Genomic DNA, 71,868 nt, shown 5'->3' with positions numbered 1-71,868 from the left:
CGAAATGTACAACTAAAAACTGGAGGCGACACTTAATCTCCGTCTCAAGCGTATGACGCGGTAGAGTTAATAGATTTGGTTTGGTTTGGTTTGTAGGGTTTAGCGTCCCAAAGCGACTCAGGCTATGAGGGACGCCGTAGTGAAGGGCTCCGGAAATTTCAACCACCTGGGGTTCTTTAACGTGCACTGACATCGCACAGTACACGGACCTCTAGAATTTCTCCTCCAAAGAAATTCAACCGCCGCGGCCGGGATCGAACCCGCGTCTTTCGGGCCAGCAGCCGAGCACCATAGCCACGGAGCCACCGCGGCGGCACGGTAGAGTTAATAATTTAATTCCCCATATATGCAGAATTGGTCATTCTCGTGCACTTCGCATTCATAGATCCCTGGGAGTCATCATACCCCTCCTGGCGCAGTGGTGCAGCGGTCAAGCGATGTTTTACTGGCCTGGCATTGCAGGTGCTGCCACCGGTGGGCCTTATGCAACCCAGGTTGCTGTCCACTTGCCACGGTGGACAGTTTTCTCACAATCCGGCAGGCAGATTGTGATGACACCACAAGGTCACGGGACCTAGGTGGACCACCCGCCTCCTAGACTGCTTCTCTGTTTGTTTTTTTTTTGGGGGGGGGGGGGGGTTTAGCTCACGGTCAACGACCTCGACGGCGACGCCGGATTTTATGCGACACGAGCTTCTTAACGCTATCGCTTTAACACTGCTAACGCAGATTTGTAGTATCACCCTAGTCTTATCGCCTGTGCGTTTTTTCATTACTGCATCGTTACCATGATTCTGTTGCCAGGACGTTAGGCGCTTATTTAAGCATGTTGGAGTTTGTAAGCCAAACACAGTTCACGTAAATGCCCACAGGCGCCGCGACAGTCTGTTAACTTCTGAATTTTTCTCTTTTCAGACCGTCGCTTTGCAATACATGGACCAAGGCCAAAGCGTCGGCGGAAGCTACAGGAGTCCTGGATTGAGGACCCCACCCGCAGTCCGCTCAGGTCTCCTTTTTTTGCAGTAAAAGTTTTTTTTCTCTCTCTGAGTCCGGAAGAGTTACTCTGTGACAATAAAGTTATTCACCCACTCACTCACGGGAAGCTTTGCAGTTGCTATGATCAAAAAGCTCTGGCATTCACAGATCCCTGTCCCGCCTAAGATGCCTCTGTAGCTGCGAACACTGCGGGAAAACACGCCTTATGTGAACAACTAGCACAAAGACGAGTTATTAGGCCCTAATGTAATGACGTGCAATGAATGAACTGCCGTATAGTTTACCGCAAAGGTGAAGACATCCACGAAATGCTTTCATGAAGTTATTAACATAGTTCGTTTTCCGCACTCGGCATACGGGAAGATTGCGTAAGTGGCAGACAAGACGACGTACAGCCGGCCAAATCTTTAGCTGGTGTGCGCGACGGCCGCGTTTTCTGTGCTCGTGCGCTTTGGTATGAAGCAAATTTGTGGGAAGCTCAATATTCAGCCCGGGCTTAGTGAGCCTGTGCTTAAATTTGATATTTTCGCAAGTTTGCGCCGTCATAAGCTGCAGGAGCACGGAAAACGCAGCCGTCATGCACACCAGCTAAAGATTTGGCCGGATGTACAAGTTAATGATAACAAGCTTGGCTTTCCAAATGAGCGTTTTGTATACAGAGGTCGATTTTTGTGCTTTTGCTATCGCAGGTGGTTCAATATTCTCTCGGTTCTTTGCTAGTTGTTTCCACCTCACGAAACAAACTCCCCCGCGGTTGATACGCGAGCGAAACCAGCCAGTACAAGCATCGCCATCGCCGATTAGCAGGCATCAGACCACCGCCCTTCCCTTCCATACTCGTGACACAATCATTTAATCTAGCGAAAGATTGGTGCGTTAGAAGCGTTAAATGAAAACAATCCTCTAATAAGCTTAAGACATCTTTGCATTATGGTAAGGCAGCACAGCAGTTATAACGCGATAGCTTTAATGACCTCGTGTCGCAGAAGATCCGGCGACGACGTCGACGTCGTTGACTGTGAGCGAAAAATCCACGAAAAATTCCCAGAGAAGCAACCTATAGACCAGATTTTTGAGCCTCTCCTGGGCGCGGCCATTTTGCACCGACTGGCGCGCCGCGGTGCGGGCGTTTCTTTGGGGACTGCGGGGCTGCGGCAGTTCCGCTGCCGCGCCTGCATATAGCCGCGCTTCGGGCGCTAAATAAACATTGTCGAGCATACTTCCGCTGCGTGGCTGTGTTGCAGGAAGTATTTACGTTATCAAAGCGATAACATTGACGCGTTTTAATGACATTTAATTTGACATTCAGGTTAATTGTGCCGGCGCTTAGAACGCGCTCGTGCTTAATCGAATTCCGTCTTGGTGCTCCACCGCAAAGAAACTTTTTATTCAATATCAAGAATTAGGTGTGCGGCTAGTATGCAGTTCCAATTCCCATGCACTCTTATTCCTTCCTGCCGGCCATAAAGCCCCCCCCCCCCCCCCCCCCTTCCACAAACGGCTTTCTTGTCGCCGCGCCAGTTTATCAACAAATTACCGCTGTGAGCTCAACTGAGTCGCAGCGCCAACAGAAAACAAATTTTGTCATGGTTTATGCAACCTTGTGCATAAAAACGTACTTTCGCTTAATTTATAAAAGCTTGAATAGATATGAGCAGCTAATCCAGCTTTCACTAATTCTGAGGTCCGAAATCGCGTTATGTTATTCAGGAGCTCTCGCCGCGTGTGAGAGCGTTGCGTAGGCGTTTGGCTAAGTGTGGAAAATGTAATGAAATCGCGCATATTTTCCTATGAATAATGTAGATACCGCACCGCTGCGGTGGCTCAGTGGTTACGGCTCTCTGCTCTGGCCCAAAAGAGGCGGGTTCGATCCCGGCCGCGGCGGCCGAATTTCGAAGGAGGCGAAATTCTAGAGGCCCGTGTACTGTGCGATGTCAGTGCACTTTAAAGAACCCCAGGTGGTCGAAATTTCCGGAGCCCTTCACTACGGCGTCCCTCATAGCCTGAGTCGCTTTGGAACGTAAAACCTTAATAAACCAAACCAAGCTAAGGTAGATACCAACAGCAGAAAGATACTATAGATAAACCTTTACCCCCCAGATACCTCTGACATGTGTGCGGAAAAAGCAGCTGAAATCGGTAGCGGTCGTGCTTACAATCCTGTGCATGAAATGTTCTGAATGGGAACAAGAGCAAGCTCAGCGCAAGGATGCTGAACACGTACTGGTGATCGAAAACACGCGCTCCGTCGGGACAACCTTCAGTCTGCAGCTCGCCTATCCAGTTACTACTCCACTGAGTCAAGTCAATAGATCTACATTCTAATGCATAATATTATCATAGATGATATCGCACGTAAAAGGCGACAACAAACGACACGACAGCGCAGAAATCTGCTTCGAAGTGCCGGTTTGCAGTCGGTACACTACCTGGTCGACTACCCTCGGATGTCACGTTAACGAGTAACTGCGCACAAGATAACCGCAGCACTGTCTGGAAGAGGGCAAATGTGAGTAGTGACGCACAGCACACACCCTCATACGTTAGCTGATGGAGCACAAAACGGCAGAAGCGAACACGTAAACATGCGTTCTATGCGCGGCGCCGGCGCGACCCGCAGTCCCTCGGGCCGCGCGCGCCGACAGATGGCGACTGGCGTCGAGAGTAGGCGCGCGTCCGCAGCCTGCGTGCGAGGGTAAAAAAATCTGGTCTATAGGAAGCAGGTGGGCCACCTAGGTCACGTGACCTTGTGGCATCATCACAGCCAGCCCACCGGACTGTGAGCAAACTGGCCGCCCTGGCAGATGGCAGTTAAATTAACGATTAGGCGGGAGAGGTTGCTCGGCAAGAGCAACCTGGGGCGCAGACGCCGCACCAGGTGGGAGCACCTGCCAGCAAAGGGCAGTGGTGCATCGCTTAACCGCTTCACTACTGCACTAGGAGGAGTACTAGGACTCCCAGGTATCTATGAATGTAAAGTAGATGATGACCAGTTCCGCATATATGGGCATTTGCCCATCAAAGCTGTCGCGTCATAGCCTTAAGGCGGAGCTGGTGTGCCCCCTCTAATTTTTTTCCTTATTTGCTTGCGTAGAAAAGGCTATCACATAGATAAAAGTACACGCTTTCCTAGAGCTTCTGCCCACGTTTTACCGGATAACAAAAATGTGGCGATTTCTTGAGCCCATGTAGAGAGTCCGGTGTGGGAAAACACCGATCCCTTTTGTGTTCTAAAGGTATTATAATCTATTACACTGCGCAGCGAATCTGGGTGGTGTCAAAAAGCTCTCCCACAGTTTCCGTAGAAAAGTGTGAAGATGCGTTGCTTTATCCAGGAATAAATGTTCAACTTAACCACCATCGTCACTGCCTACTCCGACAAGAACCACAAAACAACCTGTGCTGGTTTTTGCCCACTCCTAATCTACTTTGCCTGCTCCGAAATGACCTTGTTACTTCCACATAACTGCAGCGTAAAAAATGACGAGCACAAAGGAAGAAACACCTACGACACGGACAAACGCTGCGTTTGTCCGTGTCGTACGTGTTTTTTCCTTTGTGCTCGTCGTTTTTTACGCTGCAGTTATGTGGAAGCAAAGTAGCCAACTTGCCCAAAAGCTCGTTTTACTAAATCACTTTATTACTTCTTTTCTTTTCACAATTTCCCGTCCACGCTGTTAAACAAACTTGATGAGTACAATACATTGTAAAACTGTTTGTGTCATCTTCAGGCACGGTAGAGGCCGTCATAAAAAAGGAATTAAGTGACCTAAGCTTCTCATTCTTTAGGTTTTCTTTTCTACTAACGCTAGTATCAACGGCTCTGGATAACTGCGATAAGGAGACTGCCGAGTTAACAAGAAGCGCCATCTCTAAGCTCGAGAGAGATGGCGCCCCCTGAATTCTGTTAAGCAGCTTATCCATGTCCAGCGTCGTTAAGGCTGGCGATATGAGGGGATTATCACGCCACAAAGCCGGGCCTGCCTGGTCCCCGTGTATGGCCCCAGAATAAAAATCGTTCGCACAAAGCTTCTCCTACCGTATCATCACAATTCAACGGCCCGCTTTATATTACTACTGTAGGATCGCGCGCCGCGCATTTTAAGTGAAAACGTGCTCAGGGAGGAGATATTTCCGGAGATTAAAAAAACGTTTGTTTACCGCCCAAGCTGCACGGAGAAGAAAAGAGCGTGATTCGGCACGAAATAACGGGGCCGACCCTCTCCGTTCTGTCGGGCGACACCTACTGTCGGGAAAACGATCCGATGGGATCTCCGCTCTATACGGTGAGGGTGCGAACGGAACCGCTTATACTTCTCACGGCGACACTTCCTATCCGGAGTTTCTAGCATCTGATTGTTTCACGGGATTTCGGCGTGGCTTTTATTGCAAGGGTGTCTGTGCAAAGGTCGAGGGAAAAGGGCGTCTGAGCGACGTTATATGTCATAACTGATAACTTCGCGTGCAGATGTTTAAAAAACAGCCGAGAAATTCTGCACAGATGTATGCAGTAGATGAAATTATCAGGGCACTAAAAATTGAGGAAGTGATGCAGGTGAATTGGACATCCCACCGCTAAAGAAAGAGGAAGGAACGAAAGTCTTACAAGGAATAAAAAGAAGAAAAGCAGCTGCTGAGGACGACGTACCTGCAATCTGTTGAAGTACGGTTGCGAAAGTATGTTATGAAAACTTGCCACCCTACGTACAGAGTGCCTCACAACCTCGAATGTACTGGAAACTTAAGAACGCTTATCGTAATTTATAAGAGAGGGGACGCGAAGGACTTCAAGAGTGTACACCCACCAGCTTACTATCAGTGGTTTACAAGGTATTTACTAAGGTATTCGCTGATCGAATCAAGTCAGCTTTAGACCTCAATCAATCAAATGAACAGGCTGGTTTTCGTAAAGGTTATACGACAGTAGGCCGCACTCACACCATCACTCAGATGACAGAGAAACACGCAGGCTATAACCAACCCTTATATCATGAATACCATATTTCATGAACGGGAGAACTGGGAGAGCATAGATTACGGGAAAGCATTGGACTCAGTGGATACCTCAGCAGTCTTGCAGGTATTGCGGTACAAGGGTGTAGAATAGGCACATGCAATAGTGCGTAGAATAAGCCCATGTAATAGACCATAACCCTCTTGGGGGACGCGAGGAAATCCCAGTCAGGAAGGGTGTCAAGCAGGGTACGCAATCTCTGCAATACCATTCACTCTGTGTTTCACTGTGTCACAAGGCGCGCGAAATCACGGGAGATTAGAAGCAGTGAAATTCAGTTATAAGACCTAGTTCTGTCGCAATGTCATCGGGGAAGGGTGATTAAGCGACGTACAAACTTTTCTTGTTCTGAGTCTATTCTGTGCTTAGCACTTATTGTAGCTGTCGTGTTAAATGCTACTGCATTGCATCCTAAATATTCTTGGCGTATTTTAATTCTTGTGCGCAGACACAGCAACGCGGAACCTTTTCGCAACAGCTCAGAGAGGAGGCGTTTACGACATCCTTCTCGCCCGATGGAAAGCTTTGTGCGTCCGAACATATCCTTTCAAAAATGGATTCAGCGGCTTTGTTTCACGTTGTCTCGCCCTAAAGCTAAGAATTAAACAGTAAAGTGTGGACATTTTGTGCATCTCGACCATTCACTCAAGCGTCAGTCAGCGGCCTCTTCTGCCTGTGCGGTGGAATAGGTTTTCGCACCTCCCCCTCCAAGCTTGCGAGATGCGCAGCAGTGGGTAGGTCGGCCAGCTGAAGGCAGTCGATCTTCTACTGGCGCCTGGGATAATTTCCTGGCTGCAATGCTCACGGCACTCTTCTCTGGTTGGCTACCTAGGGCTTCGTGAAAAGTTTCATGTACTTTTCACGGCCCCGATACTCCCGTCACAGTTCATTTGCCGTTGGAAGTACCATACTTACCCAGCTGTTGCCAGCAATCGGCTACAACTTGAGCGCAGTGCCTCTCTTATTTCTTGGGTACACTGTTGGCTTCTGAGTACTTCGGAGTGCTAGGCTTAAAGGATCCAAGTTGCTGGACACAGCCAGAAGCGGACGCAATGCACGACTGTTTGCGTTTTGTGCGACACAGTAACATCGGCACATAGCGGCAATAAGGAACAAGGACAATGTTAAAACTGCTGATTTTAAGGTGTGGGAGGGAGGGTCGGTGAAGTGAATGCGAGGGAGGGTGAGCAAATTTTACAAAGAGGGCGAGGTAGGGTCAGAGAATTTTAAAATACGAGGGTGAGAGTGATGGAGGGCCGAGAATTTACTGTTGAGGATGAGGGAAGAAAGGCGATAATGAGGGCGTTTGCCCACCTCTGGTAATCTCCGATTCACTGGTGACATTAACTCGCTATGTAACTCAGGGGACAAATGGCAACCATGAGCGAGGACCTAGAAAGGGAAGCTGTAATTTCCGGGATCGAAATTAATGACAAAATCTAAATTATAGTCAAAATCAAGAGGAAGAAGTGGGCTTGGGCAGGGCATGTAATGCGAAGGCAAGATAACCGCCGGTCCTTAAGGGTAAGGAGTAGATTCCAAGAGAAGGCAAGCGTCGCAGGGAGCGGCAGAAAGTTAGGTGGGCGGATGAGATTAAGAAATTTGCAGGGATAAGGTTGCCGCAACTGGCGAAGGACAGGGTTAATTGGTGATTAATGGGAGAGGCCTTTGCCCTGCAGTGGGCGTAGTCAGGGTGATGATGATGATGATGAGGATGAGCCTCGGAAGGGCGCACAATCGGCCTTTTTCACAAGGCTGCTCTGCGCATGCGCAGCTCATGTTAGTGACAGGCGCATGCGACAGATGGCGACAGCTCTCAAGTGCACGCCACTGCGCAGGCGCAGCTGGTTTTCAGTCAGTAACCGACTGGACTTCGAGTTATAGCTAACAGAAGGCTGACGGTTTCTTTCTTTCTTTCTCTCTTTCTTTCTTCCCTTCTTTCTTTCTTTGTCTTTCTTTTTCACGCTTGCAGTTTCTGCGCCCGAACACGGATGGCATCCATCGAATCCAGAGTAGACATTAGACATGTGACCACATTTCCTGCTTCCTCGGCAGTGCATTGCGTCATCGCTGTAGCTTATAACCATTTCCGCGACCTCCTGAAGCCGTAACGTACTCGCTGCTCGCTTCTTCGACCTACCGGCAAACGGTGGCCGAGCAACGCGACTCTCAAATACCTTAAGGCTATCTGGAGAAAAAACGCGGAAAGTGTGCGTCTCTTTCTCTCTCACCTACTTTCTTTCTTTCTTTCTTTCTTCCTTTCTTTCTTTCTTTCTTTCTTTCTTTCTTTCTTCCTTTCTTCCTTTCTTTCTTTCTTTCTCTCTTTCTTTCTTTCTTCCTTCCTTCCTTTCTTTCTTTCTTTCTTTCTTTTGATTTCTGTGTAGCTTTCCCGTGTAGTTCTTCTTTTTCTGTTTCATTTCAGTTTTATTTTCTACGTCTACCCGACGTCCCGGTCGTGAGACCAGTCGTGACCTAGGTATCCATCGAAGGGCGGCGTCTAACCCGAGCACCGGCTGCGAAGGCGAGAAAAAAAAAGAAACAGAATAAATAAAAGCGAGCGCCTTCGCTCTCAGCGAACGCTGTTCGCATTTCAAGCGCACCTTCTCCTCCTACTCCCCTTAGACTTAACTCCCTTTGCCTAACGGCGTTTCGAAATGCATTACTAAGGGGCTGACTTTTCTGGCTATTTTCTTTCTTAGTTTTACTGCTTGCTACAAGTTTGTTACCGTAGAAAACTTGTAACGGAAGCTGGCTACTCTATACGTCCTACAATAGGAGTTTGGTTTATTGGGGTTCAACGTCCCAAAGCGACTCAGGCTATGAGGGACGCCGTAGTGGAGGGCTCCGGAAATTTCGACCACCTGGGGTTCTTTAACGTGCACTGCAACAGCTAATCCGAGGTGGTGTCTGCAAGACGGGGTTGAAACATTCACAAGCCCCCCCCCCCCCTCGCCCATGCAAGAATGATGCATAAATAAGACCATGCAAAGAATCTCCAACAGCCCATGTTCAACAGCGGCTGGCGCCCAAGACGCACACGTAATCGTCCAATATTGGAAATGTATTGGCAAAGGCCAGTTCTACAAAGGCGCAGAGTGAAACCATCCATTTGAAATGTTGGGCCAATTACCTGCGTTGCTGTGGTGGCAGCGGTGCTGAAACTCTCTGTTAAAGCGAATTAGCATACCGCGATACGTTAACCGGTTCGACAGGCCACCGTCCGCGCATGCGCAGATTGCTCCGAGCGGTGCACTCTTGCCACTGCGAATTCGCAACTGGTTCCCTGCGGAATCGTATCACTCTAAGGTAAAGCGCTCTATTGAGTGCTAATGCGACAGCATTAGAGCTCACATCAGGAGCGAAATCCGCCGTCCGATGTCATGAAATTCGCTGAGTTGTCTAGAGAAGTCACGTGACCTTGGGACGTATTCGGTACCTGCCACCATGGCAGATGGCAACCTCGCCGCCGGATTGTGAGCAGCTTGCCCACCGTGCCAGGTTGTAGTTCCATTAATTTTTAGTCGGGACAGGTCACATGACCTTTTTTTTTTGTACGAGATGTTTGCAGTTAGGTATAATGGGAAAGGGAGAGGAAGAAGAAGGGAGTGTAAACAAGCCTCGCTTAAAAAGTGGCAAAAGTTCTCCATAAAGCGATTATCATGTGTCCACTTGCGATAGTCGCCTGCAACGTCCCATCGCGGGCCTAGCTTCCGTAGAAAGCGTTGTCTCCCGGAGGGTGTAGCCGGGCATGTCCACAGCGAGTGTTTTTCGTCACCTTGTGACGTTATCACAACACACCCACCGGGTTGAGAGCAACCTACTCTGTACTAGAAACTTGGAAAAAACCACCTGGGCGCAAATAATTTCACAAGGAAATCCTTGTGAAATTATTTGCGTCTAGGTGGTTTTTTCCAAGTTTCAAGATACAAAACCAACTAGCCCGTCAACATGCCTTACTGAACTACTCTGTACTAGGATGCAAATGTCGGCACTGTCACATCATCATCATCATCATACCAAGGAAACTGACTCGAACAGACAGAATTTGCGACAGAGGCTGCGACTAATGTGGATTCTAACGATCTCGCATTCCCCTTTAAGGTGAATTAAGCGTCTCCGTAGCTTTTACCCAACCAAACAGCTTTGCGAGCACCAGTATTATTCGCACGCGCCCAGTGTTCTTAATACACGCTGGGTAGCGGTTAACCCTTTTTCTCGAGAGGCAATTTTCTATTCCTGTTTTCGAACTTGCGTTATCAACGCTGAGAATTTCGCGTTCCCGCTTGGTATGGAGAGCGCGGCCTCCGCGGTATTGACCTCTGCGGTATGTGGTGGTCAATTAAGCTGCCACAGAAATGATGTCGGTTTCAAGGCCTTTTTGAAAGATTTCTTTTTCATCACCTGTTTTCCACTGAGCACAAGCTTTGGCCTGGACAGGTACTCAGCTTCTCTTGGGTGAAATATTTCGAAAATATGGGTCATTTACCCAGCCTTGCGCAGTCGAAACACGTCAGCCACGGCGCTTTTCGTCCATGAGAGCCTTACGCCACTGAAATCAGATCAAAATCAGCGGTATTTTTTGTTGAATTATTCAGAAAGAAATGAGCGAATAAAAAATTCAGGTGGCACTTTGACGATCTAAAGTGCGCGAGGCGAAAGCCTTTCCACGCAACTTTGGCTGCATGGCCGTAGGTGCACGAAGCGGCTATGGGGCGACTCGGATTGGCTGGTCATCACTAATTAGTCATGACCCATGGCAAACTAGTCATTATTGGTTAATAACTAAATAGTCATGACTAAGCACTCATGACTAACCAGTCTCGACTAACTACTCACGATTGGTTATTGACTAGTTAGTCATGACTTGCGACTATTAATGACTAGTTATGACTTTCATTTCCGATGTAACGGACGGACGGACGGAATCATGGCCGCGAGCATGAGAAGTTAAAGGCTTTCGCTTTTGCTCATTGAAAACAGGCACCTTTGCTCTACGCGTACAAAGAGGCAGGCTCATCGCGTCATTCTATGCCCAGCTTTCATGAATGAATGAATGAATGAATGAATGAATGAATGAATGAATGAATGAATGAATGAATGAATGAAAAACTTTATTGTACAAGGGTTCTTTCTCTCAGCGTAGGTGGAGCCCTCAGTCCAGGGCCCCAGTGGCCATTGCAGTCTTGCGAGCCCTGTCGATCAGCTTGAGCTGCTCTTCTGGCTTCGAGCTGGACAGCGCAGTCTCCCACGGGGGGCGCTGTGAGCGCGCGGAGCGAGTGGACGTACAGCGCATCGTCTCCGCCAACTTTTGGCTGGAGCCACGGTTTCTCGGCCGGAACCCCGTCAACACAGACGCGTCTGTCTTCGCGAAGTCGACAGCTACCTGTGGACACCACTCACACACATGTGAGGCAACATTTACGCATTTTAGGGCCGATCCTCACTTGCGTTTCGTGGCGACGGCGCTAGGCCTAACGCCTACGCCGACGCTCGGCCGTGAGTGAATCGCCCACCCGTGTCAAGATGGCTGCCCAAAAAGTACAACGCGGCTACGACCCGGACGCCATGGCCTGGTCCGAGGTTCCTTCTGCTCCAACGCCTGAAAGTCCGGATTCTGCGCCCATCGAGAACCCGAGGCTCTCCCGCAAGCCGCTCCCGCAAGCGGGACGCCGCCTCCAAGAAAGCGGACGCCACGTCGGCAGGCCGCTCAACACGACACGACGCTGCTGCGCGCGCTGCAGCGCTTCACAGAGGGGCCCAGTCTAAGACTGGACCCTCTTGGAAACCAAAGCCACTGCCGCGTCTTCATCCAGAAGACATCGTCATCATCCTGAAGCCCCGGGTGACCGTCGCTCTCAGGGATGTCTACCAACAAGGCGAGCTGGGAGCAGCGTTCGCGGCCTACCTGGGCGCCAAGGCCGCAGCATCAATCAGCCTGCTCCCCACATGGGAACAAAACCTGATCGTCGCAGGCACCAGAGAGCCGCACGTCGCGGACAAGCTTCTGCTGGATTTTCAACTAACATCACCGAAGGGCCAGCTCTCCATGTACGGCCAGTTGAAACTCACTGGAGACGTGTGCCGCGGCGTCATCACCGTGGCCAAGCACGAGACCAGTGAGTCCCTCCAAAACAAGATCCAGTGGCGTGCTGGAGAGCTTGCCGATATCCGCAAGCTTGGCAAATGCGACGTCGCGTCGCTCACCTTCGTGGGAAAAGTGGTGCCGCGATATGTGCATTACAACTCTGAGGTGACCCTTGTGCGTGCGTACAAGAGAACCATTCCGGCCTGCGTGCGGTGCGGCACTGTCGGCCATCGAGCAGACACCTGCCCCTGCCCGGATGAAAAGTGCGGCCTATGTGGCCAAACGGCGCCGACCGTCGACGGAGTCAAGGCGCCGCATGAATGTACTCTGTCCTGTGCAGTCTGTGGTCAAGACCACGCTACCAACTCCCCCGACTGCACGGGAAAATTCCGGCAGCTCAAGGTGTATGGCCCCAAGGCTAAACGCCCAGAGGTGCAAGAAACCAGCGACCTGGCAAGCAGCCAAGTCATTCAAAGCCAGGTGCCGGTGGCGGAACGCCGCGTGGTGCTCACGGCACCGACCACAAGACATCGTCACCTTCTTCACCGTCGGTGAAGCCAGCGCCCGGGAAGAAGACGGCGCCTCCACCGCCCAGCGGCAGAGACACTGGTCACTTCCCGGCCCTCAAGACAATTGGAGCTGCCGACGCCCGGGCATCAGCGCCTCAACACGACAAACAGGTGAGCAGCTGGGCTGAGATCGCCTCCTCTTCCTCCCATCCATCACCCTCCCCCGTAACCGTCTCCGCACTCGACGCGGAATACAAAAAACAGATAGACGTGCTCCGGGCACAGAATGAGCTTTTGCTCAACAAAATTCAAAATTTAGAGTCAAAATTGGCGTCCGTCGCACCGAGCCCGCAGAACTCGGACGCAATGGAGAGCGCCGCGGAGATCTCGCCTGCCCTCGTGACAGCCATCTCTGCGATGGAGGAGCGCTTAACCTCTAAATTGCGATATATGATCGAGACCGCCATGGACCAGATCTTGACAAAGGTCAAATCTGCCGTCCCCGCGGTGGTCTCAAAACACATCTCGGACAACCCCCGCCTCCTCCGTCGGACGGGACCCATTAGGGACGTATCCCGCCCTTCAAAATTCAACCGTCTGATTATTCATTCGGACAATGAGGAAAGCTGCCCCACTCCTTCCGTCATCACCCCCTTGATGGCGCAAGTAGCTTGCTCTGAGGCAGCCAATCCCTCCACCTCCCCCCCCCCCCCAAGAATTTTAAATCATGGCGAGACACCTTAATCAAAGGAGTTCCGCCATCTCCAATTCGGCCATGTCAACTTCAATAACACAGTGGAACTGTAGAGGCTTTAAGGACCGCACTAAGCGGGCCAATTTCCGCCTCTACCTTGAAACTTTCGAGTCCTTACCAGCCGTGGTTTCCCTCCAAGAGCCAGGCCTGGGCGCCACAATTTCAAATTACACGACGTTCCAACAGGATCCCGCGTCTTGTCTTCTCGTTCACAAAGACTACACAGCCAACCTAGTGGATCTCGACCTCCAACTAGACTACTCTTATGTAATGGTGACCCTCCTACCAGTCCGCCGCAGGGACCCACCGCTGTATATACTCAACTTGTACTGCTCTCCCAAACTAAAGCGAGTGACTTTTGCGGACCTCTTTAGCCGCGCGCTAAGAGTAGCCGGCCGCGATCCCCTGCTGATTGTGGGCGACTTTAACGCTCCCAGTCAGCAGTGGGGGTATCGCAAGGAGGAGTCGCGCGGGCGTAAGCTGGCGGAGCTTGCGTCCACGTTGGGCCTCACCCTCCACACGGACCCTGTCCACCCAACCCGGCTAGGAAATTCCGTGACACGGGATACGTGTCCGGACTTAACCTTCACTCGCAACATACGACACGCAGACTGGCTCAACACCGAGGAGACCCTCGGTAGCGACCACTGCATCATTAACACTACACTGCGCACACGCCCCCTCAAGCGTCCCAGAACACAAGCCCATATCCCAGATTGGACGAAATTCAGGCAAAATTTTAACTCACTTGATAATACACCCATTTCCGCGCAAGGCTACACAGCATGGTCCCAACAGCTGCTGGCACACCTTTCCTCGCATGAAACACACATCCAGCTCTAAGAGGCGGTCACGGACGTGGATAACCACCTTCTGCACCTCTGGGAAGCCCGTCGCAGCCTCGTCCGCCGTTGGCGACGCCAGAAACACAATAGAAAGGTTAAAGCTCGAATTGCCGAGCTTACCCAGAAAGCGGCAGAGTACGCGGCCCAACTCGCCGACTCCAACTGGGTAGATAGATGCAACACGGCCGCGCGACAAATGTCCAGCCGAAACACGTGGCGTCTCTTTCGAGCCCTAATCGACCCAACCCAAACACGAACCGAAACACAAAAACATTTGCAGCGAGCCCTGCACGCTTTTCCTGGCAACACGACTCAACTGGCACAGAAACTTCGGGACCAGTATCTGTGTACAGCCCAAGACCCCCGTGGATCTGCGTACTCTTATGCAGGCAGAGAGAACACGGAGCTGCATCAACCTTTCCAGCTCCATGATCTGCGGGCGGCTCTCGCCAAAATGAAACGGGGCACTGCGCCAGGACGGGAAAGGTCACCGTCAAGCTTTTGACGAACCTGCCCGACTTGGCATACCAGTACCTCCTGGAATACGTCAATGCGATTTGGCGCGGGGACACCTACCTGCCAATCGAATGGAAAACGGTTTTGGTCACTTTTATTCCTAAAGCTGGCAAACCAATTGACACAGATAACCTCCGCCCCATCTCTCTCACCTCATGTGTGGGCAAACTAATGGAGACGATGGTGCGGGATCGGTTATCTACATATCTTGAACACAAACAAGTCTTTGCGAACACCATGTTCGGATTCCGCCCACACAGATCCGCACAGGATGTCCTTCTGCAACTCAATCGGGAAGTCCTTTACCCCCTCGAATGCCCTCATAATGACCGGGTAGTACTCGCCTTGGATCTTAAAGGGGCATTTGACAATGTAACACATGAGGTCATACTCACTAACCTAAGTCACACCGCCTGTGGCCTCAACACATTCCAATACATAAGCCAATTTTTAAAGGCTCGTCAATCCTACATTCGAATTCAAGATAGAGACCATGGTCCTTACCTACTCGGCACGCGGGGAACCCCTCAAGGCGCGGTACTTTCCCCGCTGCTCTTCAATCTGGCCATGATGCACCTGCCGGCCCAGCTGGGTGGTGTCGCCGGCGTGCAGCACGCCCTGTACGCTGATATCACTCTGTGGGCCACGCAGGGTAGCACAGGAGACATTGAAACCAGCCTGCAAACAGCGGCGACGATAGTAGACCGCTACGCCCGCCGCTGCGGTCTTCGATGTTCCCCTCAAAAATCGGAATTTGTGCACCTCCGCCCCTCACAGAAGTGCACAACTAAAATATATCTCTCTCTTGAGAGTGGTCCCATACGCGAAAGTGATGAGATACGGGTACTCGGACTCTACATCCACAAACACAGGCGGCCAGCCACTACATTGGCTAAACTCCGTAAGGTGGGGGACCAGGTGGGCCGTATGGTCCGCCGGGTTTCCAACAAACGCGGAGGGTTACGAAGTAAGGATGCATTGCGGCTGGCAAACGCCTTCGTAACTAATCGAATTCTCTATTCGACTCCTTATCTCCACCTACGGAAACAAGAGGAGGACGCCCTTGAGGTCATCCTTCGCAAAATTGTTAAACGTGCCCTTGACCTCCCCATCACTACTTCAAACAGCCGGCTTATGGCTCTTGGGGTGGTGAATACTTTCCGGGAGCTCCGGGAGGCGCACCTTACAAACCAGTACACGCGCTTTTCGCTAACGGAGTAGGGTCGCGGCCTTCTTGCTCGACTCCATATCCAACACACCCCTCCAATGGAAGACAGGTTTCGCATCCCGGAACTGTGGAGACGTGCCCTCCACGTGCGGCCTCTTCCAGCAAACATGTCACATGAAGACCATAATGGTCGGCGCCTGGCACGAGCGGAAGCGCTAGCCCGATATTATGGCAACAAAACAGGTGTATACTACGTGGACGCCTCCGGCCCTCACCACGGGGGATGGTACACGGCCGCGGTAGTTCACAACAGCAACACAGTTAACGGCCTAACTTTCAGAGCCCGCAGTGCAACACAAGCAGAAGAGGTCGCGATTTCTCTCGCGGCCTCACATTCCAATTCAAAATACATAATCACCGACTCGCGAGGGGCCTGTCGGAACGTCGAACAAGGCAGCACTCCCTTCCTAGCCTATCGAATATACCAAAATTGCATACGGGATACGGACCCCACACACCGTCACCTCATATGGGCCCCTGCTCATCAGGGGTTGGCAGGAAACGAGGCAGCAGACGCAGCCGCCCGCGCGCTCTCTCACCGGGCTGTTTTCTCCTCCCCATCCGATCAGGAACCCGATTTTAATCCGGTATATACATTCAAAGATATTACAACATGTTATCAAAATTGTCATCGCCTTTACCCTAGCCCATGTAAAGGCCTGAAAAAGGCGGATGAGCGGCTCCTTCTCCGCCTTCTCACCAATACATTGCTGTGCCCGGCAGCGCTAAAACATTTTCACCATTCCTTTAGCGGCAGCTGCCCACACTGTAGTGCAGTGTCTTCTGACACCTATCACATGGTGTGGGCCTGCCCCTCCAACCCCGCTATTCCCCCATCCCCAACCCAACCCGGGAGGACTGGGTGGCGACCCTGCTCGGCTGCCACGACTTACAGGCCCAACAAGCCTTAGTCGGGCGCGCCCGGGCGGCGGCAACCGCCACTGGGGTCCCATACTAGGGACCTCCACCTAGTGTTTGTAAGGATCGGTCCCTTACGGGCTGATCCAAACATACCTCCTGTTCATTCGTAATAAATGTTTTCACCACCACCACCAGTCTCCCACTGCTCCGGTGTTGGTGTGTTGTTTATCGGCGCTGCCTGCATTTTCTGACAGGCCCATGTAACGCGGTAAAGCGTTGGGTGTTTACCGCATAGCGGGCATTTGTGGTCATATGTGGAAGGGTAGATTTAGCTGAGTAAACTCAGATAGGGATATGTATTAGTCTGCAGTTGTCTCCAGGCAACCGACTGCTCTCTACTAAGGTCTTTGTGGGGAGGAGGGTAGGTCCTCCTGAGGGCTCGTTGCTATTCTAAGATGGCTCTATACATAGCGTCTACTGACAGCGTCCAGTTCCCCTTCGGTGCGCGCCTCCCGGTTGGCGTATGCTCGGGCGTTGGCGTCCGCACGTTGGTTTCCTTGGACAGCCTCATGGCCTGGTGTCCACATGATGAAGCATCTCGTAAAGGTGATTGTCCTTGCCTTGATTATGTGAATGGCTGCAGTGGATATGCGTCCGCTGCTGTACCTTCTGCACGCCTCTTCCGAGTCTGTAATGACGTGTGCATGGGGCTCGTCACTCTGCTGGGTGATGGCGAGTGCAATTGCTGCTTCCTCAGCCTCGCGGATGTTGTTGGTTTTTATCGAAGCGCAGTTGATTTCCCTGATCTGATGATCCACCCCGCTGGCTACCGAGCCGTATCGGTGTCTGTATGTGGTTGCGTCAACGTATAATACGTCTTTTGCCCCGGCAAAGCTTCTTTCGTGGAATTCGGATCTTGCCTTTCTTCTCGCCTTATGTATATATGGATGCATGTTTTTCGGAATCCGACTGATCTCAATGATCCTCCTGATTTCAATTGGAACGCTCGCTGTGCTGCTGATTTCTTTCAAAGCGTCCCTCATGCCCAGCAACCGCAACCTGTTTCTACCTGTTTCGGACAGCATCAGTCTTGTTTTCTGCGCGAGAAGGTGGGCCTCGATATGTTCTTGTACTGTGCTGTTTATGCCCAGTTTAAGGAATTTCTCCATCGAAGTGTTGACCGGCAGTCCGAGAGCTCATTTGTATGTATTTCTGATAATTGCCTCTCCTTTTCTTGCTCGAGCAGTGCTTGGTAGGGGACGCCGTATAAGATCCTACTGACCACCAGGGCCTGTACTAGCCTACATGTGTCTTCCTCCTTCATACCTCTTCTTCTCTTGGAAATTCTTGCAATCATCCTGGTGATCTGTGCTGTGGTATTTGCTAGCTGTCTGATCGTGTGATCAATACGACGGTTGCTTTGGATCCGCATGCCACGGATCCTAACTTTCGATACTTACGGAATCTTTGTTTCCCCTATGTAGATATCTGTGGAGTTTTGCAGATCATACCCTTTTCTGTAGACTCTGAGCACCTCGGATTTTTCAGGGGAGCATGCAAGTCCGCAGTGTCGGGCGTATGCGTTGACCGTGTGTGCTGCTCGCTGAAGAAGCCCTTGTTTTTCTCCTAAGGATCCCCTTGTCACCGAGATTGCGATATCATCTGCGTAGATGGCATGCCTGATTCCTTCAATTTCTTCGAGCGTCCTTGCTAAGCCAATCATTGCAGTGTTCCTTTTTTGGGGGTGTTGAAGGTGTCATCCTGATGCCTCCTATTCCAATGATAGCGGTTCTGTTAGTCAGGAAGGCTTTCACATAGTTGAATATTCTCTGCCCACAACCCAGTTTGCTGAGCCCCTCCAGCACAGCCCTGTGACTGGCGTTGTCGAAGGCCGCTTTAAGATCGAGAGCGAGCAAAATGTGTTCTCCATATTTTGGGACGGTAGTAAGCACCTCCTCCTTGATCTGCAGGAGAACGTCTTGTGTTGATAGGTATTTTCGAAATCCAAACATAGTGTGCGGCATGAGTTCGTTGTCCTCAAGATGGGACTGCAACTTGTGATGCACAACTCGCTCGTAAACTTTTTCCAAGCTTTCCGGACTTCGGAATCATCACTATTTCCGCATGTCGCCAGTCGTCCGGGAGGATCCCCTGTTCCCAGTGTTTATTGACGAATTCCGTGAATCCTTTAAATGAATTGTCATCCAGATTCCTTATCATGGCATTCGTGATGCCATCCTTCCCTGGTGTTGTGTTCTTTGTGGCGGACATCGCAGCGTGTCTGACTTCTATGGTGAGGGGTTCGTCCAGAGCGGGATTCGCTTCGCCCGTGTATGCCAAGCGGCTGTCGGTGTGTGCTGCATTGCTTTCCTGAGTGTCTCTACGGGACGGATGGATGGACGGACGGACGGATGGAGTTAAATATTGATCGATATTGATCGATATCATGATCGATATGTGATCGAACGCATTCGACGAGCTAAAAAAATATGCCGGCCGACTCTTGTCCTCGAATCTGTCTGATGAAGAACGCATTTTTATGCTGCTCCTATATTGCTTTCTTGTTCGCTGATATCAGAGGAACAGTAAAAGACGGCAGCGCCCCTGTGCGGTCACCCCGCGAACTACCGGCGAGGAAAGATGGAGAGGAGGACAGCACAAGGAGCAGGAGGACTGGAGAGGGGGAAGCTTCACTACGGACCTCATGCTTCGATCGCCGTGTACCTTTATGTTTTTTATTTTTATTTCCACGTCTTATTTTTATTTTGTTTTATTTTTGTTTATTTTCCTATTTTTATTTTTATTTTCCTTTTCTTGACTTTACTCATTTTATTTTATTTATGAAGCCCATGCATTGACTAGATGCGCCTTTATTCATGCTGGAACCTTGAGCCTTTTAAGCAATGACGCCGAAAGGCGGACGAATCTGCCGACGCGTCTGTCGACACGGCTGCCGACGCGTCTGTCGACACTCCTGCGACACGTCTGTCGACACTCCTGCCGACGCTTCTGTCGAGACTCTTGCCGACGCGTCTGTCGACACGGCTGCCGACGCGTCTGTCGACACTCCTGCCGAACGCGTCTGTAGACACGGCTGCCGACGCGTCAGTCGACACTCCTGCCGACGCGTCTGTCGACACTCCTGCCGACGCTTCTTTCGAGACTCCTGCCGACGCGTCTGTCGACACTCCTGCCGAACGCGTCTGTAGACACGGCTGCCGACGCGTCAGTCGACACTCCTGCCGACGCGTCTGTCGACATGGCTGCCGACGCGTCTGTCGACACGGCTGCCGACGCGTCTGCTAACGACAGTATGAGGCATTAAAGGCTTTAGCCTTAGAAAAGGAAAGGCGCGTAACTGGCCCCCTGGGAAAGGGGACACCTTAGTCGCGCTTCAAGCTACGAAACCAAGGAGCCGCTTGGAAAGCAAAGGAAAGGAGTATAACTGCCCTCTCGGAACAGTGGACACCTCATTCGTGATTTAAGCTACGTGGCGGTAGTGACAGATGCGCGCTGCATGTGTTCGCATTGACAACGTTGTGCTAGAAACGCGGCGCTGAAACCATAGGCCGTCGGCGTTCATTGTGTTCATTGGCGTTGGCGTCGAGAACGTTTTACACTCCGATCATTTTAAGGAAAGGAAGTGCACATAATTTGCTCCCTGGGTCTGTGGACGCCTGAATCGCGTTTATGGGGAGATGAGAGAGAGAGGGATGTGGGCTGCATGCGTTAGCGCTGAAAACGTTGTGGCAGACACGCGGCACTGGTACAATGGGCTGCAGCGTTCATTGGGTGGAAAAACTCTCGTGATCAGTCATTAAATTCCATCTGCCAGGGTGGCAGAGTGGGTGCGCTGCCTACGCAGAGTACGGAACGCGCTCAACGTTACAGACGCCAAGCCGCGTGTAGTTGCCCGATATGCCATAGCTTTCGCTCTCTAACCAGGTTCAGCAGTAGTTGAACTGCAGCTAATTTTATTGCGAAAGCAATACTACGCTCATGAACGGCCTTTCGCGTAGCGGCGGCCGGTAGCCACGTTTGACCTTTAGAATGACCTATGACGTCATACCTGGGTGAGAGATGGGCAACCAAGTCGAGTCGTCGCGCAGCGGCGGCCGGTAGTTACGCGTGACATTTAGAATGACCTCTGACGTCATGTCATGCCTAGTGATGTCATAGCCTGACGTTGAGAGATGGGCTACCAAGTCGAGTCGTCGCGCAGCGGCGGCCGGTAGCTACGCGTGACATTTAGAGTGACCTCTGACGTCATGTCATGCCTAATGATGTCAAAGCGTGACGTTGAGAGATGCGCTACCAAGTCGAGACACGCGTGACATTTATGGTGTCTTCGACTGGTCGCTCCCACGATCCGGTTCGGATTTGGCAAAGTGAGAGCCGCTCTAGCTCCGAGCGCATAGCGAAACCGGTCAAGCCGTATGGTGAGCAAGTTTTCAGAGCGAAAGCGCAGGAAGAAGAAAAAGGACGTAACTTCCGTAACGGCCTACCCAGCGTAATGATTCGTCTTTTTTTCGACATTTCGCCTCACAGAGCCACACAGCAGGGACGTTTTAAATGCGTCTAATACCTAAGCGCATAAACTTGCTTCTACGGATGCGTAAAAACCGACGCGTTAGACCTCACCAGACCGGTCGTGGTGTGTCCTGGCTACCTGGCTTCCCATCCGTCTCCGCAAAACGGCGGAAGTGGCTCTGTCACGTGAACACATCTCGGGGCCGCTCCGACTTTTTTCTCGGAGCGCCTCAGAGTGCTCTGAGCTGGAGGCGGGCGCTCTGAAAGAACCAGCCGAATGTAGTCAGAGCGCTTGATTTCGACCAGCCGAACGTGCGGCTGCATCTCAGAGCGCTCTAGACCGATCTGAAACGACCAGTCGAAGACACCATTAGAATGACCTCTGACGTCATGTCATGCCTAGTGATCTCATAGCGTGACATTGAGAGATGCGCTACCAAGTCGAGTCGTCGCGCAGCGGCGGCCGGTAGCTACGCGTGACATTTAGAATGACCTCTGACGTCATGTCATGCCTAGTGATATAGCGTGACGTTGAGAGATGCGCTACCAAGTCGGGTCTTCGCGCAGCGCGGCCGGTAGCTACGCGTGACATTTAGAATGACCTCTGACGTCATGTCATGCCTAGTGATGTCAAAGCGTGACGTTGAGAGATGCGCTACCAAGTCGAGTCGTCGCGCAGCGGCGGCTGGTAGCTACGCGTGACATTTAGAATGATCTCTGACATCATGGCATGCCTAGTGATGTAAAAGCGTGACGTTGAGAGATGGGCTACCAAGTCGAGTCGTCACGCAGCAGCGGCCGGTAGCTACGCGTGACATTTAGAATGACCTCTGACGTCATGTCATGCCTAGTGATGTCATAGCGTGACGTGGAGAGATGCGCTACCAAGTCGAGTCGTCGCGCAGCGGCGGCCGGTAGCTACGCGTGACATTTAGAATGACCTCTGACGTCATTTCATGCCTAGTGATGTCATAGCGTGACGTTGAGAGATGGGCTACCAAGTCGAGTCGTCGCGCAGCGGCGGCCGGTAGCTACGCGTGACATTTAGAATGACCTCTGACGTCATGTCATGCCTAGTGATGTCATAGCTTGACGTTGAGAGATGCGCTACCAAGTCGAGTCGTCGCGCAGCGGCGGCCGGTAGCTACGCGTCACATTTAGAATGACCTCTGACGTCATGTCATGCCTAGTGATGTCATAGCGTGACGTTGAGAGGTGGGCTACCAAGTCGAGTCGTCGCGCAGCGGCGGCCGGTAGCTACGCGTGACATTTAGAGTGACCTCTGACGTCATGTCATGCCTAATGATGTCAAAGCGTGACGTTGAGAGATGCGCTACCAAGTCGAGTCGTCGCGCAGCGGCGGCCGGTAGCAACGCGTGACCTGTAGACGCGGTGTACTGCGTTCCTTCTGTTGGAGGCGCTGCGCTTTCGCAACCTACCAGGCTTAACCAAAGCTAAGCCCACACAAATTTTTTACCACCCTGTCCTAATCGCATCGTCCAAGTCACCAAAGTGCGATAGCAGCTAACAAATTGCATTATTAGAAATAATTCACCTTTTCGGAGATGTTAATAAAAGCTGCTATCTTTGGTCATACGGGCACAATTTGCGGTCAATTTATGAAAACTTTTGGTTCGAAACCGGTATACGAGAGAGTGTTTGCGACCCTTGAATGCATACTCCATTCAGATCGCAAGCCCGGAAATTTCCGCGGTCATTTTTCTTCCTAGTGGAACGCTCGCTCTCGAAACATGGACGGAAGAGAGCCATTGGTCCCGTTGGTAATAAGCGGCCGAGGGTCAACCGTCGCGTAGCCCAGACGTGCGCTTCCAGATCACTTTCACGCACACACTTCCTCTTCTTCTTGAAAGGCGCTTTCGTCTGCACGTGCGCTGGCGTCGATATCTGCTACATCACCGCGCCTTTCAAATGGCCCGATTATGGCATAACCGGGCTAGAGGGGTGACGCGCGCGCGTCACCCCTCTATCCCGGCCATGATTGTGGTAACCATGCGCAGTCAAAAATCTAGGCTTTGCAGAGCCTCACGCCAGCTCTACCCCCCGCCGCACCCCTCGCTAGATAACAAACAAGCAACACTCTGGCGCAGACTACAGAGACACACTCCCCCTCACCCCTTACCCTAGCCCACTATCACCCCTCCTTCCCCACTCCGGCATGCGCCCTATGCCCAGAACCCTTCGCCTCTTCCCTCCACATCCTTTCACTCTGCCCGGCGGACCCTCCCCCGCGGGATCTAGAGAACCTCAAGACCTGGGAGGACTGGGAACCCCTGCTGCGCTCCGAGGACCCGGCCGTGCAGACCATCGCCACCGGCCGGGCTGCCAGTGTTATGGACCTTAGGAACATAAACACTTGAGGGCAGTGGGGTCGTGCGGGGACCCTAAGGCGTGCCCCGAATTCCTTTTACAATAAGAGAGAGAGAGAGAAAACTTTATTCTCGGAAAAGAAGGGTTCCTGGACGCTTAGCAGAAGGGCCAGGTGGCCGTTAGCTGATAGCTGGCGGCGACCTCTTCGGCGCGCTCGATGGCTCCTGCCTGGACGGCGGGGTCCGAGCTGCGCAGCACTTCTTCCCAGGCGTCTGGTGAGGGAGCTTCTATAAGAGCTTCCGGAGGAGGATCCTCCGGGCAGTCCCATAGCATATGATCGAGAGTGGAAGTGCTACCGCAGTGTTTGCAGGTGGGGTCTATGAGATCGGGGTAGATGTGGGCGTAAATGTACGGGTTCGGGTAAGAATGGGTTTGAAGTCTTCTCCAAGCCACCTCTTGGTGTTTGGAGAGTGACTTGTGCGGGGGAGGATAGATTCTTCTAGAGAGTTTGTAGAATTGGGTAATTTCGTGGTACGAAATCACTGCCTCCATCTCGGATCCCCCTGGACGAGAACCCACCGCTCGGCCAACAAAACCTCGAGCATGTTGGTGGGCTGCTTCGTTCCCTGGGTTCCCTGAATGGGCAGGAGTCCATACCAGTTCTATTTCTCGTTGCAGTGTAATATTTGTGAGTATGTTTCTAGCAGTTAGGGATATTCTACCGCGCGAGAAGTTGCGTATGGCAGTCTTGGAATCACTGAGAATGATGTCAGCGTCAGTATTTGCTATGGCCAAGGCTATGGCCGCTTCTTCTGCCTGATCCGCGTACTTGACCGTGACTGAGGCCGCAGAGATGCACTCGCTTCTTCCTGCTATGGATTTGGATGCGCAGATAGCGAAGGCCCCGTGGCTGAAATTATAATCGGCTGCATCGGTGTATACTGCTCCAGGATGATTGAGGTACTTTCTATGCAGAGCCCGCGCTCTGGCTCGTCGTCTGCCATCGTGGAAGCCCGGTAGCATATTTTTGGGGAGCGGTTTGATGAGTAGTTTGTCGCGCACTCCTCGTAGTAGAGGGCCCGGTCGGTTAGACATGGGTTCAGCGTTTACGCCTATTCGATCTAGAATCTCCCTTCCCGCTGTAGTGTTGGCCAGTCTTTGGATGTGCATCGCCTTGTGTGCAGTGATGAGTTCTTCTACAGTGTTGTGTATACCCAAGGATAAAAATCTGTCCGTGGGTGTGTTTCTAGGAAGCCCTAGACCAGCTTTATATGCCTTTCTGAGTAACCTGTTTAATCTGTCGATGTCCACCTTAAATAGTTTGAGGTATGGTAGAGAGTAGGTGAATCTGCTAATGACGAATGCATGTATAAGGCGACAGATGTCGGCCTCCTTCATACCTCTCTTCTTAGCAGTGATTCTTCGAATGAGCCTGACTATCTGGTTGACCGTTGTTTCCAGACGGGTGATTGTAATGTTGCTCTTACGATTATTTTGAATGAACAGACCTAGTACTCGAATGGTTTCGACCTCCTTTATCGGGAGACCTTGAAGGTGCACCTCTATGATGTTTTCTGTCTGTTTCTTATGTCTGATTAGAAGGAGTTCAGACTTGGGTTGAGAACATTTGAGTCCTATGCTACTCGCATGCTCCTGGACTACTTGTACGGCTTTCTGAAGAGTTTCTTCTATGTGAGCATCGGAGCCATTCGCCACCCATAGGGTAACGTCGTCCGCATAGAGTGTATGACGTAAGTCCTCTATGGCGTTTAGCTTGCTAGGCAGCGATATGAGTGATAGGTTGAAGAGAAAGGGTGACAGGACGGAGCCTTGCGGCGTGCCTCTATCTCCCAGTTCTATCCTCTCCGATCTGATGCCCCCAATTGAGAGTTCTGCCTTTCTTCCCGATAAGAAAGAACTGACATACTTGTAGGTTCTGGCACCTACATTTATGCTCGAGAGGCCTCTTAGAATTGCTCCATTCGACACGTAGTCGAAGGCCTTTTCTAAGTCAAGTCCAAGAACGGCTTTGGTGCCGGTTTTATCCGGGGGATCTATGACGTCGTTATACAACTGGAGCATGACGTCTTGGGTTGATAGGTGGCTCCTGAAACCTACCATAGTACTGGGTAATAAGTAATTATCCTCAGCATAGCCTTGCAATCGGCTCAAGATCACATGCTCCATGAGCATGAGTTTGGCTAAGCACGAGGTAAGGGATATGGGTCTGAGGTTGTCAATGCTGAGCTTCTTGTCGGGTTTAGGAATGAACGTTACTATCGCGTGTTTCCACGACTGAGGAAGTTCTCCTTTGCGCCAATATCCATTCATTAAATCGGTAACTGCAGAGAGAGATTTACGATCTAGATTTCGCAGCATCTTATTCGTGACTCCGTCCGGTCCCGCGGCTGATGTTGTGCGAAGGTGACCGATTGCAGCCCATGTCTCCGCGTCCGTTATGTCTCTGTCCAGCTCCTCGTTGGGAGCACCCGTGTAGCGGTTAAGGGCGTCGCTTTTGGACGTGTTCAGATATCTCTTTCGAAGTTCGTCTAGGAGCTCCGCATCTGTTCCGGGGAATCCGTGAATGATTTCGCTCATGTGAGATCTGGTAGTAGATTTTGTTTGAGTGGGATCTAAGAGGTGCCTTAAGAGGAGCCAGGCCCTTTTGCTGCCTAACTGACCATTTAGGCTGTCGCATATCTGGCCCCATTGTTGCCTAGATAAGTCGGATGTATGTGCTTCGATCTGCCTCTGTAGTTTGGCTGCCTTTAGCTTAAGTGCCCTGTTGTGTTTTGTTTTTGCCATCTATTGAGGATGCTTTTGTGCCCTTCCCAGAGATGTAGAAGCTTGGAGTCAGCCGTCGGCTGATCTTCCGTCGCGTCCACCTCCTTGGTCGTCTTGCGCACGTCATTTTTAAGCTGCTCTACCCAACTATCTAAGTTTTCGATGTCGGTGGGAGCGGTATCTTCTCTAAGTTTTCTAAAGTTATCCCAATCCGTGAGCGTAGTGCTTGTTGGAATTGACTTGTGTGCGGACGTATGAAACGAGATTGTTATAATGCAGTGATCGCTGCCTGCCGTATTTCTGGTGTTATGCCATTTGGCTTCAGTTATATTCTTGGTGAAGGTCAGGTCGGGTGTGCTATCCCTGCTGACGCTGTTGCCTAGCCGCGTGCAGGAGTGGGGATCATTAAGTAAAGTGAGGCCGAGATCGCGTGAAGTTTCCCATAGCCTCGTGCCTTTCTTGGTGGATTTAACATATCCCCATTCAGCATGGGGTGCGTTAAAGTCTCCGACTACGAGGAGTTGCGCTCCTTTAGTGAAGTGCATAGTCTTGCGCAATAAATTTGGAACGGCTAGCCCTTTATCTTGGGGAGAGCTGTACACATTTAGTATGAAAAGATTTCTGTCTCCTCTATTGCGAGGAACAACCTCTATGAGAGTGTAATTAGCGGCTATGTCATCGAATTCGTGCTGGATAGCCGTAATGTTTCTTTGTACTAGAATAGCGGTTAATTGTTCTTTTTTGGTGTCCGCGCCTTTCTGCATGAAGCTTTTGAATCCCGCTAATTTGGTTTTTCCTCTATTCTCCTGGAGCGCTATTACGTCCGGATTTTCTTCAGTATTCTGGATTAGAAGCTGCAGGTGATCCTTCTTGGGAACGAAGTACCTGCAGTTCCACTGCCATACGCTAATTCTCTGCGGGCGGGGGGCCATATTGCCCATGAATTGGTTGCATTCCGTGTGCAGTGATCTTGGCCGCTAGGTTGGCCATTTCTTTCTTAACTTCGTCGATGATAAAACTTTTGAATTCTGCCAGTGTAGCCGCGAATTTGGCATCTAGACGTTCTAGATCGGCCTTTCTGTCGGCCTCTACTTTGGCAAATCTGCGATCCACTTTGTCGACTAAATCTGCTACCGTCGTTTCGGTTTTTTTCTTGGGAGGTGTGAGAGGAGTATCTGCCATCGAATTGGCCGGCCTTTTAAGTCTAGATGCCACCTCCACGTCCATAGCCTTATCTCCTAGCTTATTGTCCTGCTTGGGAAGAGCAGGGGGATGTGTGTTTGATCACTGAGGGGCCTGATGGGGAAGGTGATTTGGGTTCAGGTGGAGTACTTGTGGTTGCAGACTGCTGTAGCACTGCCTTATAGGATTTTGGTTGATTAGAAGGAGTTACGGCATGTTGGCCTATTAGCTTCCTCAGCTCGTCTATTTGGGACTGCAAGCGCTGGTTATGCATTCGAAGCTCCCTCACCTGTTTCTGAAGGGCTTCTTTTTCGGGATCTGTGTGCCAGGTCACACTCTTGCGTCCCGGGCTTTCGCTGCGGTCGCGATATCGGCTGCGGCTGGCGAATCTGCTGGCGCTTCTCGACGAGGCGTCGCTGCCTAAGGGAGGGAAGGATGACGATCCGCTGCGATGGCGTCCCCCTGGTGGATGCTTGCTCCTGGATCGCGATTGTCTCTCGTCGGTTTGTTTTTGGCCCTCGCTGTTGTTGGCCCTCTTCATGTTGGCTTCTTTTACTTGCTTTTGAAAGCGGAACTTGCAGTTGCGGCTGCCAGTGAAGTGATGGCCCCTGCAGATGATGCAAGTGGAGATGCACGTATGTTGTTCTCCCTGCTTGGGCTGAGCATGGTTGACTCCACATCTGCGGCAGAGTTCGCGGAATGGTTGTGGGCAGACGTCCATGCGGTGACCAACCTTCCGACAGTTGAAGCAAGCTTCCACTCTGTCGTGGTATGGATAAACGATTTCATCGAACATCAGATATCTGATGGATCTTGGGAGGTGATTTCCGGCAAATATGATGAAGAAGTGCCTGGTCTGCCCCATTCTTCGCGCGTGTATTATATCCGTGTCGGGATTTCGGGCACGAAGTTCCGCTAGGATCTCCTCGTCCGTTTCTCTCGTGTAAGTGTTGAAGACGATACCTCGGACAGAATCTTCTGGCTTTGGTACGTAGGACTTAACCTCAAACAGCTGGTCCGCCATCTGAAAAGATGTCAGGCGACTATAAGCTTCGGCACGTTGCATGCTTGGCGTGCAGATGGTCAGAGTGTTGTTCGACGGATGCACTCTGAACCTATCATTCTGGACTGTCTCCGCTGGAGGCAGTTTTAGCGCAGTACAGATGGCTTCGGCAATCTCCAACCTGGATGCCGTCTTCAGATCGAGTGGCGTTCGTGGTCGTACGACGATGATGTAGTCGTCTTGCGGGAGTTTTGGCAGCGGTTTGCCTCGAAATAGAGGCGGCGGGCGCGGCTTGGGTGTAGCAGAGTTTCCATCCTTGGACGCCTTGCTGTGATCAGAGAGACGCCCCGGCCCGTCAGCGTCTGCTGCCGGCGTTCCGTTGGCGGCTTGCCTATTTTTCTTGTATTTCTTCTGCGCGGCGAGGGCGGCGGGGATCCATCCGTCATCCTGAAGCTCTGCCTCCGTTACAGCTTCGCCTTCTACGGCGTGAATCATCTTGCGTGACCGTACTCGTCACCGGCGTCGCCGTTAGGCCTAGCCGGCTCGGTCGATGTCGTGGTCGCAGCTATGCCTAGCTGTCAACACGGCGTCCGAAAAATGTTTCCGTCGAATATTCGGCAGAGGACCCACTTGCCTGGTAGCGATAGGTATCCACGGAATCCGGATGGTGTTCCGCTTCGTCTGGTACCAGTCTTGGGTCAATGCACTGTTTCGTTTCGCCGTGGTAGCGATAATTTACGGAGCCCATCCTTTTGCAATAAAGTTTTCTCTCTCTCTCTCTCTCTCTCGTGCAGTCAGTTCAATCTATTCCACTACGAGTGTGCAGGTAGTCAAGCTTTCCGCTTCAAAAATCGTTCGACACCACTTCGAATATTAGATTTTGCTATTCGTATTCGATTCGAAATTTAAGTATTCGTGTTGTTGCGATTATTCGATCCCATGCGAATATTCGTATTTATCCGAATATTTTATTGCGAGCACCGGTCTACATTTCGGCGCGCAAGTCCAATCGCCATAGACATAACAACATGGCGACGTCCAGAGCCATGCGTAATGTTGGGCCATGCCTATAGTGAACTAGAATAGTGAGTATTCTAGTTCACTATAGCCATGCCGTAGCTGACTGTGCTTGTGAGCTTCTTTGTGGCTATGCCTGCGAAGCTGGTATAGTCAGAGCTGTGCTCGAAGTACCTCGCAATACCTGCCACTTCAGTGCCAAGTGAGAGGGAATTACCTGTCTCTGGAGAAGTCGTTTCAGCTAGAAGGGAACGACTCCTGCCTGACCATGTGGTTTACCTTCACAAAAACCTTTAATGTTCATCCCAGCAACGCGCTTTTACGCTGGTGGCATGCTAGATTCAATCAGTGCTGTGTGCTAGCCATTTTCTGCAAAAATTCCACTCTTCTAAGAATAATGTTCTAGACTTCGATACTTTCTGTGCAGCCACACACACCTTTTGTGTTCATTTACTTATTGATAGTTGAGCTGTGATGTTCTTGGATGCTCGAATAAATGTTTTGGTTAAATGGTTAAATGGTGGTTAAATGCGTCTTTCCTTGATTATTCGATTCGATATTCGGAACTAAGTATTCGTATTCGATTCGTATTCGAAAAATTTGATATTCGCACACCCCTACTTTTCATTCTTCTCTCAGTCGCAACCGACCAGCGCGAGTATTGGGGGAGGTGAGGCTACAGCCGCTTATCTGTTTTTTTTTTTTTTTTTCAGCCGGCGTCCGCTTCGGAGAGCGCAGTAGTTGCGACGCGCGTCTTTTCTCTCCTTCCCCTTATCTTTTCACTCTCCTCTATCTGCTCGTGGCAGTGGTGGTGGCTCGGCACGTGCACTTCCTTTTCATCCTCCTCTCAGTCGCAACAACAACACGGACAGTATTTCTAAAATCCCCAAAGAAGCTTTGTTTTTATGCGAAGCATACTACGTTAGCTACCACTTCAGCCCTTCACCGTGGTTATGGGCCTCCAAATCACGTGATACATGACGTCACACCACGTGACACGATGACGTCACGACAGTAGAGAAACGGGGTCCCAGCTCGCGCCGTCGCTGTGGTTGTGCGCCTCCAAATCACGTGATACATGACGTCACACCACGTGACACGATGACGTCACGACAGTGGAGAAAATGACGTCACACCACGTGACACAATGACGTCACGACAGTGGAGAAATGGGGGCCCACCTCGCGCCGTCGCTGTGGTTGTGCGCCTCCAAATCACGTGACACGATGATGCCACACCACGTGACACGATGACGTCTCGGCAGTGGAGAAACGGGGGCCCACCTCGCTCCGTCGCTGTGGTTGTGCGCCTGCAAATCACGTGATACATGACGTCACACCACGTGACACGATGACGTCACGACAGTGGAGAAACGGGGGCCCACCTCGCGCCGTCGCTGTGGTTGTGCGCCTCCAAATTACGCGACACGATGATGCTTCGCATTCTCCAGGCTTAACCAAGTGAAGCCTCAGCCATTTTTTCTCTTTTTTCGTGGCGGGTGACAATAGTCACCGTTCTGTACCATTTCTGTGTGTCGGGTGACAATAGCTCAGTATTAGTTAACCGTGCCGCTAGTTAGCATATCTTGGCTGTTGTCTGATTTACTACATCACTGACAATGCTAAGCCCTAAAAAAGCGTTCTTCTATCTCAAAAAGCCTTTTTTTTTTCGAATTGTCTAAAGTCTTCAGTGAAACATCTTGTACAACGTTTTCCGTATCGCGTACGATTGAGACTGTCCGCACCGTATTAAATCCTCGCACCATTTTGCAACCCGCATTTCTCAACGTTTTTCGAAAGGTAGTGTCAAAGCGCTCCCTTTAAGAAATACAGAACACATTCTGTAGGACATCCAGTAGCAATGCTAGCACTCAGACCAAAAAAAAAGTCCACGATTTCAACAGTGGTATGCACGAAAGCACCTGAGCGTGGTAAAAGGTTCCTGGATTCCGCCTTACAGGTATGGTATGTGCTCAGGAATGTATGCGCAGGTTTATCGCTTTTAGACAATCTGGTCCGCGTTGACTCAGGGGCTTCGCTTTCAACTGCTTAGTCCGAGTTCGCTTGACTGAATCCTGGTCGCAACGGCTGCATTCCGATGGAAGCGAAACGCAAAAGACGCCCGACTATCGGTTTTACCCGCCGCGGTGGCTCAGTGGTAAGGCGCCCGTCTACCGAGCCGGAGTACCCGGGTTCGAACCCGACCGCGGCGGCCGCGTTTCGATGGCGGCGAAAAGCAAGAGGCGCCCGTGTGCTGTGCGATGTCAGTGCACGTTAAAGATGCCCAGGTGGTCGAAATTATTCCGGAGACCTCCACTACGGCATCTCTTTCTCTCTTTCTTCTTTCACTCCCACCTTCCTCCCTTCCCTTACGGCGCGGTTCAGGTGTACGCCGAGATATGTGAGACAGATACTGCTCCATTTCCTTTCCTAAAAAACCAATTTACCAATTTTGCCCGACTGTCGGCAATGTGGGGGCCCGATAAAGAACCCCAGGAGGTCGAAAGTTACCCGGAACCCTCCTCTACGCCGTCCACATTTCAAGCAGCACACGCAGTCGGCCCAATATCGCAAATGAATGGTTTCCCTCCGGTCCTTTCCATTGCCAATAGATTTTCATTAATGGGCCAATTAATGGTTTCACTCCGGTACTTAGTAGTACCGGCCTTTGCCAATACATTTCCAGTATTGGTTTTGGCTTATTAATGTTTAACGTCCCATTAAGCCCTGAGGGTAAAATAAATGAAATGAAAATGAAATGAAATAGCGACTAAGGCTATGAGGGACGCCGTATTGGAGGGCTCCGGAAACTTCGACCACCTGGGGTTCTTTAACGTGCACTGAAATCGCACAGTACACGGGCCTCTGGAATTTCGCCTCCAACGAAATTCGGCCGTCGCGGCCGGGATCGAACCCGCGTCTTTTGGGTCAGCAGCCGAACGCCGCAACCACTGAGCCACCACGGCAGGTATTTCCAATATTGGGCCGATTAATGGTTTCACTCCGGTGCTTTGTAGCACCAGCCTTTGCCAATACGTTTCCAATACTGGCCCGATTACCTGCGCTGCTAGGGATAGCACGCGTGCAACTTCGCGACGTTCAACTCCACATACCATACAAAACACATCAGAGATTAGTCTAAATTGTTTATTTTGTTTGCTCAATGGTAAATGTTTTCTCCACATACCCGACAACTCTAGACAAAAGCACTTTTCAACGGGAAAGAGTTTATGAACGCATTTTTTTTTTCATATATTTTAAGATTTGCCTAAAACAGTCAACATATCCGTAGATTTCCAGTGAGCAGGGTTGCATTTTTGATTTGCCGGTAACGTTATTGCTATCGTCAAAGCGTTCCCCGTTGGTTTCCTATAACAGTCTTAACTGCTCGATGCGAGCGATGCAAACACTTTAAAGGTTTTTGCTATGCATCGGAAGAAAGGACTACTACCTTCAATATTTCCATAACGGCACCTTACAATATTCGAATATTCAAAATCTGTGTCCAGAAATGCTCGACATGCTCGTTTAGCGCATTTCTGCGATGTAGCGACCTGTAACGAAGAAATGCTAGAAGTTGAGTACATTTTCTCAAATTTTTTATAAGCGTCGTGAGTATTACGAGGATACTGCCACTATGGTAGTGTCCACCTCAAGTTCACTATTGAGTAAAGTACAGAAAGAAAGAGAAAAAAAAACTTCAGGCGGGGCACTTTGTTGACCTAAAATGCGGAGAGGCGGAAGCCTTTAGCGCGGTGTTGCTGCTTGTGTCACTGTTGTGTGGTTAAGATGTTAAGTACACAATTGTTTGTGAATCTTAAATGCTGGAGACAGTGGAGGGCGTTTGGGAAGCATGCGTCTGATTCGACGCCTTTCTGCGAACACTTCCCTGCGTCCTAGACAAGAACTACATATGCGTTGGCAGGAGTGCGGAAGTTCTTCCATGCAGCGGGGGTTCGACACCTGCTGAATATGCTGGTATAACATGGACATGCAGGCCACCAAAGTACCTTGGCGTCCCTTTGAGTGCCTATAAGCATAGCGCACTTTATTGGAAAGACCGCGTGTCAACTCTTCAGCGCTATGCTCAAACGTTTGTCCCCCATGGCCTCTCAATTTTTGGCAGGGCGACCGCCTGTAATCTGTTTCTCGCCACTAAAATATATTATGTACTGCAAATTACTCATTGCGCAAGACTTCCTATCCAGCGTTTTCACAGGGTTTTCGCTACTTTTGTGTGGGATTCGTCTTTGAACCCATGAGGCGTGATAACCTTTTTCGGCCTGTAAGCGCTGGCGGCCTTGGTCTAGTTCACCTGTATGTCCGACAGATAGTGTCACGTTTCATGTTTTTCCGTGACACTACACACCCAATAGTACGTTCATTCCTGCAAACAAATTTAGTTCATGTTTTACCCAACCTCATTGTGTCTTCCAATGTTTGTGACCGTCCGTGTTTGTGGGGCATAATGCAAGAGGTGTATTTGGCTGTCCGTTTCCTACTTGTTCGTTTTTCTCCTGAGTTCCTTTATTTAGTGTCGAGGAAAAAGTTGTATAAGGATGTGATTAGTATGCTCTTCCCTCCGCCCATGTACCGCTCTCTGTATTTTGGTTTACCGGGGCATGACGTACTCAAAAGAGTACGTAAGATGCCAGTCTCGCCGTGTACAAAGACCTTTTTCTTTAAGTTACACACCGGTACGTTGCCCGTTAGAACATGGTTAGATAAAAAGGGCATTTTTGTGTCTACCGTTAATTGCCGCCTTTGTGATGAACCAGAAACAATTGAGCATTGTTTCATCAGTTGCAAAGATGCAGTACTCTTCTGGGATATCCTGCAACGCACATTTAAAAAAAGAATTCATCTGACTCCACATTCTGTTCGCTATCTCACTGCGCTGCCATTTGTTGATGAACCCCTGGACATGTTCTTTCTGATTGGACTGCACAGCCTCTGGAAAACCCGCATGATGGACAGACACTGTGAACCTGTTGTGTCTACAAAGGATCACTTCAGTCGAATGGTTGTTCATCTAAGAGACGTGTATGCCCAGACTGAGTACGAACCGGAGTGGCACTGACTATTAGTGATGTGCTCTGCATTGCCCCTTTTCTAGTGCATGGTCTTTTGAATATGTTTTGTTTACCACTGTTTTCATAATGGCTTGTATATAGTTCATGTACATAGAACATTACATCACTGTAATAAATACCATGTTGAAGAAAAAGAAAGAAAAAGTAGCGTAGCCATTAGCACGCTCGGCTGCGGAACGGAAGGATGGTGGTTCGAATCCCATCGTGCGCAAAGATTTTTTTTCTGGTGTGACTAGAAAAGCATGACACCTCTGCTGACAACCTTTTGCTGAGAACCTTCTGCCGACAACGATGAGGCATTAAAGGCTTTCGCCGTAATAACATTGGAAAAAGGCCTTACACGGTCGCAACATTTTTTCTCAATAAATCGGCCTCTTTTTTACATTTATGAAAGCCATGTCCAAATATCTAGGACAGAAATTTTTAAAAATTGAAAAGTTGGAGGATATTGTTACTGAAATATCGAAGGTAATGGTCCATTCTTCTGATATGTAGCAAAATCTGTGATTTAAAGTGTTTACATCGATCGCAGTCAAACAGTTAAGACTGCCGCAAAAAAATCAATGGGGAACTGTCTGGACGATAGCAAAAAGGTTAATAGAAATAAAATACAAGGCTGCCGTCGGGTGATCGGTGGATATATTGATTGTTATAGTGAAATCTTACATTATAAAACTGCGTTCATAAACTGGTTCCCGTTCAAAAATACTTTTGTCCAGAATTGTTGGGTATGGGCCAAACTCAGTCTGAATATTTTTCTTCTCTCAATAAATCGGCCACATTTCTACATTTATACAAGGCAACGACAAGTAGCAAAGAATTGGTAGGTGCTTGTAACATCTATCCTTTCTTCGCCTGGATACTAGAGGGCGAACCTAACTGCTCTGGTACCACCCACACGGTTCCCATTGTCAGTACAACACAGAAAAAAAAATACAGAAACATTGAAAGAAGGGCGGTAACCGTATTCACGAGCATACGCCCTTGCTTCAAAAAATCCGCCTCGATTGTGCGCAGGGGTTTTCCCTTCGGAACGCGCATTCATTACGCCTAACTCCTGCCGTCATTTTTTCCTTCTTTCTTCGTCTACCATCTCGTTCTGTCGTTCTTTTAATTTAAAACTCGAATAACTCGGAGTCCCACACGACCCAGCGGCTGCGACTAGCCAAAGCAGAAATTCGTCCCTATATATATGCGTGCTTCGCCACTCAACAAGCTCTCTCAGGCGTGTCGCATGTTTGAACGAGGGGAATAAAGTAAAAAACAAAACACCGCCTTCTTCTTCACACAGAATTGTGTACAAAGAACTCCCTTCTCCAGCATTCCTACCGATGTAAAATAAAAACTTTCGCCGCAGAAACCAAAGTAAAGCCTTCGGTAGCGGCTGATACGCTGGCATTCACTTTCCAAGGGCAGGCGGCCCGCATAGCCTTTCGCGTCTGTTGCCCGAGAGTCCCTTGAGTCGAAGCCCACGCGCTGTGCTATTCGAGCACGTATTCGTGGTTGTCGTGCCTCGCCTGTTTTGCTCTCCGCGAAGCTGGAGAAACGTGCAGGCGCGGTTTGTTTTATTGAAGGGCGCGTAATTTCTTGAGCACTGCGAATGCCTCCGCGGTCGCTCTCCTCAGACAGGCCTTTCGCTTCGCGCAGAATTGCATTTATTTTTCCTGCGCATAAAAAGAATGCTCCTAGGCGGCCATAATCAGAGCCTTCATTTGAGCTCAGCTCAAAGTCTTTTCTTAATTCGAGAGCAATATGTGGCTATGTCGCGTCAGCAAAAGTGTCCGCAAATTCTGACCGCACGATTACGTTATTCTCTGAAAATAAATGCATGAAAGTGTCATTGTGAAAGATAGTGTGTGACAGGATGTTGCCGTGAGAAAAATCTGCTTGATGAGGTGTAATATTAGAGTTAATTAATTGAATGAGAAAAAACGCGATAAAATGCGCTTATAAGTCAAAATAGCCATGTATTGTAAGTCGATATTGCCACATTGCTGACACTCTGCAGGCGCCACCTGCATAATACATAATATAATATAATATAATATAATATAATATAATATAATATAATATAATATAATATAATATAATATAATATAATATAATATAGCAAACAAGGGAGGGGGGATGAGGGGCTCATTATAAAATAAGAGAAGCCAACAGCCACAGAAACTAAGGAACACAGGAAATTTTTTTATTTATTTATTTATTTTGTGCTGTTGTTTCATTTAGAACATTAATGAATATGTTATCGCCTGAAGCTAATTGATTAGAAAAGCAGAAGAAAAAACAACCACATGCCGCCGGTGGGATCTGAACCCACGACCTCCGAATTACGCGTCCGGTGCCCTACCGCTGAGCTACGGCGACGGCTGTGAAATCTTCTGCTTTCGGGGGCGTTTATGTTTACAAATAACCTAACCTTGGGAGTGTTCACCAGCGCCACCCACGTTCTTAAGCGGCGGACTAGCACGTCCTGAGTTACCACTGATGTGGCGTAGAACGTCATCGAACGGCAAGGGTGAAAGCTGTGTGAGAACCCTCTTATGCTTCCTAAGGCATCAAGGCTGCCAGAAGCCCATATATATATATATATATATATATATATATATATATATATATATATATATATATATATATATATATATATATATATATATATATAATACAAGGACATCAGAGCAGCCACGGACGTCTGTATTGTATGTGGACGTTTCGCCTTCGTATTGCTCCAATGCGGGTCGCCGCAGTGATCTCGAGTTTTTGAAGATAGGAAAGTCAGGGACGCAGTATGGAGGACAAGGAGTGGCCAGGATGTTCAATGTTGTCAACTCCAGCGGGGAATCGAAGTCAGAATGGCGAAGTCATAGTGTAGTCCCACTTATTGGTTATCCTCAGGGGATCCAAGCGTGGTAGTCGGGCACTTCACACAGCACTGACCACGAGGCCCTATTTGGCAGCAATTAATTAGTGTCGACAGCTGTTCCCCGGGAGCAGTACTTGGAACGGCGTAAGGTTCGATTTTAGGGCGTCCATTGTCCAAGCCGGGGCAATACCAGAGAAGGTGACTTGTTTCACCACGCGTAAGGGTCGCACAGTGAGAGCAGTAACCCTTTCCACACCATGGACCTAAGACATGCATTGCCAGATTGGCTGGAGTTTAAGCCGTATGAAGTAGTAGCTTATTCAAGAACTCCTAGCTGCTGATCAAGTTGACATTGCGAGATTTGAGAAAAAAAAATCGTTCGGCAATTTCTTGTCATTGTTTGCCAAGGAAAGAGTAGCCGGTGGTTGGCCTTGTTCAGATGACAGGTATGATGTTATGTCTCAGCTGCCAATACCAAAACAGGAGAAGGATGAATCGGCAATAGAATTGTTGCGAATTATGGTCTCTATCTGAGCCTGGCAAGCTGTCAGAAAATTGGCTGATCCTGCTGTTGGCGCCAAAACCTGGTGAGGCGTGATTGGTGCAACGTCCCGCAGGTGCACAATGGGCTATGAGTGACGCGGTAGAGTGGAGGGTTCCGGAGTAATTTCGTCCGTCTGCTGGTAATCTTTGAAGCGCAGTAATATCGCACAGCACACGACCGTTCTAGTGCACTAGCTTCAGAGCTTTCGCTCAACCGCTTAGCCGTTGTCTTTGCGGTGCGTGTGCACCCTTGTGGCTAGGTGCCATCCACCCACCTGGGTGACAGGGTTGGCCACCTAGGTCACGTGACCTTGTGACCTCATCTCAACCTGCACCCGCCGCGGTGGCTCAGTGAGGTTATGTCGCTCGGCTGCTGGCCCGAAAGACGCGGGTTCGATCCCGGCCGCGGCGGTTGAATTTCGATGGAGGCGAAATTCCCGTGTACTCTGCGATGCCAGTGCACGTTAAAGAACCCCAGGTGGTCGAAATTTCTGGAGCTCTTCACTAGGGCGTCCCTCATAGCCTGAGTTGCTTCGGGGCGTTAAACCCCAATAAACCAAACTAAACCAAACTAAACCAAAGATGGGCCGAATTCAAAAATTGAAAATTGGTTTTTTGGGGAATGGAAATGGCGCAGTATCTGTCTCGCATATCTCGGTGGACACCCGAACCGCGCCGTAAAGGAAGGTATAAAGAAGGGAGTGAAATAAGTAAGGAAGAAAGATGTGCCGTAATGGAGGTCTGCAGAATGATTTCGACCACCTAGGGAACTTTAACGCGCACTGACATCGCACAGCACACGGGCGCCTCTTGCGTTTCGCCTCTATCGAAACACGGCCGCCGCGGTCGGGTTCGAACCCGGGTTCTCCGGTTCGGTAGACGAGCGCCCTAACCGCTTAATGCAGCTGTAAAAAAAAAAGAAAATGAGCAATTTATAAAGGTTGTTTACTTGGCATGTGCTCAACTGATGCCTGCAAGCTATTGCTTGTGCAATTGAAAAGAATTCAAAGTAGACAAAACCTGCTTGGACATTGACGCTATGCGCATGATTAAAATGAACTCCCGTCCTTAGGTTGCATACGAAACGACTCCGCAAGCAGTGCATTGAAGAAACTTCGGTGTTAAGGCCTGCCAGGCAGCTATGCAATACATGTTTAATCCACCAACTGACAAGGACGAGCAAAACAACGCTCATCACTTTTATTCACTTCAGTCGATAGGAATGATCTGAATCCCATACGGCTGCAACTTAATCGGGTAAATCTAATTAATTAATTCACCTTTTTTTAGAACAGCGGGACTCTTGTGTCCCCGTTTGCTTCAAGTGCCGGCAAACTAACAACGTTGTGCCTATACGTACCATATATTTAGCATCCTGAACACAACCCAACAATGAAACAAGCCATTCAGCGCGTTAATTACGCTAACAGGCCTCCTTGGTGTTCTGTGTGTTTTTACTAGCGCAGGTGCAGGCTCCCCATATTAGCGGGAAAAAGAAAATTTTAAATTGTCGAGCTTTCCAGCCTTTTCTATCAGTCGACTGCCTCATAACACTTGAAACAATTTTCAATACTGTTTAAAGCTTTCTTACGCGCAAATAAGACTGAGGTTCGGATACGTACCACATTTTAAAAAAGTATTTTTACGAAGTCACTATAAGGCGTGCCCCTTTTCTTCTGCAATTTTGTGCGCATGTTAGACACAAATAGAACTTTAGAGCTTGTGCGTTATGAAGGATTAAGGACGAGCAACTTTGGAGATGTTAAGCTCAGGTGTTTTTTTTTCTCCCCCTGTATTTTGTAATGGATTGCGCTTTCTCACTTTTTCCTTTGGTTTCAAACCCTTCCTTTCTTTCTTTCTTTCTTTCTTTCTTTCTTTCTTTCTTTCTTTCTTCCTTTCTTTCTTTCTTTCTTTCTTTCTTCTTCCTTTCTATCTTTCTTTCTTTCTTTCCTTCTTTCTTTCTTTCTTTCTTTCCTTCTTTTTTCCTTCTTGCTTGCTTTCTTAATTTCTTACTTTCCTTTCTTTCTTACCTTCCATCTATCTTTCTTTCTTTTCCTTTTTTCTTACTTTCTTTCTTTCCTTCCTTCTTTCTTTCCTTGTTAATGGTCAGTCTTTTGTATGTTTACAGAGGCAGCAATGACCTCTTCAAATAACCAAGGGTGCAATAAAACTTTCACTGCACCCCTAGGGTATTATATCCTATAGAACGCTCATATAAGGAATGTTTCACGTGTGAACAACCGCTGACGGCGCATGGCTTCCTTTTACCCCACTTCCAAGTTGCGCGAATCTCAACTCGTGAAAGATTTAAAGTCTCCTCTTTCCGTAAAAGCGACGCCTCGATAACGACCGGAGAAATCCTTTTCACGGCGTAAACGAGCAAAGCAATAAAGCGAAACGAAAAACCAAACCGGAGTCTCGGACATGCACCTGTCGGCACCTAGCGGCGAAAGCGAGCACCATACATTTGCAGCGGAATGAAGAGGCTTGCTTCTCGTTCCGTCTCGCGTGGCTCGCGTGCCTTGGCTTCATCAGAAGACCTCCCGGTGGTCGTCTGCTACAAGCATGCCGCACATAATAAGAGTAATGGCGGCGCTCTTTCGCACAGGCTTCGAGATCAATATGGGCGTTCCTGTCACCACCGCGTGTGCAGTGCAGCAGTTGCGCCCTTCGCGTGGCGAGGCACTCCCTGGGGTGAAAGAAAAACGATCCTAGCAACCCCCTGCGCCCCTTCGTCCGTTGTTGCTTTTCTATATGCAGGGTGTGGCGAGTAAACAGAAATTTGCAGTGAGAGCAGCGCAAGTAATTTTGGTGTGTTTTTTAAACGATAGAGGTCGCTTTTCACTTTGACGCTGCGGCGTGTGCCCGGTTTTGCTACATTCCTTCGTCAGTGGAGAACGGGTTAGCGGTTAACGTCGCTTCGACGCACGCCTCCGCTCAAGAATTAGGGTGCGCTCTCTGCGCGGTGCATATTACGAGTGAATAAAACCAGCTTGTTTGCACAGCTCTGCATCTCTGCGAGGCCAAACTAATAAGGACTGGTTTATTCGGGCAGTTTATACTCTTCTTCGATCGTAAACAAACAAATTCACGGACTATCACTTTACAGCAGGAGCAGATATGCGGCGCAATCGTAATGTGGGCAGGCGGAGCAGGGGCGGATCTGTGGGTCACTTTTGAAGGGGAGGTTCCATTTGAACCATGTCTTGTTATTTTCACTTAAAGATGGGGTTCAGCATGATTTTCTGTGTAAAAATTCTCACCTGGGGGCATTTTTATTGGGGGGGGGGGGAGGCGATCGACGGAACCCCCCCCCCCCCCCCTCCCCCTTACTCCACGAATCCTAAATGTACCCCTGAGTTAGATAAATATGGGCAAGTTAGTGGCTTAGAGCATGAGGTTATGGGGAGGGAGGGGACTCTTTTATTTGCACCTTTAATTTCTTGCTTTTCTTTTTTTTGGGCTGCTAATGGGGTCCAGTGTAGTTTTCTAGTAAAAGAACTTCTCGTTGAGGATAGATCAGTCGCCTCCAACCACCATTCCGTCTGCTTGTCTGCTTCCCCGAGGTGTACAGCTTCGTCAGAATAATTTTTGTTGTTTACTTTATGATGAATAAACAGATTCACAACAGCGCTACGGAACGAGGACAGAAGGAACACGAAAAACACAGGACGGGCGCTGTCCTGTGTTTTCCTGTGATGTAAGTTGGCAAGAGTGTGTCCGATGGTAAACCGGAAGAAGCGGGCCACCTGCTCAGTAAAATATTCCCGTCAATACACCGAATGTCGATCCGCAGTTGTCTACCAGATTCCTCTCACTTGTGGTAAAGTATACATCGGCCAGACCGAACGCTGCTTCAATGACAGAGCAAGCGAACACTTCCTCAACATAAAAAACAAGTCTGGGAGCCACATGGCACTACACTGTAACCAACCCCGTCACGATTGTCGGCCTATTTTTTTTTTCTTTATTAAACGATTGTCGGCCTATGTTTTCGGACACCAAGTTTCTGGCGACCGCAAGAAGTAAAATAGAAAGGGAGGTTACTGAAGGTTTTTTGATTGAAAAGGCTGGGGACGCGTGCATCAGCAGCTCTTCTGTCTGCTTACAGGAGAAAGCAAGGGCTTTTCTGGAACGGACGCGATTCTTGAGTTTTAACCGCTAGACATCCTGACAAACGGTTTCCCCCGCACCTCACCTTATTGTTTTATTTTGCTTCGTTTTGTTTGTTGGCCTTATGCGCAACTTTTATCCTCTGTCTTTTAAAGACTTTTAATGGTTTTACCGTCTTCATTGCTTGGCCGCTGGTGGTTCACGTTTTTTCTTTTTCTTTTAGTTTCTCTTTAACGATTGTTACTTTTACCGTGTTATTTGTTGGTGTCGGTTTTTTGTTTTCGCTTTTAGCCTGCTGACTGTGCCTATTGCCTAGCAACTTTTATTTTTCATGCCCCCTTTTTTCATCGCCATTTTCTCATGCATTTTCTCATGCTTTTACGCCTTCTCGCTTTCTTAAATGTTTTCATGTAGTCCAAAGATTCCGCTTTGCTTTGATGTACTCATTTTCTTGCCGATCTGAGCTGTAGTTGTCAAAGGCTGTAGATGGGTCATGCACATCTTTGTATCTGTTAGTCATTTTATCATTGGTTTGGTAATGCTATAGTTTGATAGTGCATGCACTTTTCATGAGTTCTTTCGAGCTGTTTTATGACTCGCCAAACGTGTGAGGCGTTCCTTCGCTGTGTCCCGTGGCTGACAGTGTATCACGTGGTCCAGGAAATAGTATAAATCTGTGCTGTTTTTTTTCACGCAATCAAGAGTTGGTAGTAACAGCGCCCGTCCTGTGTTTTTCGTGTTCCTTCTGTCCTCGTTCCGTAGCGCTGTTGTGAATCTGTTTATTAAGCATGAACCAACTAGCCCACACCAGAATCATCTTACTTTATGAGGCGACGCAGACAAGAACGAGGCGTTATTGCGGAAAAGACAGAAATTATTTGCTGCTTGTTAATGTTAAAAGCGATCACAAAAAACAACTTCCGCACTTACAGCACTTTCCGTGTTCTTAATGAATTTCAAGCTTTCCCGCCAAATGTATGAACAACCTTTTTTTTTTAACTTGTCGCTGGCGCCATCTGTCGCTAACCGTGGCACGCGAAGAGAAAGAGAGAAGTCGCGGCTTGCTGACTCCGTAGACCAAAATGGCGGCGCCCGCTGTTACGGCTCTATCAGCTGTGGTTTGAAAGTAGACGCTCTCTTGCTCTCTGGAGGCTGACTCAGCAGATCTGTGATAACGGGACTGGAACGGACCGCCGTCGCGACTACCCAGGCATGAAGAAACGGACGCTGAGAGCAAAGAAGGATGCGCCCAGTCGCGTCGACAAGGTAACTGGCACAAGCCGTTGTCGTAGATTGACGGCACTACGCGTAGCTCGCCCTTGGATTGTTTCTGTGAGATGATGATGGGATACTGCGATCAGCAGGTAACGTCGTTTCATTTACTCACTACAGAAACTAAGTCACGCATTGCTGCAACGCTGTAATGTCACCGCAAACTGCTGTCAGTCGCTCGCGAAAGCTGCAGCTTGTCATTGACCCCTGACGAAAAGTTGCCGGGCTGGCTCACCGGACGATTTCCTGAGTTGACAGTGGGCGCATTTATGCTTTTCGTTTTGTCTCAGCATTTCCCGAGCATCGTTAGCGTTGTTGGCGACTTGTCGGTTATTATAAACCCGGCTGTAACCTACACTTCGTTATTTTACGCACAAAGGCTGCTCTTCAGCAGCGTGCAAAAAAAAAAAAGCATGCGTAAGAAGCTTTGAGTGGTGCTTTTTCGTCTTTTTATACTCCAAATAATTTTGTATATGTTGAGCGAAAGCTAACTGGTTGCCCCTAGATATATTACGCTTTAATCAAAGTTTACAAAGGGCATCAACGGAGGGAAAAGGACCGATTTAAGCTAAATCTTGATTACGCAGACAGTAATCACGTTTTGTATGCCATCACCACCCACATATTGTGCTTTACTGGTTGTGCTATGTTCGCGGTGATATCGCTTGTTTCATCTATACAGGTAAATGCGGAAGTAACCATCAAAATTGCATTCCTGATGCCGGTTTCGATGGTTGGTCCTTCAAATCTGTTAATGTAGGCCTGTGAATAGTATTGTAATCTCACTGCAGTGGTTATAATAGCTTCGATTAATAAGGGATTTTATGAACACAGCTTTGGTCACATAATATGAATATGCAGAAAGCGCAAAAACCTTCTTTGAGCACTGCCAAGGTAGTGTGGGCCTAATTAATGTTGCATATTATTTATCTGTTCTGAAATTTGCTTCTATGAATAAAATAGGTCATAATTTGAGTCAAATGCGCAATTTTTGTGTAGCCTCCTTGTTATTCCATTTCATATTAAATAAAAGTATTGCAGGAGAGTTGAAATCTGGGTTAGTTGGTACATACTTATGAAAAAACCATCCGAAAGGACGGGGACAAAGGAGAGACGAGGCACACACAATGACTGGGCTGGTTGCAATTTGTAGCGCTATTTATTTTGTACCTTGCTCTTTATTCAGATCACATATGTTCAGTTCATGGTCACAGCATCTGTTCAGCATTGTGCACAAATGCAAAAAGTAAACAGGTGAAAGCTGTAAAAAAAAAATCAGTTTTAATGGATCAGGTTCATATTTGCAGTGTGATGAAATTAACATAGTGCCCTATCTTTTTTACGGCGCTCGGCTTCTGAACCGAAAGACGCGGGTTCGATCCTGGCCGCGGCGGCTGAATTTCAATGAAGGCGAAATTCTACAGGCCCGTGTGCTGTGCGATTTCAGTGCACGTTAAAGAACCCCAGGTGGTCGAAATTTCCGGAGTCTATCACTACGGCGTCTCTCATAGCCTCAGCCGCTTTGGGACCTTAAACCCCAATAAACTAAATAAACCAACCATTACCATGGGTTCTTTCCATCGAGGGGGCAGAGACAAAGGCAAAATGCCTGACAGAGCCTCTGCACCCCTACAATTCAAGGCAGCATATATTCATACACAGTACAAAATTTTGCAAGAACGGATACAGTTTCTTGTATTGCTCTTTTTGTGTATTCTTTTCTGCTTTTATTTTTGCACACTCGGAGTATGAACCATAAATTGGTAGGATTTTAGCATAGGTAAACCAACTAGTCGTCCGAAAAACGTGTTTATCGTGGTTGGCTCATGGTTTTGCTTTCCTGGGTCGTTGGTACGTCTGGCGACTATATCAGACTCAGGTCAAGCTCTGATCGAGGTTAACCTGATCTGATCTGTTTGCACCGCAGATAGAAATTGATGAAGACGATGACGGGCAATGCACAGTACAAGAGTGTGTTGCAGTTTAGCACGAGGCATGTTCGGCTGCGGCGGTAGCCAAGTGCTCTCTTGCAGAGGCCTGCAAAGCTGATCTGTTCGCACTGCTGCGGTTTCGGCTCCCAGTCGTGGATATTTATTTGATTTCTTTTTAACTAAACATGGCTTCGCTGTTGCTGGGCAATGGCAAAAGAGAGATTGAGACAAGATTCATTGTTGGTACTGGTGAGCGTATCAGTGCTTTTGCACTATCTGGTGAGCCCAGTCGTTGTATGGGCTTTGTCAGGGCCTAATCGGGAAGTTTCATATTATGTCAAAAGGAAACCATGCAGAATTGTCCTCATTTTAGTGCATTACGACTTTTTACACATGTACAGTGGTGAGCAGCCTTGTCTAGAGCGCTTGAGCAGTGCGCACTTGACAACAAAAACCGAAATTAGAGAGCAGCCCCTCATTACAGGGCAAAGTTTTCGTGCCTGCTTTGTTTACGAGGCTATCTGGCGCTACTTCCGTGCAAGCGTTGCAGCTGGACCCTAGAGGCTGCCACAAAATCTGGATTTGTTTGCAAGGAAGTGCACCGCCCGTGCGCTCTAGACAAGGTTGCTCACCACTGTACTGTTGTGGCTATCACATTGGACATATTAACGAGCACAAGTGATTTTTCAACTTGCGTACGTGGCAGCTTCATTCTAATGGAGGAGCAGCGATGTAAATTCTTCATGCTGAGAATATTATCATGCTAAAAACTCTGAGCACTTGATATTCATTCGGAGTTCTCTGCTGCGGCAGGTTTTGTTGTCTAAGTACAGCTTCGACACAATGGTTTAGCAGTCTGGGATCCCTGCAGATGTCGGGATTTCCACTGTTTGTCCACTGCTGCTGTTAACACAGAAAGTCTAAGCACAAAATTGACTTTAAAAACTACTTTCTCAAAGCGTTTCTTTAGTGGATACAGCTTAATTCTCGCAGTGGTGGTCCGGCTGCGCCATTTGCGCCATTCTGATACATTTCCATTTTCCTGCGCCAGTTTGCTCCAAAAGCGGCAAATTGATCAATATTGCACCTTAGCTGCGCCAAAAAGAAGGCACGCTCACATGAAAGCAACTATTTTTGGTACCATTCAGTTTTTCACTTGGCAACCTACTAAAACGTTTCAGCAGTTGGGAACAGATGGCGCTGGTGGTCCGTGTTAGACTTTAGTGTTAGAATTTAGCAGCCAGTTTGGCTGTCGTTCACGGTAAGAGCACGTGGAGCCAGGCAGCGGTGCAAGTAATACCTTCAGCATCGGAATTCTACGCTTCGTGATGCTGTGACCGCGGTTGTGGTATATGTGACACCGTTTGTTTGTGTATCAGTTCTTCGTGGGAGCACCGATGATGAACAAACGTAAGTAATTTTTTGCGCTTGTAGGGTCAAAGCGGCGTGTGTGCGCAGACGTGGTTGAAGTTTGTTACCATTTCTTTGTTTGGGCAGTTTGTTAGCGCTCTGTTTGGAGTTTCATTAACATAATTTTCTTGGAAAAGTAATGCATTGCCTATGATTGGACCTGTGTGCTTTGCATAGTGTGAAGTTAGAATTGTTGTGATGCTAATAAATATTATCTTAATTGACGAGGGTGGCTGCTTGGGCAAGTGGTATATCATGACTTAAAAGCGTAGCGCGAAAAACGCAAATTACGAAGAGCAAAGCTTATGATGAGTGTTGCCTGTTCTTCGTCCTTCGTGTTTTTTGTGCTACGCTGCTAAGTTACTATCGTAGTTGCACCGCAGATTGGATATGTCATATAAATTCAGTTAGGGCTGTCGGTAGTTCACTACATTTATACCACTAAAGCTATTCAGGTGAGAGTTGTGCAGTCATACAGTACGAATTTGCGGTGTGAGAATCAAATTCTAATTTAGGCTTCCTGTTAAGTAAAACTATAAAACATATTAATCTTGTTTTTTGTTGGTAGCACTTATCTCGTGAGTGGTCGTTCCGAAGTGCATATATGCCTGTTTCACTTGTAAGCAAAAACGCTTGCAATTGTCGCCGCGGCGCAACAACGTTTTTCTGAGTGGCAGTGCGGAGTGGTTTCAACAGGTAGGAAATTATCCGGCGCTTCGCGCCGCATGCTTGCGAGTTTGCTCAAACGCTTGCATGTGAAACAGGTTTTACGCGAGCGTATTGAGCTTTCGGAATACGCATTTTGACAGCACATAGTATCTTTCTTTGTACAACATAATAGGAACCTAGTTTAACTACCAATTGAATCGCCAAGTGAATTTGCGCGCTCACACCGTTCATGGGTTAACCATTCTCGTTTTCGAAGTTTGCACTTTAACATGCGCATGCGTTTTCGTGGCTATCGAAACAGGAGCGTTAATGTGTCCGTTAGCAAGACGCCACGCAGATGCATCGATTTTTTTTTTTCAAGGGATTTATTTCGAGCTAACGTTCATGATGGGAACATATGCACAGTGGGGAATTAAGCTATTTTCTTGATTGAAACGTGTCATCTGTTGTTTGTAAAGCAAAGTTTATATTTTTTCTTTCTAGGGCGAAGCACAAAATTTAATGAATCCATCCTCAATGAAGTGGACTCCAACAACGATGTCATTAATGTGTGGTGCAAAAAGGGAACTAAAGAAACTGATGCCATTTGTGTACTTTGCAATACAGTCATTTCTTGTGCTATGCATGGAGTTGCGGCCATCAAACGCCATGCAACGATGAAGAAACACATTGAACTTGCTGCAAAGCACAGGGACAAAGATGGGAACCTGCAGCCACTGAAGCTAGTGCAAACCACATTGGACTTCTCTCGTGGGACAGCTGGAATATCTCTCCAAGATCAAGTTACGAAAACAGAAGCCATTTTTGCTATGTCTGTCGTCTGCAAGTCTGTGCCTTTTTCGTGGGGAGACACAGCAACAGAAATGTACCAGTCCATGTTTCCAGATAGTGAAGTTGCAAAGGGGTTCAGTTGTGGCAGGAACAAGTTGTCACATATTGTTTCTGATGGGCTTGGCCCTTACTTCAAATCTCAGGTGATAAGTGAACTGTGCCACCCAAATGTTTACTTCTCAATAATGGTTGATGAAACCCCGAAACCCGAGCAAAGGGTGCAGCAGCTGGATGTACTTGTAAGGTACTTTTGCAACAAGCAGCAACAAGTGGTTGTTGACCATCTCCAATCATTTCATCTTGGACGTGGGACTGCAGAAAAAATTGTTGAGTGCATTGAAGATGCTTTGACAGAGCTTCCGAAGCAAGGGCTTATTTGCTTCTTTAGCGATGGCCCTAATGTCATGAAAAGTGTTAGAAACAAACTTGACAAGTACACGACGTCAGGCCTAGTGGATGTTGGCCACTGTAATTTGCACAAAGTGCATAATGCTTTTGCAAAGGGTCTGGAGGCATTTGGTGCGGACATAGAGGAGCTTGTGAGATGCATCTACTATTATTTCAAGGGTGCGGTCCGCAGCGAAGGTATTAAAGAATGCCAAGATGCGCTGGGCATTTCGTCTCATGTGTTTCTGAGGCACGTCTCAAATCGCTGGTTGACGCTTCAAGATTCCCTTTGTCGCGTTCAGGAGCAGTTTGAAGCCCTCCAGACATTCTTCCACAAGGATGATTTACGGGGAAGGCGCTTGGATGCTCAAAACCTGCACAACAAGCTTTCTTCGGCGTTTTCGGACAAATCGCTGTATGCAAAGGTGCTGTTTTTAAGAAATTGTTCTGAACTTTTCTCGGGCTTCCAGAAATTATTTCAAAAAGAAGAACCACTGCTGCATGTGCTTCACATGGAGATGATATCCCTAGTGAAGCGAATCCTCAGTCGCTTTTTGCGAAGTGAAGCATATGTCAACAGAAGTGCAGAAGACTTGAAGACTCTCAATGTGGAGGACCCGGCAGTCTGGAAAATGAAACCCGAAGTGGGTACAGACACCGAGCAAGCTATGGTGGTGTGGGACGCTAGTCAAAGAAAGCGATTGCGTCTTGGTGCACGCGCGTTCTACATGGCTTGCGCGAAAGACCTACTGCACAAATTGCCTCTGAACAACAAAGTTCTTCAAAGTGCGAGCATTCTTGGACTTGAGCCTGGCTGTGTAGATGCCGAAGTGCGATCTTTAAGGGTGCTTGCCTCGCAACTTCCACAGGTCATCCAAAATGAGCAAGTGTCTGCATTAGTAGATGAGTGGCATATGCTCAAATGTGACTTGGCTAACAACATTCATCTTGCAGAAGCTCGCATAGATGTTCGCTGGGCACAGCTGTTCCAACTAAAGAGTGCAGCTGGTGAAACTAAATACCCGTTGCTTTCAAAACTGGTAAAAGCATTATTATCGCTACCCCATGGCAATGCTGACTGTGAGCGTGGGTTCAGCCAAAACAAACGAATGCTTGAAAGTCGGGCATCGCTGTGCATCGAGAGCATCAATGGGTTACGACATGTGAAGACGTATTTGAGAAGATACGGCAGCGATGCCACAAAGGTGCCTTTGTCACCGCAGCTTCTTCAAAGCGTAAAAAGAGCACGAGCTAGATACACAGAAAGAATCCAAAGCCGAGAAGCGGACCTCAAAAGAAAGAATTCAGCGGATGACGGAGGTGACTCTGCTGGAAAACGGTCACGGAAGCAACTTGAAGAAAAGGTTGCATTATGTCGATCAACCCTGAAGAGGGCTGAGGAGGTCATTTCTACTGGGTTGAAAAACAAAGACTTGGAGCAGGTACAACGAGGCCAAGCTTTGTTAGAAGAAGGGAATTCCAGCCTTGCCGATTCACTTCGCGAGCTGGAAGAGGTTGGGAAAAGTTCCAAGAAGCGTTAAGGTCATGCCAACATGAAAATCTGCTTCTAGAAAACGTGTTCTTTGGACTTGATCAGGTACACTTGACCGAAATGCGTGCAAGAAACTGCCAGCAATAATAAAATGTTTTTGTCGTCGTTTTTTTTAGTATACACCTTTATTCTGTTTTTTTCTTCATAGCTGAACTTTGTCTCACTAGTAACAACCGCTTCTGGGTGTCTCCTTTATTCCGTTTGTACTGCTCCGGGATTGCTCCAGAATTGTTGTTCTGATACAAAGGTGCTCCAAAATGAATATTTTTCTGCTCCAAAAATTGCTCCATAACTTGAAATGGCTGGACCACCACTGTTCTCGTGGAAGGGTAGAAAATGTAATTTGATTGCTTGAAAAAAGCAAAAAAAAGATGACATTGTTAAAAAAAAAATTTCAACATTGAGAGTAGTCAGCTAGTGCCTCATGTCCCATTTGCCCCAGACTGTTAGGTTTCTTATTTGCTGCAAATTTGGTGTAAATTGCAGTGAACAGTAATTGCTTGAGTCACTAAGAGATATAATTTTGAACTCATCCCCAGGCCTGTAGCGATGGCTCTTTGTTACAACCCGTAAACACTTAGATACCTCAGTGTTTACTTAACTTATGAATCTTTCATGGTCTGTGCACGTTAACTTCATTATCTTAGCATTGAATGAATTCGTCAGCTTTCTATGAAAATTTATGCCAGCACACCTTGATTTGCTTCCCTGCACAATACCAATCCTTCCTATGCTGGAATGTACTGCTGCCATCTGGAACTCAGATGAACACTATCTCATCAACAATATTGAAGGCATGCAAAAACGTATAATCAAGTTCCTATACTCAGACTACTTATTCTTGACAAGGTTCACTCAACTCAAGAACTTTCCTGCAGTTTCCATTCTAGATGAACACAAAAACCATGCCAGACTTTCCTTGTTTTGTCTATATTGCTATGCGCTAAACTCCACGATTTGTGTGATCCGACACTTGCACTGCTTAAGTTGCAGTAATTCACATTTTAGGTCGCACAGGCTCTCACCCTTCCCCTCATACAGAAATTTTCTTGCCTTCTTTTTCCTCTAAATGAAAACAACTGGTAGAACTGTTCACTTCAGGGGCCTCAATAAATTCGAACAAGGGGTATTGAATGATTACACCTGAGGCATGCTTATTTCTTTCTCTCTTTTCACCTGTGGCTATTAATTATTTTATCTTGTTTGCATTTGAATTTGCTTAACCATTTCCTTTTTAGCTTCCTCTAACTATGTGCTTCATATGCATCAGGTGCTGTTTTCAGCACACCTTTAAGACACCTGAGTTGTCATGCATGGTTTTTTGCCCACTGATTCTGTCAATACTTTGATGTTTCCCTTTTTTCCTTTTGCGTTCTTCAATATGCTCAAAGTGTGCTTATAAACTGATCTCCAATTCATGTAGCCCCTCTCATGTAATGTTTCTCCCATAGGGACCTGGAAGTGTTCAAAATAACTAATTAAAGCAACAGATGTAGCATGTTTTAATACTGGGACATGGAAATGTGGCGTGACATGCATCTATTCCTAGTTATTAAAGAAAGCTTAGTTTTTGGTCTTAATAGGTTCAGAAGCAGACATGATCTAAATGGACACCGAGGAAAGTTTCATCCAGTGGTAAAATTCAATGGTTTAGCTTTTGATGCCTGTGTCGACGTTAGTCCAGCAGGAAAAGATGTATTTATTGCTAGGGAATGGACATGTCCGTGGCGTAAACAACATGACGTCAAAGTGGCATTGCTCAATAAGCATAATGGCCCATTTTTGTATCTGAACCGATTTTGTGCATGTCCAACATTCCCCCGCTGCCTTTCTTCTCTGGATTAGAGACGCCATGGTACATGTCACGCTGCACCATACTTTCATAAGCCACATGATTTGCTTACCAGACCTGAAGCGTGTGCGCCGATGACACAGGCTGGGAGAGGTCTTTTGGGAGTTGAAAATGGAATGTTTTTTAACTGTTACTGGATGTAAACTGATGACGGCAGTGATGGTGATCATTACAGTGGAAGCATTAAAGGGTCCCTGAAAAGGATGTTTGAGGCTGGCTATCATACACTTGCATTGTGTAACGTACAGGCCACCAAGTGTTCATGCTGTGTACAAGACCTCAAATGTGAACCGATCGTTTAGAATATATTTTTTAAAACTCGCGCTTCTACGCCTCGCCGCGACCAGCACTCGGGCTTTCGCCTGAATCCGTGCGCAATGCATCATGCAGCACTCATTACTCCAGCAACAGAGGGCTATCATTGGTGTGACGTGCCAACTCTTTCTGACGTCACGAGGCTACCAGTGGAGGAGCACCGACACTTCAGTGTGCAAAAATGACAAGAGAAGACCGAAAGGCACGAAAGCTTGGAAATTCAAATTTTAACTGGATAATTAATGACATAGTAGATAATTGAATCAGTATTATTGAATAACTTTTCTTGTTCCACACCTTCAGAAGCGTTTCTTGCATTGCAGTTACATAAACACGGCATTGTTCCTTTTTTGTTTTCATCCATGGAATTGCTAAGTTAATGAATTGGTGATTGAATGAGCATTTGCTTCATTAATTTGCACTCTTGTTTTGTATGTTTTTTTTTATCACTAGGCATTGATGGAAAAATTGGTGGGGACTCTCAAGCACCGCCTTAAGGATACGACGCGATAGTGTTAATGGGTTAATGTCCATTCATATGCGAAATCGGTCATTCTCGACTTTACATTCATAGATCCCTGGGAGTCCTTCTACCCCTCCTGGCACAGTGGTGCAGTGGTAAAGGGATGTGCCACTGTCCTTTGATGGCAGGTGCTTCCACCAGTGGGTCTTATACCCCTGTCAGACGAGCAAGTTTAGTGTCATTTTCAACGAGTGACACTCGCCTGTAGTGTCATTCGCATCGTGTCACACGATGAACTTCAATGACACTCGCTGCTGAACGCACTTGGCAAGAAGTGAGTCTGGGGAACGCACTTCACTTTTCCCGAGGGGCGAAGTGTATAGCCTCAGTAGCAGCGTTTCGAAATTAGAATACAACGTCGGCAATAAAAATGGTGTTTTATTGAACGCAGCTAATTTTTTTTGCCCTCTTGTTCATGTAAACTTATTTGCACATGTATGTCGCCACCACTTTTTGCCAATCAGATTGTGTCAGCTGCGCAGAAACGTTATCGCCGTGGGTGGCCATGATGCTTCAAAAAGTGAAGCACTGCTCCTGGCTTGTCTCGTCTTGCGAAGCCTTTTTTGTAATTGCCAATATTGCACAAAGCTCCTTGATAATCATAAAAAATTGCTTGCAGATTGCAATCTACTGTACATTAACTGTACATTAAAGCTTTGAAGTGCGAAAGGTATTATTTTTGGTGCCTAACTTGAAAAGCCATCGTCACCACCATCAATTCCGAATGACACTTTATTTTTCCGTGTAGCAGCACGCCCTGAAAGTGTCAGTCGTGCTGGAGAAGTGCACTTCGTTAAAGTGTCACTAAACTTGCCCGTGTGACAGGGGTATTATACGACCCAAGTTGCTCTTCCCGAGCAACCTGTCACGATCAACCATTGATTTAACTGTCACCTGCCACGGTGGTTGTTCGCTCACAATTCGGTGGGCGGGTTATGATGTCGCCACAAGGTCACGTAACCTACGTAGCCCACCTAGGTTTCTCCTCCGGTGGTGCTGCCTGGGTGGCACCCTACGCCACCCTTATTATTGCTCACAATGCCGACAGCGTCGACGCCAGATTTTCTGCGTAACAGTGCCTTTAACGTTGTCGCGGTAATATTTGACAGGCCTGTGTTCCGTGGCATAAGTGGCGTCGCAACAGGAGCCGTGCTGACTAACCTGTTCTCTTCCAGATGCACTCGGCTCCGCCGGAGATGCTCGAAGACCTACCTCTGGCCATCAGCAGCAAGATCAGCATGTCGGATGAGGAGCTGGTGCACCTGTCGGTACGTGACCTGAACCGGCAGCTGAAAGCATCCGGGTTGACTCGGTCTGAGATCGTCAAGATGAAGCAGAGGCGGAGGACGCTCAAGAATCGCGGTTACGCTGCCAGGTGGGTGGAAGCTGTGTGTGGCTTTTTTTTAATAATTTGAACATTGTCGAAGACAGCCAGCACAGGGACTGATCAAGACTGGCGCAGCTATGGATTATGGAGCTATAATATGGAGGCGACTGGCCCAGCTAAGATATAAATTCGACTGAGTGATTACCGTATTTTTCGGTGTATAAGACGCACCCTTGTATAAGACGCACCCGCCATATATGAAGGCTCTCATTGAAAAAGTTGGTGTATAAGACACACTCCAATTTACCCACTTAGTCTAGTGAGGGTTAATTAAACACGCTTGCTCGGCCATCGCGAAATGAACCATGGAGGGACTCATTTGATCGCATAAAAGCTCCTTAGCTCCGTAGGCCCGCAGCCCGATTTCCGTTTTCGGTAGCATACTCGGCCGCAGGTAATTTGAACTTTGCGGTGTAACTCTTGCGCAACTTCGGTGGCAACTTCGGTAAGACCGAGCGCGACAGGTGTAGGTAGTGGAAAACACACGCCAAAGTCACCAACACAGACGTAATACGTACACGGTTGCGAAGTTGCAAAGAATGACTAAAAAAGAACGCCGGCTTGGCTTGTTTTGACAATGGCGAGAAGCGCGACTGTCGCCATCTTTTGGAATTTCACATTACTTTTGCTTGCGCCTCCGAAACGACCGCGTGTTTGCGATTCTGGAAGTCATCAGCCCTGCCGTTTCATAATAAAGTTCACCTAAAAAAAGTTGCGCACGGTGGTCCCCGTATTGAAGTATTAACCGTGTTACTACCGCATCATTGGTAGTGATATTTTTTTGGTGAAAAAAGCTTGAGCACGAACCCGAGTAATTTCTGAACTCGCAAAAAAAAACGAAAAATTCGCATATAAGACGCACGCTTGTATAGGACGCACCAGCAAGATTTTTTGACAAAAAACTGCGTCTTATACACCGGAAAATACGGTAATGGCTTCTGAGTGAGGCAGGCTCATGTGAGCAAAGAAGCATGACGACCCTGGCAGACATAAATGAAAATGGTTTAGAAAAACATCTTGTTGGGCTAGATGGTACATAGATGGTGCTGTAGTTGCAAATGAACTGTAGTGCAGCCAAGGCGAACACAAGAAAGGACCACAGAGGACTAGCGCTTGGGATTGGCGCACAGGATTAGTGCTAGCCGTGTGTGGTCCTTTCTTGTGTTCGTCTGGGTTGCGCTACAGTTCATTTGTTGTAGATCATAAACTGGCGAGGCTTTAATGCAGAGGAGATTTAATAAAGTTTTTCGACCTTTTTAGAAAAATATGGAGAGGCACACTTCAGCACATTTGAGCTACTGTGGTCATGAGTATATGCAAGGTGTGCGCTTTTGAAGTGAACATTCTTTGACATAATTTGCAAAGTTGTGTCCTCTTTTTACACTTAAGGGTGGGACTTCTCAGTTTAAACCGAAAAACACTGATAAAAAGTCTGCCAACTTTATTTTTTGAAATTTTGTTTTAACCGGAAAAGGTCAGTATTCCTGGCAATCCATGTCACAGCTACGTGCTTCGCACAGCCCATTGCTTCGACCGTTCGACCTACTCCTTCAGCTCTTTTACTTCCTTCCCTTTCTCAATGGGACCCGCGCCGCGTTCATGGCCTGCCTGATTATTTATTTTTTTTTTTGTGCGTGCCGAGTGTTTTGCCTCTACGGCTTCACGGTCTTCTAGAAGTTGACTTCTCCGCGCGGCTCACGAGCGTGGCAGTTGAGCCATCTCAAAGAGCGCCATATTATTGTTTTCGCTATCTGTTGGCCTTGCGATTACGCCGTTACGTGTCAGAGGCGTCCTGGACTGCACGCTCGCCGCGGTATCGTTATTCTGCGGGAAGTACGTCGTCATGACTAAACGTTTACTATAACCATTTCTTGATTAGAGCCGTCTTCGCTGGAATAAAAAAAGGCAATGTGTTCTATGAAAAGCCAAATGGGGTGCAGTTTTACTTTACTCTTCTCATGTTTTCACTATATGTCAGTTTACTATGAGCAAACAAGGGAAGGGGATGAGGGTCTCGTTATAAATATGACAGAAGCCAACAGCCACAGAAACCAAGGGGCACAGGGGATTTTTTTTATGTTATTTATTTTCTGGTGTTGATCAATTTAGAATATTACTGAATATGTTATCGTTTAAAGATAACTGATTAGAAAAGCAGAAGAAAAAACAACCACCTGCCGCTGGTGGGATCCGAACCCACGACCTCCGAATTACGCGTCCGGTGCTCTACCTCTGAGCTACGGCGACGGCTGTCAATTCTTCTGCTTTCGGGGGTATTTATGTTTACAAGTAACCTAACCTTGAGAGTGTTCATCAGCGCCACCCACGTTCACAAGCGGCGGACGTAGAACGTCCTGAGTTACCGCAGGTGTGACGTAGAACGTCATCAAACGGAGAGGGTGGAAGCTGCGTGAGAACCCTCTTATGCTTCCTAAGGCGCCAAGGCTGCCAGAATCGAGGCCCTCGCTAAGCAATTAAGCAAACAAGGGAAGGGGATGAGGGGCTCGTTATAAATATGACAGAAGCCAACAGCCACAGAAACCAAGGGGCACAGGGGATTTTTTTTTATGTTATTTATTTTGTGGTGTTGATCAATTTAGAGGGTATTTTATGAGGGTATTTATGAGGGTATTTTATGAGGGTATTTTTGTGTCTAATGAAGAAGGGGAGAGCTTAAGTAGCTCTTTTTTCATAGTGTAAAAACAGCAAGAAAATAATAATGCAAACTACCTAACATGGTTGAGTGGTGGATGGAGGGAATCAAACCCAAGTTTATGTATTTAAAGGTGGTCAGCGTGTCTTCCTTGCTTCCTTGTCTTTCAAATTGAATTGGCAGAGCTGAGTCCTTTGCTGCTGTGTCTCTTATTTAGTTTCACGATTCGCTCTTTTCCCTCCTTCATTGAATTACCTCTTAACATGCCTGCCATTCACCCTTCATAAAGCTTTTGCTTACCTAGACCTTGTAACTGGCCATACAACTGATTCTCGACTAACATGGGACGGCTGTGCACTTAAATGTTTGATCTCCTTAGTGCAGCGTTCGGTCCTACTCAGCTTCACTTTACCTGGCCGTCCACTGTGAGCAGCTCTAGCTACTAAGTGCTGTGATGTGAAAACATTCCTTTATTGCCAGCATAAAACATTCTCCAGTTGACCCCTTAGTGCTTCCGAGAAAAATTGTGCACAGACCCCTGCTTCTTTTTTTTTTTTTTGACGGAAGTGTTATACATGGACCACTGTTGCATGGACTAAAGTAGCATCCATGTAATTCTGGGCTATTTTGTTGTTGGCCTATTTGTAACAATATAATGCTGCTTCCAGCTCCTTGTTGTTTACAAGGCTGTGTAACAGTGCTCTTTGTGCTCTCCGATAATGTGATGATGCGGACTCATGGCCTTGGATAAATATGCTCTAAACTAGAGTGGGGTATGAATGGTAAAGAACAATAAAAAAAGCATGAAACAGTGCTGTTGCGCTTGTTCCTTCTTTTTCTTGCTGTCATTTGTCTCTTGTGGCGCTGTTTCATCCTTGACAATTTGTCTGCACTGTCTGTTGATATTATTTGCAAAGGACAGTTGGACTGAGAGACGAGTGTTTAGAACATTGTAATGTGCTTCTAGTAAACTTAACCCCTTCACCGTTTTTTTATATCAACGAATTTCTTAACAAAACTGCTTATTTTTTTTATTCCCGATTTCGATTATTATTGCAATAAAAAGCATGCATTCGATCTTTGAAAAATATTTGGAGCAAACACAAAGTCAAATTAGCATATTGAAGTTTATTACTCCTCACAATACAGAAAACCTACTTCCGGCTGGTAATGAGCGATAAAAATTAAAGAATGACCATCATCAGGCTAGCTTACAGTGAACGTCTTACCAGGAACTGCCAGAAAAGGAAACTGAGGGGGTCGCGTTGGGATGCTACTGGCGTTGATCTTCATCTACTGACGCGCGCCCGCAAAGTTCGCTTCTGAGCTGTCCTCTTCTTCATCGGAAAAACTGCTCAGCATAACATCATTACTGTCGTCCTCGCTCCCTGAAACAATGTACACTTCAGTGTCTAAGTCACCATCGTCTGAATAAGATGACGAAGAAAAGCGTCTTTTCCGCGAAGACTGGCCAGGAATACACGCGTCGCCTCCGCCGGGTGCCATTTTTAAAACCCAGGTTGCCATACGAAAAAAACGTTTATGCGGTACAAGAAAACGAAATAAACAGGTCAGTGCTGCCATCTGTCGGCCAAAATGCCATCTAAGCCACACACGAGCGCTGATCGTCCGAAACGCTGAAGGGAAGAACCTATTCAGCGAGGACGAGCTACAGTCGTCCAAAACAGTTTGGGGACAGCTTGGCAGGGACGAGCGCAGCTCGTGCAAAACGGTTAAGGGGTTAAAGGAGCGCTGAGGGCAAATTGAACTTGGTCTACATCAGTAGATTATGAGATTCCAACAACAAAGATGCTACTTTCGCCGAAAACAGAGCTTTTATACCTACAAAAGGCTAAAAAATGACATACAGGTGTTGCCGTCTGGCTATTTTTGCCAGCAAACTGCAGTGTGTTGATGCAGTTCTATGGGTGTAGATCCCAGAGGCTTGGCTGCACTGCCATTCGTTTCAAAACAGTGATCACGGAGTCCTTTTTGGCCTGACCAAAACTGATTTGAATGGAGTGGTGGCAAAAATTTTCAAGTGCAATTTTCTCAGCATTAAATGTATCTTCTGCTGCTGAACCCTGGATGTCCCGTTAAGCACGAACTCAACTTGTCAGTGCAGATTGTTTTTGGTGGCTTCCTGAATAATGGACATTCACTTAGAATGGTAAAAAAATGATGTAAATTCTTTCTCTTGGTAGTTCTTATGTTTCAATAGGTTGGGGTTTATGTATTTACAGGAGCTTTGAATCCTTTTCACTCTCTCATGGGTAAAAGTTTTTTTGTGCCAAATTAAAAACAAATTAAGCATCTTGGTTTGGTTTTCTTTCTTCTGTTTTGAGTACATCTTGAAACATCGTAATTTTGAATGGTGCTTTTTTTATTCTTTTTGCTTCCTGGTGCAAAAACAGAGTGGCAAATGTGTGGCCACTATTGACTTGTAGATGTTTCTAAAGCACTGATTTTATTTTATTCGTTTACTTATATGCCTATATTTTGCTTGAAGGCATTAGTGCAAGAGGTATTTTGAAGAAGAGTAGAAAATGACTGTAGATATCCCTAAGCTGAGACGCAAGAATTCATTGACTGGAGGTGTCGACCTGTTATTGTGATGCTGCAGTCAGCTGCATTGCATCCGCATGGCAACAAGCAGGTGCATGCCAGCAGATGCATGGTCACTGAACATACACCATTGGTTGGAGGACCTACTTTGAAAAGCATTTGCTGGTTTGTTCTTGAGTTGAATTGAATTGAATTGAATTTTATTTCGGATTATCAGGAATCCTGGAGCCCGGAGCTAAAGGCGGATAAATTCTACCTGACGGGGCTCCGGGCCCCAAGCAAAAAAAAAAAAAAAACATACGTACAGATATAAGTTTACAGCAGCAACACTGTGGGGCAATGTTTAGAAAGAAACATCAACACAAAAAAAGGAAATGAATGCATCCACTGAAGCATGAGGCACGCATTGCATAAAACACTACACAGCGGACAAGGCCTTAAACATAACGCATCGAACAAACAGGGAATAAGAAAGCAGCGCTAAATACAAACAATTGAAAGAAGGTAAAGTTTAATAACACTTTTAAATGAACGAGCAGTTTTGAAATCCTGAGACAAGGTATAAATGAATGGAAGTTTATTAATTAAGAGTGAAACAGTGTACGAGGTCATCTGCATACCATAATTAGTTCTAATGCGAGGAGTGACGTATCGTGTATATCTGAGGGAGTGTGGGTCATGTTTAATGAATGTTGTATTGAAAGAATTCAGATTCAATTTTATCTTTTTGTAAACATACACAGCAGTTTGAAGTAAAACAATGTCTTCTAAACGAAGTATTTTGGATTTAAGAAAATAAGGCAATGTGTGGTCTTGTGTTCCTAAACAATAAATGGCTCGAATTGCCTTTTTTTTTACAGTGAACAATGAGGTAAGATTTTGTTTTGAGGTGGTACACCAGACTAGCAAACAATACTTTAGTCGAGATTCTATTAGGGAATAATACAGCATTGTTTTAAGCCAGACGGGTAAAAGATTTCTATATTTGTTGGTGATGCCTAGGGACCTTGAAAGACTTGTTTTTAAGTTTGCTATGTGGGCATTCCGGCATAGATGCTCATGGAAAATGACGCCGAGAAATTTTTGGAATTCTTCCCTTTCTAAGGAATAGCCTGCAAAGCTAAGGTTGAAACTATGCTGAATTGGTTTGTTTCGCGCGCGAAACAATACATACTTACTTTTTAACACATTTAGCTGTATCTGATTAGTGTTTAACCATTGCCCCAGTTCTACTAGCCACCGCCGCGGTGGCTCAGTGGTTATGGTGCTCGGCTGCTGACCCAAGAGACGCGGGTTCGATCCCGGCCGCGGCGGCTGGAATTTCTTTGGAGGAGAAATTCTAGAGGCCCGTGTACTGTGCGATGTCAGTGCACGTTAAAGAACCCCAGGTGGTCGAAATTTCCGGAGCCCTCCACAACGACGTCTCTCATAGCCTTAGTCGCTTTGGGACGTTAAACCCCATAAACCAAACCAAACCAAACCAGTTCTACTAGCCAGTTATTGCATTTTGTTTCTAGGTGTTCAGAATTTTCGGCACAAAAGAATACATTAGTATTGTTCGCATATAATGCAACCTCTTGTGTCAGTGGGATGTTAACGAAATCATTAATATATAACAAAAAGAGGAGCGGACCTAGTATAGATTCTTGTGGAACTCCGTACTTCATCATTCCCGAAGATGAGCACGCACCATTAATTTCTGTAAATTGAGGGCGGTTGTGCAGGTATGCTCTAATAAGTTGTAGTGGTGTACCTCTAATACCATAAATTTCCATTTTTTTCAGCAGGATATCGTGCTTAACTGAATCGAAAGCCCTTCTAAAGTCCAAAAAAATGCCTACGGTTAATTTCTGTTCCTCTAAGCTCTTCGCGATGGTATCTTTGATCGACAAAAGCACGTCTTCGGTTGATTTGTGTTTTTGAAAACCGTACTGCTTGTCAGTAATTATGTTATGTTTGAAAAAGAAATTTGATAGTCTGGTGAAAATAACTTGCTCAGCCACCTTAGAGAAAACAGAAATCTGACTGTAGAAAATGCTTGTTGCAGTAATTGCAGACATGACTAGAACCAAGCCACAAACACAAATATACCTGGTTTGTGCTGGCGCTTCACCTGCTGTCGTTGCGTGATGGTGGTGCTGTGCAAAGAAGCCAACCTGAGTGGCGCTCAATTTTTTGGTGGCCCCTGGAATCGCCGCGAAAGCCTTCAATATGTAGCTAAAACTTCGGAGAAGGTCTCCCCGTTTCTTTGGCAAGCATTGCCCGAGTTGCCATTCCTTCATTGAAATTACGCTGCTTTTTGTGTACTATCAGCGTCAAATGAAATGCGAACAAAACACCTGAAACGCGAGCACAAAAAATCAAGCATATTAGAGGCTGGAGGTGAAATACAGGCGTGGGCTATTAACATTTCAGAAGAGCGGTCTTTTCGGCTTCGATGGGAAAATCAACTGCTCTTGTATTTTGCTTCCCTAGTATAATATCTTCGAGTTGTGCTGTTCGCGTTTCAATTGGCTTGTTCGCGTTTCATTTGACGCTGATAGTACATTGTTGGTGAAATTTTATATTACGAATTCTGGCTATATCGATTTGTTTTAATATTTTTGCATGTTCGCTATAACGAAGTTGGACTGTATAATTAGAAAAGGGAGAATGTGGCTCCTAACACACTATACCGTGAAAAATTCTACAATTTGGAATTTTTTGTGGAGTCACACTAAACTAAGAGCCTTTGTCAAAATAATTCAAATTGAATTGCTGCAAGGAGTGTTTACTGACATAAGCTGGCTGTTTAAAACTGTTCCAGCTGTCGGAACAAGAGGTTGGAGCAGAAGGACGACTTGGAAGGGGAGCGGGCCATCGTAATCCAAGAGATCTCGCGACTTCAGGAAGAGAACAAGGCCCTCGAAGGTGAAGTGGACGACCTGCGCTCAAAGTACTCAACTCTGCTGGAGTATGCCCGCAAGAATGGCGTGCCCCTGCCTGAAGACCTGAACACCAACTTCTAGCTAACAGAGACATGCCTGAGTGAACATCATTCTTGGAACATGCATGTCGTTCCAGGAATGAACATCAAGGTTTGTCATGTGAAACCAGAAGCTACGTTTGGGACAAAACTTCTTTCCTGACGCAAGGTCTGGAATATGCATGTTGCAAATAGCTTTTCGGGGCTGTTGAAATAAGGATAAGCCAAGATTTGCGGCAAGAGAGAAGCTTTGTTTAAAACTGGGGATTTCAATTTGCATTTTGTAACTCGGTACACCAAAAGTTAAGTTGAACTGATGTGGTAATTATAGCATGAAGCGGAAACATGGACCGCCATTTATTTGACTTCAAGCATACTTTGTGCCTAGTGCGACCATGCCTGTCTTCTATACCGCATGAGTTTTGTATTCATATGCGAACATTATACAAAACTATGTTTATTGCATGCTTTTTGTTGTATACGTGAGACATCGTTACCCATTTAGAAATGGACATGCCTTAAGGGCTGTTCTGCTTCTTTTTTTCGCTACATTTCTGAAAATGACTTTTGCCAGTGAGTGTATGAGAGTTGTGCTGGCTCCAAAGGGGCTTAGTAGAACAAACTTGACACACTGTGCCTGATGTTTGTGGTGCATGCTTCATGAACATGATAGTTACTGTATATACACATACATATTTTTTTATTTAGTATGTTGAGAAGGCATTGCATGTTGACATCATTTATTTGCAAATAAAAGTACATCATACCATGCTTCTTGATATTCCTCTTCTGCAGCTTGCATCCAAACACAAGCAAACTGCAACCCCAGGCAGGCAGGCAGGCAGGGTAGCAGTTTCGTTTTTCAACTTTTGAAGCTGTGTTTTAAGGAGATCATGGTAGACTGGTGCAGGCCAAAATCGTGATGTAGAACGTGAGACATCTCCAACTGGCTCCAAAGCTTTATTGCTCAAGTATTGGCATATGTATAACTGTATATAAATATGTAGTTTTAGCTCCCTGTGCATTTAGCTAGAGCCAATAAAACAATGCATTTTGGAGAGGTGAGCAAAAGTGCAGAAACCTAGTCCACTTGAAGTAGTGCTCACAGAAGTTACTCAGATTGAGAAATATTCCACACGAGATTTTGTGGCATCTCATGAGCAGAGAACTAGTCTTTACACATGCAGTTGGTGCTTTGTGGAAGCTGTGTGGGTTCCTTTCTTGAAACCTGCGTCTCTTCCACAAGCTAACATAAGTCACCAAATGTAATGAAGCATAGTCTGTTACTTCAAGTACTATAGATAGTTTTCCCAACTTTTATGCCAGCTTGCCTTGTTGTACTTTGCCTATCTGTAGCATAGCTGCAGATAAAAATGGATGTTGAACATGCATTCTAGTGCTTGACAGGCACAGTCTTTGGTAAAAGTATACAGCCCAAGGGATTTGCTTCCAAGCCGTGTAGCGGGGCTCTTAAGCACATTTGACGGTCCTAAGCTTGGGAGGTATAATGTATAATAACAATAAGGTATAATAATATCCCTCCAGAGAAATGTATACAACAGCTGTATCTTACCGGTACTCACCTATGAGGCAGAAACATGGAGGCTAACGAAAAAGGGTTCAGCTTAAGTTAAGGACAACACAGCGAGCTATGGAGAGAAAAATGATAGGTGCAACGTTAAGAGATCGGAAGAGGGCGGAGTGGGTGAGGGAACAAACGCGGGTTAATGATATCCTAGTCGAAATCAAGAGGAAGAAGTGGGCTTGGGCAGGGCATGTAATGCGAAGGCAAGATAACCGCTGGTCCTTAAGGATAACGGAGTGAATTTCAAGGGAAGGCATGTGTAGCAGGGGGCGGCAGAAAGTTAGGTGGGCGGATGAGATTAAGAAGTTTGCGGGAATACGGTGGCCGCAACTGGCGAAGGACAGGGTTAATTGGAGAGACATGGGAGAGGCCTTTGCCCTGCAGTGGGTGTAGTCAGGCTGGTGAAGCTTGGGAGGGTAGAGGACTTAAGTTCATCCCACCTTCATGAGAGTAGGCCCCTAAGTATGCAAGAGGACCCGCACTGCAGAGCTTGGCAGCAGACCCCTTGGGCTGTATACTTTTGATGAAGGTTACATATTACATCATCAGATGAACCATGTTATGTGTGAGGAAGTACATGTCATCTTCGTGAGTGTATCTCTGCTATGTCTACTGGAGGACAAAGGCCTGTATCATTGATCTCCAGCTATCCTTATGCAGCTGCAAGCACCATATCCACACAAACATCCTAATATTTTCTCCCCATCTGAGTCTCTGCCATCTCCTGCCACTTTTTTCATTTATTCTTTTGTCCTCTCTGCTACTGTATGTTTGCTGCTTACATACTTGCCGCCCAGTTCAGGTAGGACAGGAAATTAATTTATGTGCGGGCTTTGCTGTATGACTCATAAATTATGTGTGTATTAGGCTTCTATTTCCGGCCTTAAATATTGGCTTTTTCGGTCATCTGCTGGACAGAATGTCGTAGTGAAGCAGCCTTAAAGGACCAACGACTGGTCAGAACGTGTCACGAGATTGTGATGGAAATTAAAAGACTGTGCCTCATTGTTAGCATCAAGCCCTGCATTATTGAGGAAAATCGCTTGAAACAAATTGATGCAATATCTTGCGATGAAACCTTCCCATTTTTGGTGTATACCACCATGTGACCACATCTGAGTTAAATATTGTAAGTTGTTAAGTGAATAGTGTTTCTTTGAAACGTTTTCGTCATATTAAGTTTAAACTTTCTTGAGTTCACCCTTCAATGGTAAAAATGCTTCCTTCACATTGTCAATGAAGTGCTTTGAGATAAGGTCACTACATGGAGCCGCAGTGTTGTGCATTTCTTTGTCAAACTGCTAACCACAGTCTACTAAAATTTTGGGGAGTGAGATGCACATCACTGTGCCGCAGCTTTGGTTGTAGAAAGTTAAATCAATGCTGTGCCATACTAAATATGCCTAATTACTGTCTGCTGGCCATGAATACATTCGATTTTAATTCATCGCTTTTGCTGGTGTGCAGTCATCGCTGTCACTGATGATGGCTTCCGGCATCAAGACCATAAGAACAGGTGCTTCTGGCGATAAAAAAATTCTCGGTAGAAATCTTCTACAGCATTTTTATTAGCAAAACCATAGTGGAATTGGGTGTCATGGTCACTAAGCTTTCAGTTGAGCACAAAATTTTGTTCTTAAAGTTCGGGTCCCTTCAACATTTTCAAAAATGGTTGTGTAAAATGCATACAGTGAAGCATCTCGAGATGAGGCGTATGTACCCGATGACTGCTGTTCACTCTCTCTGTAAAATCAGCTGCTGTGGGCTATCATGTGGGGTGCAGCTCATTGCTAGAAGAGTGAAAGAAAAGGAAGAGAAACAGCACAGCATCCAAGCAAACACGCGTGTGGTTTCCTGGATTGTCTCGGGTAAGCATCACAAGGTCCACGTAGACCATTGTTCTCAGCATGTGTGCCGGATGTGTGGGAATCTAACACTTCACCGTGTTGCTGTGGCAAGGTGATGCACTGGTGTTTCTTGTGTCAGATATAGAGTTAACCTGTCTGTTTAATATGTGGCAGGCAGTGGTCCATGAATCGATGTTGCTGCATTTATTACCAAAGTTGCCTGGCGAAGGAGGTAAGAGGTGTGGCGATCGCTGAGGAGCTGAATGAGTTGGCTGGTGCTCAGGTCACTTCCTTCTCTTCACACATGCTGAAGTGGGGATACTACAAAATAAAAATTAATCAAATGTTTATTGGAATTCCCCTAGAGATTCTTTGCATGGGACCTTAGAAATTGCATTTGGGCTGCGAGAAAGTTGTAGAGATGGTGAACGCTAGTTGTAGATGCCAACTAGTGGACAGATAGGATCTGAAACGTAATTGAGTGGTACCAGCACTTGCATTACTGAGATGGAGTGCTGAAGAGGCACGTTTTGATAGTATGCCAATCATTGAATCATGTGTTGATGAGAATCTGAAGTATGAAAAGTGAATTAACCCAGCAATGCAATTTCAAACTGATCGTATGGAATTGATGAAGTACACTTGATGTAGACTCCATTAGGTGATGCACTGTATAGTGTTGATTTAAGAAGTACTTTGTTGGTGAATAATTCTCAGAAATTTTGTGTGAACACTCAACATTACATTATTAGTGCACTGTGGACATATTTTTATGCCACTTCACTTAGAATCCTTGAAGCCCTGGCTTGTGATCACAAGATCTGTTTGTAGGCTTAACTGCTAGGGCAGTGCCATATTTTTATGCCAGTTCGCTTAGAATCCTTGAAGCCCTGGCTTGTGATCACAAGATCTGTTTGTAGGCTTAACTGCTAGGGCACATTGTGAAAAATCCAGGCGCTAGGGCATCCCAATACCTATCGGGCTGGAGACCAAAATTGAGGTCAAGAATCTTAATTATAGTCAGAAATGTACCTTTTCATACCCCGCCTCCAACTTAAGCTGTAGAGCCTGTGCAAAATATCTTTGACTGAGTGATTGACTGTTTCAGTCCCCTTATTATTCATCATTTCCCTATTACTTGATTCATCATTTATATATTCATGCATTAATGTAATCACTTGCACACTTTATTTGGTTCATCGATTACTTTGAAGGCAAAGAGCCTCGAAAGCTGCCGTCGGGAGCCTTTATTAGTTGGGTCTGCCCTCTGTGTTAGTCGCATACGAGTTTAATTTTACATTGAATGCACATACCTGTACACAAAGTCTTGTACATAGTATAGACGTCATTTTCGCTTTCACCGGCCGTCGCATTTTAATTCGCCGGTGCAAACCGGCAACGACCCCGGCCGTACATGTCCTGGACAGGAGAATCGAGTAGTAAATTTTCAGCCCTTTCACCGCCTTTTCTCTGTCGCTTTCATCGCGAAGAGGCAGCGCTCAAATAGGATATGGCCTCTGCAAAGCGCGCCCGAGGAAATCGTCGGTCCCCTCCCTCGTCCATCAGCGATGTCGTGCACGCGATTCTCGCTTCCGCAGCTCGAGGCATTCATTCCCTCTTCGGGGTGGTGATGTCCATTTGGTCGCGGAATTGTCGGAGACGGCGCGGAGGGGTTCAGGGTCCCGCCCTCTTCGGTGCAGCGCCTGAGAAGAAAGGCCGCGAACGGGGCACCGTCACGAGAACGAAGGTTGCTGAAAGGACTGGCGAGAGAGGGCTGCAAGAACAGGTTGCATGAGAGACGCGAAGGCCTTGCTTCGTCGGCAAGCTGTTCACTTCTATGCTATGTCAAAAAACCAGCGGAAACGAAGACGCGGGACAAGATGAAGACACACATACACGGTTTGTCGCCGGACTTACTTTATTTCTTGCTCATCCACCTACTTAAAGTCGTTTTATTGCGCACGTGCAGATGAAAAAAAATAAAGTTCGGTCGTCATTCCTTCTCATCGGCATCGTCGCCTTTCGCTTGGTTCGTAGCAATGTTTACCTGTAGGTGAGACGAGACAAAACGAAAACTTGATGCACTACTTATGACCAGTGGAGGAGGAGGTAGAAGAAAAAAGTCAGAGAGGTTAAGCCTAAGGGCATCATCATCATCATTAACCGGAAGAATAATCGGTTTGCTACCCAACACGGGGCGAAAGGGTGAGGGGATAAAAAAAAAGAAAGAGAAAAGAGAGTAGGAGAAAATTGAAGTCACTATGAAAAGTCACTGTTCGTTGAAGTCGCACCCTATCATGCAGGCCAGAAGTCCGCAAGCAGCGGAGCAGTGCCTTGGAGGCCTTCATCGCCGCCGAGCGCCGCGGCCAGCGAACGTACTGAAAACCAAGCAGGCGAAGTGCGCCGCCATGTTGGAAGCGCTAATTCAGCGTCCGCAATAGTCGCGCATGCTAAACTCTAGAAATAGCGTATGTGGAGCGTAACAAAAATATTGCCGGCTGGATGAACAAAAAAAAAAATAGGGGAGGCTTCAGTTCCGCCTTTATGGGTATGGAGCGATAGCGCGCCAATGGCTCCCCCATCAGCTGTTTCTCTTCACACATGGTCACTGTTATTTGTACCACACTCACTCGTTTATCACAATTATCAGAATACAATTTCTATACTTTGAACTCTTCCAATCTGTAGTGAAGCACCGTGGTGGCTCGGCTGCTGACAAAAAAAAAACGCGGTTTCGATCCTGGCCCCTGCGCTGGCATTTCGGTAGAGACAAAATACAAGACTGTCTACTGTGTGATGTCAGTGCACGTTAAAGAACCCCAGGTGGTCGAAATTATCCGGAGTCCTCCTCTACGGCGTCCATCATAGCCTGAGTCGCTTTGGGATGTTAAAGGTGCACTAAAGAGGTATCTGAACTCGTCTTTTCACTACAGGAGAACGATCTGCACGTTCCGAGCATTCTTAGAAACTTCGAATTATTGGCCTGTGTGCCCGATTTCCTTAATTTATATCGAATTAAACGTCCCGACTCCCGCCTTTTTTTTTTAACTCGCCGCTGAAGGTAGGAGTCAACTAACGCTTCCTTTCAGGCAGTCGCGTGGCGGCTTCGCTTTCGATTTTATTTTGTTTTTTAAGTTTCCGTAAATAAATAGATCCAGTCAGGGACTAGATAGCTGCAAATTAGGCCCATGTAAATAAAAATGCGCTTGGACTCCTTGCTTTCGCCGATCGCTACGTATCACTCCGCCGATGGCAGAGCGGCAAGCCGCCACGGGAGTGGCTGGTTGATTCCTCCTACCGTGAGCGGTGAGTTAAAAAAAAGGCGGGAGCCAGAACGCTTAATCGGATTTAAATTTGGGATATCGGCCGCACAGGGCAATAATTCGAAGTTTCCGAGAATGCTCAGAACATGTAGATCGAGTTCCCGCGGGGAAAAGACGAGGTCAGATTCCTTTTAGTGCACCCTTAAACCCATTCAACCAAACGTAATGTTGCTTTTATGTGCACACACACTGATTAGTACTCACTGTACTGCACTCACGATCATATAGCTACAAAGGAGCGTTCTACCCGGACACATGTTCTGCACTGAGATAACACTGCTCGCGCTCCGTGTGCAGGGATAGTGGCGCCACTGTGCCACTCCAAGCAAATAGGATAACACGTGGGTTTCTCAACACGACGCCAAAGCCGCCTTTTCCGCTGAACAGTAGCCTTCAAGCTGTCGCTTTTATGCAGGATGGCCTATCAACACTTCAAAATAACTGTCCTTACGCCTTCGATGCGAAAATCAGCTACTCAAACATTCTGCCTTAATGTCTTCCAGTCTCGAAGTTTGTGTTTCAGTTTTGTTCGTGTTTCATTGGATGCTGTTAATATGTTAAAGCTCTATTTTAAATAGTGTTCGGCGCATGCGTACTTTAAAGCACCCTACCCCAATGTACGGAGGAAGCGAACAGTCCCGGAACAGGGGTGTTTATTTTTTTTTTATTAATTTGTGGTGCTGCTTAACGGGAAGCCAATAGTGAATTGGTTTATCGCTTATAAGATAATTGGCTAGAAGACAGAAGAAAAACAACCAGATGCCGCCGGTGGGTTCCGAACACGCGACCTCCGAGTTTCGCGTCTGGTGCTCTACCAATTGAGCTATACGGCGGCGGCTGTCCAATGCTCTAATTCGGAAGTATCCTTGTTGCATGTAACCTAACCTTCAGAGTGTTGACCAGCGCCACCTTCGTCCGTAGCGGCGGACCTAGTATGTCCTGTATCCCATGTGCCTATTTAAAACTGGCACTACATTCTGCAGCGTTAGAACGTCATCTCTGCACTCGTCGCAGCTTTGGTAATGCTGCAAGGAACTACTGAAAGGGGTACATATGCATGGGCTGTTCTAGTCCCCTGCCGTAGCAATTTTGGCCGCTGCCGTTCCGGTCCAACCAGATGAGTGTGTGTCCTCATATACCTCATATATGAACACTAATATTCCCACGTTCTGCACCACGTTCCCAAGAACTAGCAGACTACACATAGAGGCTGCCCTGACGCCCTTACACCATTAATTTTGGGGGTTATCCATGCAGTTACACGATTTACTAATTGGTTGGTTATTGGGGTTTAACGTCTCAAAGGAACTCAGGCTATGAGGGACGCGATTTACGAATTTCCTACCCAGAAAACTGATATATTCCACACCTAACACAACTTTTGCAAGAAGCTGGCACCTCACTTTTGGGGGAAGCCGGGTTGCCGCACCAGCAAAGCACATCTAACTCCTTTTACCATTGCTCCAAACCCAGCGCGTTCAAACCAATCAGGACAGAAGTGGTGGAAGCACTCCTGGAGCTATAAAGGCTGAACGGTTGAAATGATACATGTTTCATCTCCCTCACATCTAAAACGGCAACGTGAAGCGGTCAAACACGACTCAGGAAGAGGAGGATTCGCAAAAAAAAAACGCGGTTAAAGATTGGTTGATTGGTAAATTGGTTTTGAGAGGAAAGGAAATGGCGCAGTATCTGTGGTGGTGGTGAAAACTTTTAATTGCTGAAATAGTTTGTGAGCCACAGAGTGGCCCCGCTACATGGTCGGCGTCCCTAGTCCGGGACACCGCATGACAATGCCCCGTCTCTCGCCCGTTTCACTAGAGCCCTTTGGGGCTCAAGCGAGGAACAGTTGAGGAGGGCAGTCTCCCATGCCTCTCTGGAAGGGGTAGGGGAAGGGGGGAGGTGGGGATTTTGAGTACATGCCCACACCATGTGGAAGATATCACAGGTCTCACCACAGTGCGTGCATCGCCCATCCGTGTTAGGATCGTAATGTTTTAAGATTGCAGGACAGAGTAGAGTACCTGTCTGCAGGCGCCTTAAAGTTCGCTCCTCCGTCTTACTCAGCCCCTTTGCAGGGGCCGGGAAAAGGCGGTGGTTGTCGCTGTAATGCGTTATTATTTTCCTGGATCGCAGCAGCGGCTGGTTAGACTCCGAGCCAGAAGAGCTGGGATGAGGAGCCCGGTGAGTAAGCGCTCGGGCAGCTGCATCAGCGGCCTCATTACCTCGTAAGCCCTGGCGGCCAGGAGCCCAAATGATTCTTTTCGGTGTTGGATCAGTGGCAGTCCGTCTTAGAATGCAAGCAGCTAAGGGGGAGATCTCCCCTGCCAAGTAATGAGCACATGCTTTTCGGGAGTCCGTAATGATTATTATCGAATTGGCGTGGGCGGCAGCAAACGCTATCGCTACTTCTGCGGCTCGCATTGAATTCGGGGCTCGAAAAGAGAGTACATCAACGTGCATTTCCTGGTGAACGACAGCGGCCGTGTAAAATCCCGAGGACGATGGCCCTGCTACGTCTACATAATATACACC

At 47.4% G+C, this 71,868-nt stretch overlaps 2 protein-coding genes across 2 annotated transcripts; both read left to right on the top strand.

The window, feature by feature from the left end:
* The first annotated feature begins 43,326 nt into the window (after positions 1–43,326).
* LOC149347547 (transcription factor MafK-like) lies at positions 43,327–63,349 on the top strand. Its single transcript, XM_089587194.1, has 3 exons — positions 43,327–43,532; positions 54,184–54,383; positions 62,420–63,349. Exons 1-3 carry the CDS (start codon positions 43,479–43,481, stop codon positions 62,619–62,621), a joined length of 456 nt encoding a protein of 151 aa, XP_089443320.1. The 5' UTR covers positions 43,327–43,478; the 3' UTR covers positions 62,622–63,349.
* On the top strand, positions 47,462–50,422 carry LOC149347548 (uncharacterized). The gene has a single exon (XM_089587193.1). The coding sequence runs from the start codon at positions 48,169–48,171 to the stop codon at positions 50,305–50,307; it is 2,139 nt and encodes a 712-aa protein (XP_089443319.1). The 5' UTR covers positions 47,462–48,168; the 3' UTR covers positions 50,308–50,422.
* Positions 63,350–71,868: the final 8,519 nt, after the last annotated feature.

This window comes from Amblyomma mixtum, chromosome 4, assembly GCF_055824585.1.
Source record: "Amblyomma mixtum isolate Tamu chromosome 4, ASM5582458v1, whole genome shotgun sequence".
Lineage (NCBI taxonomy): Eukaryota > Metazoa > Arthropoda > Arachnida > Ixodida > Ixodidae > Amblyomma > Amblyomma mixtum.
Note: the sequence above shows the minus strand (reverse complement) of the source record. Positions and strands in the feature narration are given on the sequence as shown.

Bases quoted from the DNA above. Each gene is read 5' to 3' on its own strand.
- LOC149347548 (XM_089587193.1), top strand. From the start codon at position 48,169: ATGCATGGAGTTGCGGCCATCAAACGCCATGCAACGATGAAGAAACAC.
- LOC149347547 (XM_089587194.1), top strand. From the start codon at position 43,479: ATGAAGAAACGGACGCTGAGAGCAAAGAAGGATGCGCCCAGTCGCGTC. The intron at 43,533-54,183 runs GTAACTGGCACA...GTTCTCTTCCAG, and splicing joins CGCCCAGTCGCGTCGACAAG to ATGCACTCGGCTCCGCCGGA. The intron at 54,384-62,419 runs GTGGGTGGAAGC...AAACTGTTCCAG, and splicing joins AATCGCGGTTACGCTGCCAG to CTGTCGGAACAAGAGGTTGG.